The sequence below is a fragment of the Populus alba genome, chromosome 6 (assembly GCF_005239225.2).
Source record: "Populus alba chromosome 6, ASM523922v2, whole genome shotgun sequence".
NCBI lineage: Eukaryota > Viridiplantae > Streptophyta > Magnoliopsida > Malpighiales > Salicaceae > Populus > Populus alba.
Genome location: NC_133289.1, coordinates 21793438 through 21854385, shown reverse-complemented (window position 1 = coordinate 21854385; position 60948 = coordinate 21793438). Strand labels below are relative to the sequence as shown.

Genomic DNA, 60948 nt, shown 5'->3' with positions numbered 1-60948 from the left:
AGAATTCGTTTCTGAAGAGAGAAAATGTAGAATCATAAAGAATACACACGGGGTTGCTTGCTTCAACATGCTACTAGCTCTGAGCAGGTAACCGAATAATCATCTGGTGATGAAAAAGCCAGAAGAAAAGAAAATGAGATCGATATATAGGGGCTGAAGGCCCATTCAAGTTTATTTTTTTTTGGATTTGAGGAAACCCATTTCTTGAAAAGCGTATTTTGTGGGTCTAGATAAGTGAGTAAAATCCCGGCTGTTCCCAGGCTCTTACAAGAGGTGCACGCCTGACTGATTCAAGTTTATTGTTCATCACAAACAAGTGATCTGGTGCATAAGTCAGAATTGGAAACAGATCTGAAGTTAAAAAGGCTACGTTCTCATGTTTGTGGCAGCCATAACAGAGAGTTTGCAAGTCCCGTGCAGGTGGAAGAGCAAATAGAGACATCCTCAGCCACTATTTAAACAAAGCAAGAAACACAGACCTGTTACAAAGCCTAGAAAAATACAATGGAAGCCTTTACCACTCTGCAGGGGGCAATCAAGCAGTTCAACCCTCATCCAATAAATGAATTAATTTGGTTTTTGAGATTGGAACCTTAAAATAAGATGGATTTATTTTCTTTATTTAAGAAAGGGATTTGTTTTTCATTTAGTTCATGATGGCTTAGATTATTTTATACATAATTTGTTTTTTTAAAAATTTGTCTAATATATTTTAATTTGTATTGATATTAATTAAATGTAGTTGCTATGCTAAAATTGGTATATTAATTGATCTCGATGGTATTTTTACAGTGGACGTATATGTGTGTGGTTGTTTACATTATCCATGTTACAAAAAAATTAGTATTTATATTAGAAAAAAAACTAAAAAATAAATAGTTTAGTGGCAATGAAAAGATAAATGGGCAATTTAATAAGCTATATATAGGATACACCGAATAAATTATATTGAAATAATGAAATAAATTAAATTCATGTAATTAGTGTGTTTTTTTTTTGTTTTGTGAGCGTTTTTTTTAATTAATTATTATTAAATACTACTATTAATAATAATACATAAATGAAAGTATATTTTAAGATATGTAGTCGATAAAACTTAATTAATAAAGTTAAAGTTTAATTAAAAATAGCTAATTACCCTTCTATATAAACAATGAAGCTCGTCTCTATTTTGTTTCCAATTCAGCCTCATTTTTTCCTCTTTTTTTTAATTTCATGTTTTTTCTTTTCTCAATCTCAATCTTATCCTCTTAACTTTTATTAACAATCATTTGGGTTTTCTCAATCGTTGCAAAACGAATCGCCCTTTGAGTTCATCAGACATCTACAAGGATCCAAGAAAGGTGACAAAGTAGAAGGCGCCGACCAACTCAAGAAATTCCTCCATCATTTTGGATACCTAAACCACGGAGGTTTGAATAATGATGAAGTAGATGATGATTATTTTGATGAAACCATAGAAAGAGCCCTCAAAACCTACCAAATCAATTTCAACTTGAAGCTCACCGGGGTGTTGGATGCAGAAACAGTGTCGCTGATGATGAAGCCGTGATGCCGGGTGCCGGATATTGTTGATGGCAAGACTCGAATGAAGTCTGCAGGTAGCTACAACATTGATTACGCATTCTTTCCAGGATCACCTAAGTGGCTAAAAACTACGAAAGTACTTAACTGGGGATATCGACCTGGTACCAGAAGAGATGTGCTTAATCCTCTTGGAAAAATTGTTTTAAACGACGGGGTGATCATTTACCTTTTACTTTTAATTTTGTTGATCGGAATCTTAGAATTGCAGACATCACGATTGGCTTCCTTAAAAATGGCCAAGGAGATATGGATAAAGGTAAATAAGCTTTTGCAGCTCCGTCAACAGATGGGAGAGCGTTTTTCAAAGCCGATCTAAACTGGTCGTTTGGGGCAGCCCCAGGGGCCATTGATTTTCGGACGGTTGGATTGCATGAACTAGGGCATGCTTTGGGGATTGATCATTCCTCAGTTAAGGGCGTTGTCATGTGGCCATATACTGGCATGGGTTCTGCAGGACGATGATGTTCATGGAGTTGAAGCTTTGTATGGTGTTAAGTGATCGATGAGGAGCACTGAGAGCCCAATCTTTTCTGCCACCAATCCATGGCTGGAAATTAGCAGAAAAGAGAAAAACAATTATAACCCAACAAAATAAATGAAATGTAATAAAAGATTATCATTCTATTTTTTACATAAATGAATTACATTTTTAATTAATAAAGTTAAAGCAACTAAAAATAGCTAATTTTTGCTATATCATATGAGCCAATAAATTTACTCATTTTGTAAATAGAAACAAAACATGAATGGTACACCGTACACGTATGTAATTTTAATCTAGTGATTGTGAGTTAATTTTGAATCCAATAATTATAATTTTCTCAATTATATATGATGTAACAAAGAAGGCTGCCTTCCAATATTATATTATCTAAAACTTAATTATTAAACATTAAGATCGATAAACCGCTAAGAGATATGAATGGTAAACCATTTGATTACATAAAAATGGGTAAATATTTATTGCATGGTCCCTCAAGTCTTAAGAATAGGTTAGATCAACCATATACCACTCTAATTTAGGCACAATCACCATTAAACTTTCAATTTGTAGTCGCTTCTAGTCCTTGTGTTCAACTCATGGTTCCAAAGCGAGTTGCCAAATATACACATTCATTAAATGAAGGGACCATGTGTGATGGTAGATTCAAAGTGTGGGGATTGACATGTGGAAAATTAGAGCAGAGGGGCTATTTCACCAATTCTTTAAACTTGAGGGACCACACAATGAATTTACCCAATAAAACACCTCTTAATTAGATTTTCATAATAACTCTAAATAATAAAAAAAATCATTGTTGAATTATTTAATAAAATAATGTATAAAATACTAATCATTTCGAAAGTACATTATTTATTGTCATCCGGGCTAAAACATCCATCGCCAATTCGCCACAAATTGTAAAATTAATCGTCAAATTAAATAATAGAATGATATTCTTCAATAGCTATAATATTAAATTCATACAATAAATGATAATTTCAATATCATATAAATTAATAAAACTCTCCTTCTCGGATTCGGGCTTTATAATAAATGATGATTCTTTACATGATATGATTATATAAACATACAAATTCTTAATTAAAAGTCGATACAAGTAATTTTTATTAAAATATATTTGTAAATTATCTCATTTTTAGCACAACTTATTCGTTAAAAATAACCGGTACCTAATCACTTCAGGACCTAGATTATAGATTAAGTTGGGTTAACTTGTGGATGAACTATTCAATTTAAACTTTGATTTGTTTAGAAAAAATCTTAAAATTATATCATTTTAATTTAAAAAAAAGAGAAGGTTTTTCGACCAATCCAGCCAAGTTCCAGGTTAGGGTTGCCAGCCTCTTGAACCAGGTTTTATAGCACTGATCTTAATATAAAAACAATAACAAATTAAAATCTTGACCGTTGAAGTTGAGCTGATTTACACAGATTTTAAATCCCAAAACAACATTGTTTTAGTAAAACAAAAAACGAAAGTTTTTTTCTTTGACCTGACCAGGAACACGCTCTGGATCCAGATCAACGAGTAACCAGGTTTCTGGCTGACCTGGGTCGGGTCTTATAATACTGATTTTAACACGGAAACAGTGGCGCAATGGTATCTTGACTGTTAAAACCAAATTAAGCATCTTGCAAGCAATGAGAAAAGGCTCCAAGCAAAAAGTGGCTGTCTGGATCTAACGTAATCCAGTCCACGAATTCATGTAAAAAGGTTTCAAATTCATATGTAAATCCATTCCAATGGTAAGAAGTGGCTGTCTGGATTTCAAAATTGAATTCTGATCTTAGTGTTTCAGATAACCACTTTTCCAGCGAATAACTTCTTGCTTCTCCCAATTCATACCAGGTTTATATGCAAGTTTTTTTTTTTCTTTTGGCGGTGAACCAAAATCTCTGGTATAATCCTTTCCATGGTACGAGTTTTCAAAGGTCAATGGGAGCATGGCAGTGTGTGACGTTCAGGAGACTTGCAATCAGATTGACTCATGCTTCAATGAGGGGATTAATAAAATGGACTTGTTATAAAAAGCATCAGTCATCTAAATCTGAGAGATTTTTTCTTTTGAAGATAACGAACTACAATACAAGAACTGAGTGTATCCTCATGTAACTTGTTCAAATTGTTTTTAGAGCTGCTTGATTTTAGTGCAAATAACAATACAGAAGAAAACATACTGATACAATGCTGCCGTCAAGATGAACTAAGCAGCTTGTTGCTTAAGGTACTTGTCAAACCAATCACTTGCTTCTTTTACCATGAATGACGTCATTCGATGTCCAATTCCAGGTTCAGCAACCAGCTGCATGTTATGGAAGTAATGTCATAAGGGACACAACAGCACAGAGAACCATATGAAATAAATGCATGCATTATCAGAATGCAGTTTCATTTAATTACTATCCCTATGATGAATGAAGAAGAGTGATAGACTGAAAGGGCCAAACAGGTCCTAGAGGGAAAAGAGGGCCACATGCGGAATATATACTGCATATCTGCAGAGTCAGAGATGGATAGAGAGGAAAGGCAACTACGTAAATTATGACATTCTCCATGGTAATTTTTCGTAAGATATATTCATTTACAAAGTCAAATTTGAACCATGTAGAGAAAAAGAAAGCTCTAGAAACAATTGAAGATGGTAATATATACTGATAATTCGATACTAAAGAGACAATTCAAGTTTGTACCTTAAATTTATCTAGAGAGTGCGCTTCTTCATAAGCCTTAATTGCTCTTGATTTGGGAACTTCCAAACCTGCATGTGGGCATCGAGGATCTTCTGCACCTACAGTTCCCCAAATACAAACAATATGTCGATTAAAATAAACATTCAGATTCAACATAAAACTAATCTCCAGAACAATTCTGTCGATGCATATAATGTATAAAGTTTCATGCATTTAATAAACTCAAGTTGATCTATCAACCAACATGGACAAGAGAATGACTTTAGACTAACATTCTGACAGGTAATTTATGTATCACAAACACCTTTAAATATTCGACAGTAAGTAAAGATGACATGTTATAAATCCAGATCAATCCAGAACACCTAAATACTCAACCATGTCAGCCATGACATACATGCAGCTAACATATTCAATGAGAATTCAGTTCAACTAACTGGATGAATGGAGAACCTGACTTCCAATGATTTAAAATATATCTGATTAGCTATTGTTCATCATGACTCCAAACAAACTTTTAATTGGAGTGTGCCATTTGGTTGTTGAAGTGAAAGAAATAATTATACCATTAACAATCAGCATAGGTCTTGGTGCAACGGCTGGAACTGTATATGGCGAATCAAAGCACGAAGCCAGACCAGGTGCAATCCTATTCCAGACCTGGTCAGGAAAGGGAATTCATAAGGAATAATCTAACTTGGTAATAAAGTAAAAAAGGAGAATCACCATGAGGAGATTGGATGTGATTTGCTTCATGTAAAGAATGCGAAGGTACAATCATATAGGCCACATATTGCTTGCCACAACATGTTAGTTCTAAACAGCACAAGTGAAGATTGATTTGGAGTAAATCAGCAACAGATCAGAACAAAAGAATGAAATCCAGGATATTTTAAGGCTGAAAATCGATTTTAGGTTACTAGCACTGTCATAGATATTACGTTTTTAGTAAAAATAGAGACATGTAGAAAGTAAAAAATGCAACTAACCTTCTCCACCACTTCTTTATCAATTGCACTCTTGCCTAGATCTTTCCGTGCTTCTGCAACCAAAAAACCCATGTGAACCAGAGCAGCAACAGCCACAAGCTACCAGTTACGCAAGATTTATGCCAGAAGAAGCTCACTGCTCAATGCTACAACCAATTTCCATGTGCCAGTCATAACATTCCATTTGTATTGTGATTCCATAGAACATAGTGTCATCACCAATTTTCTTATTAACTAATCATCCACCAACTAAACATTGGAAAAGGGGAAAGATAAAATCTTTAAAGTTCAACAAGTTTCACAAGCAATGCTGTTTCAGAATAAACTTAACAAGACCCAAAACTATAATAAAACATAGGATAACAAGGGAAAATCACAATTAAATCATGCTGCTGGAATATGAATCAGTTACTTTCCATTTATCAATGTGATGTACCTTCAAATAAAGGCTTTATACTGTCAACTCGAGCTTGCCACTTATCATGGTCTATGGCCCAACGAAACCCCTACAATCACATCGCATAGGAATTTCAGCTAGTTATTCAATATTTATTTTCAACCCTTAACCAAGTTACAGAATTTTACTAGACACACCTGCACACCAATTATTGGGACCACCACTGAATATCGGGTGTCAACAGCAGCACCAAACCAAGCATGCATTCCTGCAACGCATGGTAATTACATAAGTTGTTCATAAAACAGCCAGCATGACCTTAAATTAGGAGATTTTACTTGACCAACCTCCCAATGATTCTCCAGTAATTCCTATCCTGGTAGGATCTATATCCTCCCTCTGAGTAAGATAATCAGCCAGTTTTATCAAGTCCCAGACCTGCAATGATCAAAACTTTGAGTGGCCTGTTCACCAAATAAAGTCATCTGAGTGTCGAACCACAATGATCTCATTGATTTCCACAATAGATTTAACAACCTTAGGCCAAATTTCTCTATAGCCTCAAGGAATGGAAAACCAAACTCCATCATTCTGTTAACCATGACTTTGATCATCAACTCTCCTAAAAGCAGATAACTGTTCAGATTTAACTATGTGAATAAAATAAGAATAAGCAGAGGAGTTACCGTGTCAAATATGAATGGCATTGTATCACTTTTTTTCCATGATGATATAAGAGCCTGCATTTGAATAGCATAACAAGTTAAAGATAAATGTTTAATTGAGAAACAGTTCGTCAAAACTTGAAGACAGCTCATCATACAGCCATAAGCTACAAGATTTGGGCAAATGCTTTGACTTGAAATAGGAAAGTGCATATGTCTAAAAGTTTAGAATTTGAGTCTGGTATACCATGGGCCAGCTAATAATGAAAATTTTTTGTGTAAATTGTAATTTTCTTTCCATAGAGATATGGTAAAAATAAAATACTGGGACCAACTAAAACCATTAGAGCAATCTAGTACTCACATCTCTATAGGTAGTCAAATTGCTGGCTCGTTCCCCATGGTAGCGAGAGTCAATCGCAATTGCAACATATCCCCGCGAAGCATATGCCTGAAACAAGCAAAACAAAAATACAACAATCATGGTCTTCTCTATAAGATGAAACCAATAATCACTGAAGGACGGAAAAAAAAATTTGATTAACTACCTCAAGCAATGGTCGCAACCACTCTTTATTCTTATGTGTGCTATGCAGAAATACAATAGCTGGCCTTCTTTCTTCACTCCCTTTCATACTCAGAATCAGCACAGGCAAACGCCCTTGCTCCCCTGCCTTTCAATAATCACCAGCACAATAATAATACACTTCTCCCAAGCTCAAAATCCACACCAAACACATTTCAAAAGCTAAATAAATTACCCAATATACTGCAAGCTTAACATTATAAAACAACATTTCATAGTAGTACAAGCGAAATTCACCTCAGTAGTCAAATAAAGATTCTCCTCTTTGAGTAGACTACTGAAATTTTTGATCTCTACTTTCGGACAAGACTCCATTGCCTATCATCAAATAACCAACAACCCATCAAGAAACTCTAAACTTCTTTCTTTATCGAGAAACGAAATTCACAAAAAAAAGTAAAAAAGAAAATAAAAGAGTAATAGATCCCAATCTAACCTCACTGAATGTTGGCCGTGGAATCTCTTGAAACAAGGGATGCTTCACTGGGTTTGCAGGTTCCACAGTCAACGGAACTGAAAACCAAACATCATTTCAAAATTAAGCAAATTAAAAGCAATCAAACAAATCAAAATTCGGGACCAAACAAACAAGCACTGCTAAGGACAATCTCCTTGAAAACAAAGCATCATTCTTACACGTGGGAGTGGATGAAACTCAAAATAACAGTGAGATGTAATTACAGAGCATCTAAACAACAACTGATCTGGATTCTCTCAGGTTTCAAAGAGAACGAACGCATATCTACAAATGAGACCCAGACCCACAATAGCAGCTACATCTAATGACTGTCTTGTACATTTGTTATTAGCCCACGAGCGTCCATAACATTACTCAATCAACCAGATAAAATAGTATAAAAAACAAACCAAAGAAGAAATGAAAAGAAGAGGGTTTAGATTTCTAACCTTCAGCAGTTCTTCTGCCACGCAAGACTTGAAGGAATTCAAACCTCAGCTTCTCAGCATCAACAACAAGATCACCTTCTTCCTTTTCCATCTTGACCTCACTCTTTGCTTTTCTCCCAATCCGGGCTTGGGTCTGGTACTTATAGGCAGTTTCTTCTTGATGTTTTGGCGGGTATGTTCTTAAACAAGGGGAGTTGAGTCCACACGAGTGGAGCTTTGGGCTTTGCACGTGCGACATGTGGGTCCCGTGTAATAAGAGACGTGATGGTGGAAACAGCGCCATTAATAGGAGCATTGAAAGGATTGGCAGTACCAGTCCTTGTTGAGAAACTGACGTCCATTCTTTAATTTATTGTTTATATGGTCTGTGAGTTGGTAATGGAGGAGGGTCGTGTTTAATTATGGCTAATCTAATCATACTAGTTTAGGTAGATGATCATGTTATAAAATATGGGTGGGTGCAGAAAATGGCTGTCATTTTTAATTTAATTATGTCATGCTTTGACTATGTGAGTATCTGATATCGCGGTAATTAATATTTTTTAAAAATATTATTTTTTAATTTTGATATTAGTATTTAAAATTAAAATAATTAAAAAATACTAAAAGATATAAATTTTGCTTTTTCTAAGTAAAATGCATTAAAAAATAGAAATTATTGTATCTCCAAACATTACTTAAATCCATTCACGCAAGCATAAATTATCTATAAAAAATAAAAATAATTAAGTCCATGTTTATGCGTGTGTCTAATATTTCGATGCAATGTGTTTTTTAAGATTATTATTTTCTTAAAAATATATTAAAATAATTTTTTATTTTTATATCAACACATGTCAAAATTATTAAAAAAACATTAAAATAATTTTTTTTTTTTGTATTTTTAAAATGAAGAGGGCTATACATCCCAAACAAGTCAGGATATTTGGCGTTATACATTGTCATAAATCAAACTCATTTTTGTTTGGAACAACAATGGGAAGAAAAGGAAGCTTGAAGGAAGCTCCCCAGAAACAATAAAAGGGATGTGAGGAAGTTGCCAGGAAGTTCAATATTCTTGAGGAATTTGTCTTGTGTTGTGTGTGCCACTGACAGGGAGCCTACTTAGTTCCTTCAGAATCTAGGATCCAGTTATGATGCAGCATTCCACAAGGATTGGCCACAGAGACTTGTGATTTCGGGGTCTATGCAGAAATTAATATTGGTGTAGAAAACTAATAAATATAGAAAATTATTTATTTTAACAGGGTTGCCCTTATTTGTTTTTATGTTTATAACTATTTTTTAAAATATTTTTATTTTAAAAATACATTAAATTAATGTTTTTTTATGGATGTTTCAATAATTTTGATGTTTAAAGATATGATGGCTTCGTGATTTCTCCCATGATGATAGATTTGGTGGCTATGATTTTTTAAGGGTTAAACCAAGAAGGTATTTGATTAATATTTTTTTTTGATTTAGACAAGTGATGATAAGTTACGGTTAAGTATAAATAAATAAAAAAACATGAAACCTGATGCACATAAATTGCACAAAAGCATATTGAGATTGTGCAAAGGTACTTAGTATACAAGTAGTACTCAAAAGAGATAAGAAGTGCAATAAGAGAAAGTGTTCATGGTAAAGCTGAGAGCGAAGATTGTGTTAAGATTATAAATAAAAACTCGCTAATTGATGCAAAAATAAAAATGAAAGCTAATGCAATGGCATCCAATGACACCATCTACAACAAAGATTTTGTTTTTGGATTTCAGGAAACTTATTTTTTAAAAAAATATATTTTATGAATTTATATGAGCGAGTAAAATTCCAGTTATTTCAAAATCTTACAAGAAATGAACGTGTTAATTCGAATTCGAAACCTATTATGTAGATCTCAAATGTTTTACCATCATACCACGTTTTGTAGGGACCATCTACAACAAAAACGAAGACATCAAAGAAAGAATTTCAAGTTAGAGAATGGAGGAGGAGGAACATCTCATCTTTCATGCCAAAAAAAAAAGAGAAGAAGAAAAAAGCTGAATACTTGCAATTTCAAGCACATCAATCGCAGGCCGTGATCCGGGGGAGTCGTGCCGGCTGAACAACAATAAATTATAAAAAATACAGTACATCTTGTTACTCAGTATATTTAATCTACAAAATCCTATTATAATTATTTGTACCTTAAAATATATTTGATCTATACTGTAATTCTTTATTTATGCAAATTAATAAAATTATTTTTTTAATAATTAAAAAAATTAAAAATTTCCCCAAGCTGATAACATTTATCCTTTTCTCAACACACATTTACTGCTAAATATTTTAAATAATTAATTAATTCGAAACTAACTCTGCAACGACTAAAACCAGAACACAAAATCAAAACTCAGCCGCGCTGCATTGCCGATATCCTACGCACCGAGGGCGGTAGCCGTTGCGCCACCGCCACTTTCTGCGACGCTTCCCGCGCTTGATATGGCGGTTGAGGCATCTTCGGCTTTGGCAGGGTTTGTGTCCGCAAATTTACCTTCACCTGCTGTGTCTGCGGTGGCACGTTCGCCGCAGCAGTTCTACAAATCGGTAACATGTCTGGTGGATCTTTTTTTTTTTTTTTGAATTATTGATCAATTAACTGAGATTCCTAGACAGAGAGAAGTGGTTTAACATCTATTTTATCGAATCTCGATTAAATCAAGTTCTATCAATTTCAATAGTGGGGGGGGGGGGGGACTCTCTTCTAACTGGAAACACCAGATGAGGACAAAGCTATTTTTCAAGTGTATGTTCATTCTTTTTAATTATTAAGGTAGTTTTTCTCAGCATTTATCTATCATAAAAATATGTTATAAGTTCTTGGAATACGCACCCACACCAACCAACCCTTTTCCACCTCCCATATATTTAATCATGACACTTGGATCCTCCTCCTCCTCCTCCTAACCCGGTTGTTCACTCCATCTCCTCCTCTTCCATCGCCACCACCTCCCCTAAAATACTAAGCCAACATCCAATAATAGAACTTTACAATATTCTCAACTGATAATTAGATTTTTGCAGTGGATGCGGCCATCAGCACTCCCTCAATCCTCAATTCTAGGTTGGGTCATGGCTGTTTCCCATTCTTTCCAGAAACAAATCTTCTGCTAATCTATATTTCTTTTCCTAGCACATCCCATTAATTGGTTCATGTCAAGATTCCCCAGGCCTTGCCCAGCTGGGATAATCAAAATATGGCTGCACATGTTTAATGATGTACTGTAATAAATTTGTCTATAGTTTCTAAAATGAAAGAAACCATATACAAGGGAAGAGAAGAAAAGGGAAATGAATTAAAATCAAATTAAATCCTAACAAGGGAGAAATTTTGAAAGAAAACTCATGCGTACGTAAAGGAAGAAGCACTTGACAATTTTCTCTATCTACAAGCGTGTGTATATGATCTATTGTTAATTAGAGAATAACATGAGGAAGCTTCGTATTGATGCTGTGCTTGGAGTCGAATATTCTTGCAGTCCACATCAAAATTATGTATAAAATCACCATTAATTCATATAAGCAGAGCCTTGAAATTTACATCATAAGAACTTATTTTCCTCCTTATATATATTCTATTGATTTTCCGATCAACTGATGAAACACAGAAACAACAATTACCAAAATAATTATTTTATGAGGTATCAAAGTCCATTAAAGAAAAAGAATATAATAAATTCCCATCATCCACAAGCCATAAAAGAAAAAACATGTACATGCCTTGCATGGCCCAAGTACAATCATGAGTGGCAACGATTCGTGAAATGAGATTCTGAACTAGCAGCAACACTTTTAAAATACAGATGAGATATCAGTATGGATCTGAGAACAGAATGATGCTGTGTGAGCTGCTTACTAATGATTAAGATTGAGAAGGGTCCGTTATATGTTCAAGAATCTACTTATTAACCATTAGATTCCTCAGTACTGTTATGGCAATATGTGTTAGCAAGGACGAGCCGTAAGGACGATGCTGGTTCTTCTTTATGGGGAAGAAGTTCTCAACTATGCGTGTTTTCATAGATTCAAATCAAGAAATCAACTATTTCTTTTATGAAAATATTTTAAATTTGATTTCATATATAAAGGCGAAGTTGGGATCCTCAAACAATATATGGGTAGTTTATTAAATTTGAAAATTGAGTTTCGATTTCAAAAGACTTATACCTTAACTACAGTGAATGCCCCATTTCAAATATTAATTACTCCGTATAAATGTTTTTTTACCATCCTTTTAATTGAGTTTTCATAATTAAAAAAAAAAAGGAATAGCATGGGAAAATATATAATGAAAAGATAGTTCTTTATATAATATAAATATTTTTCTATCAAATGAGATAAGTTCCAACCCTATCACCCTAATCGATCTTTTTAAATAAAAATCAATAGCATAAAATAGTATAAATGAATATTTGTCATTTTTTCTGGAAACACCTTATGTTTATTCATAAAATAAAATAAAAGAAATATTGTGTAATTAAGGAATTAGTTATCTAGCAATGCCAAAGGAGTTAAATTCAACCTAGATATTGAATCTCAAGAATGACTATATATGCATCTGTAGCCACAATTATTGAAATGTTGCAGATTCACAGACACAGATCAGTGTCTTGATTTTTTGCGGTGAACAGGGTGGATATGTCCCTTAGAAAAAGTGCTGGAACAGTAGAAATCACAGATCAAATGTTTTTGCATGCAGCCTCTAAACTTTTCTTTTACAATGCAATACTCACTGCCGATCTGTGCACACTGCTTACTGATCGTGAATCTGGTGGGGTTATGTGTTCAGTGATGCTCAGTCGCGGATACATATACATATACATACATACATACATACATACATATATATATATATATATATTTATTTGAAAATATATTGAAATATTTTTAACCTTAATTTATTTTTTTTTTTAAGTGAAACACATCTAAAAATAACATATTTGTTTTTACTTTTATCAACCCTGAGAGGATGCTAACTTCCTTTTTTCTTACTTAATTTTTTTAGAGTCAACGTAGTTTTTTTTTTTTTTGGTTTTTGAGGATGATTAACGTAGTTTCTGTTTTAATCAAAGATTAATCAACAAATTTTCTTGAAAAGGTTAGAGCTAGGGTGTATAGGGTTTAGAAAGTGATTACCATGAATTATCACTGCATATTAAAGCAGCCCGAGGGTTCCTACCAGTTGTCCCCATCATATCATACCTCCGACCAGACAAGATATACATGTAATTGATTAAGATTACCACTTGTTTAAGGTTAATTAGTTGTGGTAGTTACTTTCGTTTCTTATCCACTTATTTTTTTTTTGTTGCAGAGAGAGAGAGAGAGAGAGAGAGAGAGATAAGCTTCTTATGGTTTTGAATTAATTACAAGCTCACAGTATTATTATTATTATTATTTTATATAATTATGAGCTTACAGTATTTATTAAGTGGGAAGAAATATATGTAAGAGGGGCCCATCAAAAAACAAAGAGAAGAGATGATGGGATTTCGTATGTATACTATTGACGTTACGCGTACAATAAAGCTACCAATACTCCTCCACGGTTGTCTGGATTTACGTCTATAATTGTAAGAAGGTGTCAGTTTTGGCTATTACGAAAACAACTAGTGATTATTACTGTAATTTTCTTTTCATTTATTGATTTTTCTTTAAGTATATTTAATAATAACAACTACTCAAATCATATATAAGGTTACTTAATTAATAATTAAGGAAGAGCTATATACAAACTTTCCTTCAATTATTTTCAGCTAGAGAGCCAAGCATGAAGAACCTGTTAAGAGACGGCATCCCAATCAGTACTACTATAGTTTTAATGGCAGTTAAAATTATTGATCAGAAATTACAGGCACCATCGTTCAGGTATGCAATACACTAATACTGCCCTTGCGTGTACCAGAGGAGTATGTAGTTCCATATATATATATGTGTGTTTGTTTTAAAGGTGAAGATTGAGTTTTGAATGTTAAATTCATTAATTTTTTTTTTTAAAATTAACTTTTATGGTTAAATTTTGTGTATAATTGGGTTATACTTAACCTTAACCACAAAAGCTAAAACAAACACCCTTAATACAAGCTGATCATTTTTTTTTTTACTGTTAAGCTTTTATTTTTATTTATGATTATGGTATTGTTTAGCTTCTTTTTTTTTTTTTTTTTTTCTTATAACATTAAGTGTTTTTTCAAAAGAAAACTTTATTTATTTTGTTGAGATACGATGTAGCACGGTCTGTATTTTATCTCAACTATAAATTTAAAAGTGTTTCATTAATTAACATATATTTAGTTTTGTATTTTTCTCGTTGAAAATACTCTCTTAAAATATTATTTAAAAAATATTTATAATATGTAACATTTTTAAAATCTACCTTTTCAATCCCTAATCATGAAAGCTTTATGCTTTACTTGATTTTTATGTTTTTAGTGGGTTAAGTTTATCTTGTTCATGTCTAGTTTGTAAATTTTCTAGTTTATCTTTTATTATTTTTCTTCTGTTTTAGTTATATTCTTAATGATTAAATCAATTTTTTTAAATAAATCTCTAGTATTTTATAAATAAAAAATACGGAACACACACTAAGTTATTCATCATCGTTAATGAGACTTTTCCTCTCTTATATGTTTTTAATATATATGTTATTATATAGAATATCGTGTCTTTCATACTTCAAATATCTCTATTTACCTCAACTAGTCCATTCATAAAAAAAAAAAATTATTAATTACCGCAAATGCAAAAACAAGGTAAAGGAACAACAATGCTAGTTCACGGGCATTGTTAGACGACCACATAAGGGAAATATCAAGGTGTAAAATCCAATGAATTTGTCTAATAAATATAATTTTGGGGATTTGCTTCGTTGGGCTCATCATATTAAATAAACTGAACTCGGACTTAGCTTAAAACCTAATTTTCCGAGTGAATGTCATCATAGAACTAAAATAATAGTTAATTGTGAGCGATTTACAGCTATAATGACACTTACATTTATTTTCTTTTACTTTTATGAGGCTGGTCTGATAATTTAAGAGGTTTGTTTCCTTCATTCTTCATCATTTTTATTTTAATTTTAGGTTCAAATTTTAGAATCTACACTTAGAAAAATTCATTAAATTCTTTGAATAAACTCGGATAAAATTAATGAAAAGTAAGTCTTTAAAATTGTTTTTTTTTTTAAAAATGAATCTCAATTGATATTTAAACTGATAAAAACAATCATTACCATTGAATCAACAAACAATATTCTGTTCTTTTATTTTATTTTGTTAATGAAGAAGAAGAAGAAGAAAGAAAGAAAAGTTAATAAAGGTAATCTAGAATTCATGGTTAGGAGTCTATTCTGGACCCATGCTCTATGGGTATCGTTTCCAACTTTATATCTTGTGGCTAAAGCTATCCAGCATCCCCTCCTCCAACACTTACACAAAGTTGATTCATGGACCAATACACATCTCTGTATATAATTTTAAACTTATTAATTACAAATCTATAATATATATGTACTAGGTTTTGAGTAATTAATACTTAATCTCCTTGAATGGATCGTACTTGGATGAAATCTTAATTATTAGTCACATTTGAATTAATTTATTTCCTTTCAAGTTTGTCCATTATTGTTACAAGGGTTAGTGTGCTCTTAGGACACTTGGTAAGAGTTGTTTAATGTTTAAAATTATTTTTCATTTTTCTTTTTAGTTGTAAAATTTGTCATTTGTGCTCAACATCATTACCATGCTAAATAATATATATTTAATGTTTGTAATCAATACTTGCATTTTTCAATTCATATGAAAATATACAATCTCAAGTTGACGAGTTTTTTTTCTCTAGTTTAATTTTTGAAAGTGATTATTTACTCATGAGTCGTATTAAAAAACGAGTCCATGATATATAAAAAAAACCATTTATTTTCATTCTTTTTTTAATCACAATCTAATAATAAATTAAGTGCAAGAAACGTATTTAGATAATTATACTTAATGGGGGTGACTTAAAGTGCTTGTGAGCTTTTGCCATTGTTTAATTAACTAGGTCATCCATATCTATGAAATTAAATTTAATTGATCATAGTGGAAAAGAAGAGGTATGAACAATATTACTTGAGGAAATTAAGGAGGAGACAAATACCTTATGTCATGGAAGCACTAGCCATCATAACTTTTTTTTTTTTTTTTTTAATTGGAAGTATCTGTAGGGTCCTATATATATTCATGATGACAGATGATATGTAGAGGGCCCTTTTCATTAGAAGGGTGAGGTCTCCCTATCACCCAAAAGACCCTCTAGTTTCTTAAGATTTGTGTCAAATTTCAACAAATTCAACACGCTTCTCAATGGGTGCACTGACCTGGATGCAGTTCTGCAGTACGACTCATGGGAAATATAGACAAGCTATATATATATATATATATATATATATATATATATATATATAGTATACTTTCCCTCTCCCTCTCTACAATTGTTCTATTGTATGAAAGAATATTAGCCGCAAGGAATTGGATAGCCATGACATGTCTTTTGCTTAGGTGCTGAAAATTACATAGCCTTTTCTTGTGACCTTGAAGGTGCCACTTCCCAGGCGATGCGAAGCTTGTGGCCATTTTTCCTAGAAGGTGACGATCAGGAAGGGAAAAAGGCAAGCTGTTCCGGTGTCTGAAAATTATTAATTGTAGCTAGCAATACATGCACTGCTGTCATGACACGAAGCTAGTAAAGCAGTTAATACATGCATGTATTGATAATTACATGTACTGCTCGAAGTTAGTGACTGTTACCTACGATATGCATGTTCTTTCTCGACAAATTAATCATATATACAGTCGATCATCACAATGATATTATTAATTAATTTATCAAGAACACGATAGCTAATTATTACTGTTAATTAGGGATTGATTTTGTTAGTTTTTCAGCTTATCATCACTCTTTGATCGTGCAAGTTTAATTCGCAGCTACCATGCTTGGTGAGATTTTTAATATATGAATTCTTCCATTCATAAAGACATAAAATTACTGCGTGCCATGGTTTCTTATGGATGTTGAAATCATAAACTAGGAGACAAGCTTTAAAAGGCTATCATTAATTCAAACTAATCATATGGTGTGTGTGTTTGTGTATCAGATTGAGGCAAAACTAGGGGAGGAATATATGAACAATAATGAATGGTGAAATTTATCTCATTAAAAATTTTATTTTTTGATAGTTCATGAGTAAGGGTCTTTAAATTTGGGCATTCCAACATAAATAATCTACATTTAAATGCTATTTTCCCATTAGATTATTGCATCATTATCTTTGGGAATTATCGAATTTCGATTTTAAACAGTTTTTTAATCACCGATCAACACTTTCTGAATTTATTTTAATATAGATATTGATCTAGCTGGATGTTTAAATTGTGTGACAAGGTGATTTAATGCTCAGAATTAATATTTTATTTTTTACTATAAATTTTTCTTTTAGTCAATTTATAATTTTTTTTAACGGCATTGACTAAATCTTATTAATATTTTCTTTTGATTACTGTAAAAAAAACACGTAATGTTATATAGTGTAAATCTAATCTCTGTGTTGTGATCTATCGCATCATTTTATAAAATAATTAAAAATCAAGGTTTTTAATTCCTTCCATCTAATTCGTTCTTACTTATTTAACTATACACACAAGGATATATCAGATCATGAATATCCATGTTTGCATTACGTTTCCCTTATGAAGAAAATGCAGATGAGAGTGTCATTTAACATGATAGACAAACATAGAATGTCGAATATTGACGTTAGAGCAAGAAGATAGATAAGCACAAAAGACATAATGACGTAAAATACACACATGCTTATACAAAATACATAGATTCATACACATATAGCATGCCTTATGTTGTAGCTATACGTACGTACATTCCTCTCTACACCTCTTTAAAAAGTGTACAAATCAATAAAAAGAAAAAAAATGGATCTTGATGTGACTTGTTGGAAAATATTTCATCTTCAAGGAAAAAAAAAATAAAATTCACAACCCTTTCCCCATTCCTTTTGATCACTTTTTAGGTACAATTAAACCCATCAAAGTCAACAAAAAAATGATATCAATGTGCTGGCTGTTGCGTTCATCTCCGTAATGACAAGAAGTGTTTGGTGCTAGAGATTTGATAATCGATCGTTCATAACAATAGAGGCAATAGTATAGTACAATATTTGGTAAATGATGGGTCGATCCACCCCATTAAAACGTCATAGCATTATAACAAAGGTAGGTAACTCATAAACAGAGACGGTTGGGCTAATATGGGAGCAAAAATGAGTGCCATACCACCCACCCTCGATCACTAGGCCAATGTTTAGGGTTAGATATTTATTATTGTACTAGAACACAAATGTCCTTTAGGGTTCCATGCCCTTGAAAAAAAGAAAAGAAAAAAAGCTTAGGGTTTTCATGGTTTAAACCTAACTCCACTCTCTAACGAGGGCAGTCCCGTACACACTCCAATCAAAAACTATTTATATGCGAAAGGCATCTTTGATTCTGCCATGACAAGACAAGCACTATTGTATTTAATCCCATCTTTAGCAGAGCGTGGGGATAACGTGTGGGGAAATAGTAAACTTTTACTATTGCCATCTAGGGTTTTCTTTTTTCTTTTGCCCTTGTACAAGCCTCACAAGAGAGCTAATGGATGGTGATAAGAACCGCACATTCTTGACACGTGGGTGTTTTCTATTGGTTAAGCCTCACTTTCCACGGCTTCTCTCTCAACCTTTACTCTCTTTCTCTCTCTATACATATATGCCAGGGAATGTATCATGTGCATGGTTATAGCATGACATGGTCATGGGCATGCTTTTTTAATTCAAAATAAAACCTGGTTCCCAAGACAAAAGTTAAAAACTCACTCTCACTCTCTCTCTTTATCTCTTCTTCTCTCTCTAGCTGAAGAATCGAAAACCTCTCTAAAAAGCTAGGTTTTTAGAAAGTTCGCGCTCTAATTCTACACAGTCACCTCTGAATCTCAGCTTGTGATTTATATCTTCTTCTTGATGAACAAATGCTCTCTATGATGATACCTTTCTTCGAACTGGCCGTGAAGAATTGAAGTCAAGTTCGTTCAAGATCGTAGCTTTTGATTTTCTAGTGAGAAAAGGTGTGACTTTTACTCGAATTACTCTTTTTTATATTTCTGGGTGTTTTTTATTGTTGATGTTTCGTTGATTCGTGTGGGTTCTAGCTGTGGTTTAGCTTGTTTGTTAGTGTTATTTAGGTCATTTCACTGCTTGAAGCACGTTAAGTTTGTTCATTTCCATGCGTTTTATCATTTCGGCTCTTTCTGGGGTGTGAATTGATTGATTTTTGTGATATTTCATGGGTTTTTTTTTGTGTGTTTGGCTAGTGAATTTGTGTTGACTGTTTACTTATGGTCAATTTGTGTGGAAATGAAACCCTAAAGTTTTCATTTTATAATTGAGGTACATGATTGTAATAGTTAACTTGGAGCTCTTAGAGGATGTTTTGAATTGGGTTTATAGTTTTTTCTTGTTTTAATTGAGAGATTAATGACTTCTATTCTTGAGTTAGCACTGCTAGTTTTATGTAACCCTAATCTATGATTTGTCTTACTGGGGTTATTTCTTGAATTAGTTTGTAATTAAAATGAAGGGATTTCATTACATGTTTGATTATATTCTATGTGAAGCACTGATATGGTAAGTGAAGATTTATGTTTGCTGTGATGAAATCTAGGGTTTCTCTAAGTTTTTCTTTGTGATGTCATGTACTTGTATTTGCAAGTGGTTGTTATTTTATGTGCTTAATCACTTTAAATTATAGAATTTTGATGTGTTACTTGATTTAGAACGAAAGCTTGAAGGAATCTTTGTTTTTAGTTTACTTTTGCTAATAATTATGAACAAACCCTAAGGTGTATGTTTGGACCATCTCTTAAGATCTTCTGATCTACTTTGGAACTGTAATGGCTTGTTTTGGTTTGCCTGTCATCCATGTTGTTTTAAACTGAATAATTTTGTAAGTTTAGCATATGGTTTTTTTTTTATAACAATCGAGTGTCTTAATCATTAGCATATGATAATATACATTATGACTTAAGATTTGTATTGTGTATGCATAGGAAATTTGTCGTTTGGCAATTGTGCTATCAGCTTCCTTGTACCATGGAAAGGACTATGTTACTGGAGAAGAATCATCCTGGTAGCCATTCAAAACTTGTCTCCAAGGTGGAATCATCCATTAGGATTGATTCCATAACAATTGACCTGGACAATGTTGATGAGAAAGTTGAAGCAGAAAAATGCTCACATTTTTCTATGCGGTAAGCCTTGATCCCAATCATTTGGTAGGGTTAAAATTTAGTTTCTCATGTTACATGTTTTGGTTAAACACTAGCATTTTTCAGCATGTGGTCCATGGGAATGCTTGTCTGATTTTTGAGTTGTTAACACCATGCATATTTAGCTTCTTTGTGAGTTTTTTTTTTTTTTTAATGTTTTCTTTTTGTTTTTCATAGTATATACTGTCTCGGGATTTAACCTTTATATTTGTTGTTTGTTCATCATTGAATATACTACTGATGAGAACTAAACAATAGCCTTTAGTACTATTGATGAGATGTAAATGAGGAATTTGTTGGATACCTTTTAGTTGGCCATAATATTTAGCTAGCACCAATGGTATTCAAAACAAATCTGGAACAATCCATAGGGAACTGTCAACAAACTTGGAAGAGAAATTGTTACTTGCTAGTCTCAAGTATTGATTTCTGAAAGCATGCAATTGAAAAATGGAGGAAATATATAGCGCAGCATAAGATATTAGGAATTTTTCTGCACACAGTAATTTTCCATGTGCATATCTCTTGTTGCTGCAAATTCTGAGCTACTGAAAATGATCAAAAAATTTCTTATATTCTGAATGCAGTGGATATGTATCTGAAATTCGTAAACGAGACTGGAAGATCTGTTGGCCGTTTGCGTCAGATGGTGACAGTAATAACTATGAGGAGCAAGGATGCCTTCTTCCTCCTTTACACGTTCCAAAATTCCGATTTTGGCGTTGTCAGAACTGTGTGTGGGAAGTTGATGCCAAAGGCACTGCGAACTGTTACGGAAGTACTGCTCTAAAATCATGCAGTACTGGATTCAAATCCACTAAAGTTTGTTCCCATGCACCAATCCTTGGTGATGATGCAATGCTACCATCTGATGTTCAGGGAGCTGCAAATCAAGAAATTCCCGAGGGAAGACAGGCTGATGCTTTTGCCAGTTTGACCAATGCCAGTAAATCTCATCATTCTCTGTCCATTGATAATGAAAGGAAGACTAAAGATGAAAATGTTTCCAACATAGGTATTTACATATATGCTGAAATCCAAGCTTTGTTGCAGTATCATATAAATTTACTGTATGAAATCAGAATATTTTTTTTCCTGTTTTGCTTTTTTCTCAAGGGAAAAGTGTGGGTTCAGAAGATAATTTGAAGCAGGAAAATCATAGACTGGCATGTGTAGCAACTGAAGTTGTTTCAAGCCCAATTCAGAAGACAGATCTTACAGATAAAATAGGTAAAGTGCTATGTACTTTGACATACAATAGAAGCAAGAAAACAGCTTAACTTCCCAGTACCCAAATCAAAACATTGCATTGCTTGTACCTTCTCTCTAATAATAGTGCTTCTGATTTCTGCAACAGCAGCTTTCAAGTCAAAATGTATCAACCTATGTGAGCCAGGCTGTGGTCATCATGAAGTTGTTGCTGCTGAGTTTGCTAGAAACCTTAATTGCATGGTAAATAATGCTACTGAAATTTGTGAAGCAGGAAAAGAAACTTCCATAGATGATCAGTACAAAGAGATAATAACTCGTGGGGCATCTGGAGAAGCAGGTAACATTGATGATGGGGCACTCACTGCTGACAAGGATCCTGTGAGCCGCCCTTCCCTGGAATTAGACGAGTATGATGATCCTTCATCTGAAAGCACTGATATCATGGTTGGTAATAATTCTCAGGATGATCACCATGAAAATTCAAGTGGTTTGCATCGTAGGAAAACTCGAAAGGTGCGCTTGTTGACTGAATTGTTGTGTGAAAATGGGGATGGAGACACTGATAACCACAGTCAATATTCTCTGCCCCATGCCTTTCCTGATGCATCTGCTGGAGTTGACAAGGTTCCTGTTCTCCAAGGGGAGGTGGCTATCCAAGGCAAAGCTAGAAGGGGCTTGGGTCAGAATAGGAAAAGAAAGTTGCCTCAGGATGAAGATTCAAGATCTCCAGAGATGAGATCTACCAGTAAAGTGTGTAAAGAAGTTAGGAACTCAAAGAGAGATGGGGAAACAGCTGAACTCAGTGGGGGTTCTGAATCAGAAGAAGATGCATTCGGAAGAATGGGTTTACAAACTGGCATGAAGAGTCAGTGGGCCAAAAACAAAGTTGACAGAAGTCTTGTTGTAAGCAAGAAGAAAAACAAAAAGGCACTGAGTTTTGATGAATGTTTGTTCGCAGAGCTGTCACCAGAAAAGGCGCCAATTGAAATTGGTGAGAAAATTTCACCAGAAAAGGCCACTGCTGTTGATGATGTTTTGACCAAATCAGCACCCAATGCATTTACAGGCAGAGAGATGGACTTTTTCCCATTGCATTCTTCACAAATGGAGAAAAATGTTAATGATTACAAGAAGAAAGGAAAGATGCCTCTTTTTGAGGATTATAAGGTTTCCCCAACTCCTTGGAATCATGGCATTCTCAGAGAAGGTCCAGTGATCAGGAAAGATGTGGGGACAATACATACTGGACTTGTACCTGTTCCATTTCATTCAGCAGAGGACACATATCTCGAAAAGGGGCTGGATCTTTCTCTTAACAGCTACAAGACAGCACAAAGCTATGATGGGAAACATATTCCACTGGTAGAAAATAGGCAAAGTTCTTTATTTACTTGGCAAGAGGGAAGTTCCAAAAATCAGGCAATGAGGAAAGCTGCAGAAATTGAGCATGTGGGAAATTTCAATTTCACTTCTAAAATTGCCCAAGATGCACCTTTTGAGAAAGGAATGCATAGCAATCCCAGTACCAAGAGACCATCTTTTAAAATTCCCTTCCTCAGTGAGAAGCAGAAATACAACTTTCAGGTTGAAATTGGGGGTTGTTCTCTCATGCAGAAAAAGGTATGGCCTCTCTGTTCACGCTGGTATTGTTGGAATATCACAGCATAGAAGGAGAGGTTTTTAGATAACTGATCGATTTGGGAACATTGCTTAATGCAATGGGAAAATTCATGCAATTACTAGGTTGCAGGGATGAGGCTGGAGAGCTGCCACATTGTACTAATGGTTGAAGGATAGGGACTGGTTCAAAATTCTGCCAGGAACCAAAGTCCCTTCCAAAACCTGACTTCTAAGGGATCATGGCTGGCTAATCATATTTTGCAGTTAATTGATTTGAAATTGAAACTTTCCAACCTTTAAAATAAACACTCATACTTTCCAATCTTTTATTACCTGAATGTTTTGTCATAGCATTCTCATTTCTGGTTTTTTAAAATGACTTATGTGATTATGGGTGTTTCATATTTATGGGAACCGGGTAGTTTAGCTTATATAGTGGCCATATTTTTTGTACATGTTTGGATAGGCTGCAGGCTCACATGCTTCATAGTATGGCTTGTCTGGAGACTCAATTATGTTTCTTTTTGTTCCAGGACTTTTGTAATACAAAAAGCAACAAAAGAGAAAAACCATTGGAATGCAGGAACATTCAGCATTTCCAAGGAAAGATATCAACCAAAGAGCTGATAAGGTGTCTGAACAGGGATCGTTAGATGACATTCCAATGGAAATTGTTGAACTCATGGCAAAGAATCAGTATGAGAGGTGTCTTCCTGATGGTGAATATGAGAAACGCCAGTTAGAAACAACTAGTAGCTCAAGGAGGAGTCAGATGATGAATTTCAGTCAAGTATATGGGCTTGGAGGGTTAAGCTTATTTCATCAGGAAACTACTCAAAAACAGAACCCTCCAGTCAGAAGAAATGGCATAATAAAGATTGGTGAAATAGAAGAATCAACCAAACAGAAGGCAGTTGATTTCTTTTCTCAAGCTGATCGGAACTCATTCAATACGAGGCGACTGGAAAAAACTGGTTCCCCTGTGGGGTTTGGACCATTTCTTCAACATCAAGAGAAGCCATCCAGCAGAGTTCAACATTCTGCTTGCATTTCTAACGTCCAAAACATTTCTCAAAATTGCAAACAGATAGGGGATGTGGTGGGGAATAGATCTTGTTATGCCAATTTCCACACCCCAGGACCATGTAACACATGCCAGAGCATTCCACAGCAAAGTAAGGAAGCAAATCACCTTTGGTCATCAATGATGTCGAATCACATGCCTTTTGTTTATAGCATTCCTCCAAAGTGCGTAACTCAATCTACCAATGTAAATGTGTTTCCTCATTCTTCTGGAAGTATCCTCAAGGAAAATATGAATGGGGATCGTGAGCTGAAGTTTTTGAATAAGAATGCTGCCAACCTGGGAAAGCAAAACAGGAATTTTGGTTCAGAAACTCTCATCAGGGCAGGTTCAGAACGCCCCTTTGCTGGAAAACATAATGGGATTGAGCTTAATCAGAAGCCAATAGGGTCATTAGATCTGTATTCTAATGAAACCATACCAGCTATGCACTTGCTCAGCCTCATGGATGCAGGAGTACAGTCCAGTGCACCCATCAATATGGATGTAAACTCAAAGTTCCTCAAGAGACCTTCCATTACACACAATCCTGAACCTAAGGAGTTTTCTAGGCTGGACACCAGGGCATTTAAAGCTGTTAATACTGTGAAGCACTCACCTCCTAATCATCATGGTAAAAATCAACTTGCAGAGAATTTCCGTGATCATATTCCTGTCATTCAAACAACAGCTGGTGCATCTTCTTCGTCAATTCTACATGATAAAGGTATTAGGAAGGCCACTGATTTTCCCATTCCAGTTATTCAAGATAAAGAGAAGAGAAAAGGCTATGATTCACGCACACGGAATAAAGTAAATAGATCACAAAAATCAGCATATGGTGGTTTTGGCACCAACTGTGGATCGATTCCCGCTCATAACATGCAGACAATGTTTTTTGGTGCTTCAGATTCTTCAATGTTTCCATTGCCATTCCGTGCATTGGAAAAGCCAAACAAACACAAGTTGGAGTCCCCTGCTAACAATAGAACTGTTCACGCCCATAAAAGCAGTTCTGAGACTGAAGTTTGCAGCGTGAACAGAAACCCTGCTGATTTTACCGTACCGGAAGCTGGAAATATGTATATGATTGCAGGTGAAGACCTAAAATTTGAAAAGGAAGTTCCTTTTGTAAACGGATCTCGCTCACTTAAATTGGATGGGCCCAAACGACAGAGGAAGCTTCCTGCTGTGAAAGGCCGTGGACGACCTCCAATGTCACGATTGTCCTAAATTCCAATGCCGGTAGCTTTTTGAAACCTATATCAATTTCTGTTTGATTAATTTTCACTTCTTAACTGAAAGGACACGTAGATAGCTTCTTTCAGAAGTCGTTGCATGGCTTTTTTCCTGAGTTTCATGTTTCATTTCAGCAGGTGAAGTCTTGCTTTCTCTTGCTAGCTTCTACAAAATCAGAATAAGTCAAAAGCTTTATGAGGATCAGATAGCAACTACTGAAATTGATATTGATTTTGGAACCAAGATTCCATTCACTCAAGGTCCTGTTGAGTTCTAATCTCTGCAACTGAATTGCGGAAGTGTAATGGTGGCGTGTAAATACCTACAAATGCCTTGAGATCCACAAGTAACTGTTTATGTATGTACCTTTTCATTTCAGTTGTGTTTTGGTGTGATTAACCTGCAAGGTTCCAGAAAAGCCTGACATTTCAAAAGGGCTTCCTTCTGCTTCGGTGATGGCTTTGGCTCCAGTCTTGATCCGGAAGTGGGAATGGAAATAGAGAGCAGGGAATTAGCTAGTATAATAATAGAACACCTCTAGCTGGAGATTGCCGGGTGTTCATCAACTCAGCCATTGTTGGCTGTACTGCCGTGTTGTAATTTATAAGGTAAGAAAATCAAAAGGAGACTTGTAATCTTTTGGAACATGAAGGAAAAAGACAATGTGTTAGGAAGATTTGGGTTAGCCGGAGACAGATCATGGAGACAGATCTTTCTGATTAACCTAATAGACTGGTATTTGGTTTCTATCAAAGAATTATTGAGAAGGATTGAGTAGTGCACCTTTTTTAATCTGTTCTCATAGGATTTATTTATTTGTTCTAATACCAGCCAGAGCATCCTTTGAAAGGTTGATGCCTTGTCTAAGACAATATATAGTCATGATTGATTGTCTGGTGAACCCCGGTTCCCAAGCAGGAGCATGTTTGAATGAATACAGCAACGACATGACCGAGCTTTAGCAATGCTATTAAAAATATTTCACACTGAAAAAAAGGGTTATTTTACATATTTTAAAGGTATATTTGTTTTTTATTTTAAAAATATTTTTGAAAAAAAATTATTTTTTTATTTTTTTTTATTTTAAATTAATATATTTTTTAGTGTTTTTGATTCATTTTGATGTTTTGATATCAAAATTAATTTTTTTTAAAAAAATTATTTTAATATATTTTTAAGTAAAACAATATTTTGAAAAGTAATTTTAATTATATTTTTCAAATGGGTTTTTTTTTTAAAAAAAACATGAAAGTTCATGCAATGCTTTTTATTTTTAAAATATCATTGTTGAGCTTGGATCTAGGACATCAATTTTTCATCAACTCTATAATTAAATTGATATGATAAATTAGATGATTTTTTACATTTTAAAATATCTTGATAATGAATATATACAACATATTTACATTAATAAATAAAACATTCTTGAAAACCAAAAGTTTCTACCCATCACTAAATTTAACATTTACTACTAAAAGCATGTTGAGGGGGCCAAAAGGCATTAAATTTTAAGCTTGTTTGATATTTTTTTACCAGTCGCTGGCAAAGTTGACCTTCCAAAGTGGTGCTTTTATTACCCTATATGCATTTTTTTTTTAATCCTTAAAAATTATAATTATTCCTACAGTCATATTCATTCTCATTTTATTAATCTCGTATCAAACACCACCCACTAAAAGAAAAAAATAAGCTCTATTCACTAATAAATTCATGACAAGTTAAACTCTTTTCATAAATTGAAAATAATTTCTATCTATATAACTTTTTTTATTGTGCTATAAAGAATTTTATAAATAAAACACATCAAAAGTTAAATGCAAATTATAATATTAAAATAATAAAAAATAAAACAGGATAAAAAAAATTATAAGAGAAATTACAAACACAATCTTATCTGTACACAACACTTGCTCTCTAGAAAAGACAGTGATATCAAAAAATCCGACAAATTAAACATCGTATCAAGTGTCTAACTGAAGCCTACACATTCCCATAAAGTAAAGTTAACACTATCACATTTATCAAAATTTCCCCTCAAACTCAAGATAGCGTATGGAGGACAGCCCGAGCTCACAAACTAGCAAAAACTGAATTTGGTCGTGATAAAAAAATAAAAATAAATCAAAGATCGAAAGCATGCCAGGCCATACTAGAAGACGGCAAAACTAGTATGATGTATGTTGAAACAACCCATGATATATATGTCAAATCATACGGGCTATGACCATGACATAGTGAAACATAAACCACAAGAAGCTTACAATGAGAGCCATGAACATGGTCAAACAGCTGATGTGCTCAAAAAAACAACAGTCTTGGTTGGGAAATATGCAAGCCCTTTCTTTCAAAGAAAAGCCCTACCCAGAAAGAGTGGAGAAGAATGGTGCTCCTACGGTTAAGTCAGCCACTCATCTAATCGATGAGATTTGTAATTTAAGGGCTGATTCTTTTTCAAATCTGCTTTGGAAGGGTTGGATGCCTCTTAAAATGGATGTCTTCCATTGATTAATGCTCTTCAAGGTGGTCTCAGCACAAGAGGGTTCCTTGCATATAAACACATTACTCGCCACAGTGATGAACTTTGTCCATTTTGTGTACCTGAAATTGAATCAATTCCTCGTTTTGTTCCTTCATTGTTGTGAAACCTGGAGGTTTTGGACCCGTTTCATGGGATATAGTTACCAGGGTTATATACTGAGTTCAGCTGACACTTCTTTATGAGAATGGTATGGTATGGTGATCGGTGGAAAGTTTTAGAAAAGGGCTATTTTTATGTTGTGTGTTGGGAATTTTTAGAGTATCTGAATAGCCCAAAACAAATTCTTATTTAAGACGCAAGCTATAGATTGATCTTACAATTATGATCTTACTTTCCACCATCTTACTCAATGAATTAAGGGGAGTACACCTAATTTTATTTTATTTTTATTAACGTGAGAGTGCTCCTAATTTATTTATACAAGCAATGACTTGATTAGATGTTCTAATAGTGTTTTGTTGTTTTCTAATAAGCATGTTTAGCTTTAGTTTTTCTTTCATTTTTTTTTTCTATTGTAAGCTTTTCTCAGTTATTATCTACTTAATAACGTTGTTTTAATAATGCATTTCGATTATTATATAAAAAATAAAAAGAAAGAATCTACCCATTTATATGAGGTAGTAGGTCCAAGGATAAAAACCTAGTTGTACGATGAGAAGTGTGACAACGTTTGTCGTGGCAAAAAACCATAACAATAAAGCAAGTGAAAAAAAACCAGCTTGATAAAAAAAAAAAAAAAAAAAACAATGGTACCATATTACAAATAATAAAAATAAAAAAAGATGACAAAATCTATAAGAGAAATCAAAAACCACAAAACTATATATTGCTTAACTTACATACTTAAATTGACGAAATCCAATCCTATTCATACACCACTTAGAATCTAGAATTGACAATGATATTAAACAATTTCATAAATTAAACCTCATATGTAGTTCCTTATATTAAGTCATAATAGAAGCTTATAAGTCAAATTTACACATCTTCATCGTCGTGCATTTAATTAAAGGCCTAAAATAATAGTTTTTTATATTCTAGTAGTTATTTGATTAGACGCCCTGATCGTATTTTCACTCTCATGATGCTTATAATATATTAATATAAATTTAACTATTAGAAAGGTTATTATTGCACACCTTGAGTGAATTTAATATATATATATATATATATATATATATATATATATATATATATATATATATATAAGCGTAACAAGTTTAGCCAATAAATGGCGAGCAACCCCAAGGGTCCCCAAAAGAACAGATACAGCAGCAGAAAATAAGAGCCCAGACAAACAACCAGCCCAGAAAATTATCTTAGAACACGCAGATCACCAGCCTAGGCCATTTCCTTTGCAGAATACCAACAGCTAGCAGCTTTTTAAGAGTTCTTCTGATGGAATAGCTTAATTCGACAACATTTAATAAGCATTCTGCATCTCACAAAGCTTCAGCAATATGATTACAAAATTCCATAGCCTATTTCATGCTACCAAAATGCAAGATCTCCAATGTAGCTTCAGTAGTTCATCCAATCACCAACGTAAATATGGTTCTGATTAGTCATTTACAGATCTAACGTAAATAGGTTACACATATAGTCTGTCTTGAAGGGATATTTTTTAGATGGTGGCCTTATTCAACATAATTTTATATTACTTAAACTTTACAACAACTGTTTATCCTCCACTATTTACCTGCTAAAATCAGTCGAAGTAATAATTTAATTTCAGAATTGTATGTAGCAAGCTACTCCTAAAACTTAAGTAAATCATAAACAGATTAAAACCCATGTAAATTTGCATTAGATTAAAACTATATATATATATAATGGAGTCAACATCTGAATAAAAGTTCATGCAACTCGAAAGCAGTTTATCGAGCCCTTCTGTGAGTACCGGTGCCTTCCATTAAATCATTATTGTTTGTTCGTTATTCCGAAATAAATGTACCCGAATATGTTCTTTCGAAATAAATATTTCTTTCAGCATGTATAGATCCCACTTTATACAATTATTTCTGACAGCTTTGGTTTCAGATGGTGACATGTACAGCTTTCCTTTGACTCATCAGGATCAGAGGCTTACACATTATTAAAGACCAACTTACCTTTAAGTATCATGAGCTTCCATTGAGTTAATTGTATGACCCACTTCAAATTAACAAATTAAAAGAGAGGTAAACTATGGTTGCAGTCTTGCCAAATAAGGGGTGAATAGAGCATGCGAGTTTCAGGCTTGGATTTGAAACTGACATGGCTGCTCTTCCAGTTTGCTTCTTCCAAGGAATTGTTTATGGCTACTGCGGTGCAATATGTCCTGGAGATGGCAATGTCAGGAGATGGAAATGGGAAGGCCTGGATCTCTCTTCTCCATCTAGCAGAATATGTTTTTGAGTGCCCCATTCCATGCTCCATCTTCTCAAGCCACGAGACACTCCTCATCACCATCTCCTCATGTTGTGACTAGTTTTGGTCAGGCTGCTCACCAGCAGCCTTGGCCTAAACTTTGTCAACTTTGTCATTCTAACTTTTTCTTCACTTCCTATTTTAGTTGGATTTGAAATTGAGCAGTTGATTTCATGATTTTGTCTGGATCTGTTACTTCATGTTTAACCCAAGCTTTTAGACATTTGAATTATGTATATGCCATAAAAGTTAGGTTCAATGGAGATCTTCCATTATGGATGCTTAGTGAGATGCAACGGCAATTATGAAGTCATTGTTGATGATGCAGATGGTGTAGATGGTTGTCTTCTAAAGTTGGATGTTTATGGAACTAAGGAGGAAACAAGGGAAGGAATTTTGTTTTTATAGAAGCTAATGACAATATCATAGGGGAGTTATATCCGTGCAACAACCTAGTGTTTGGAAAATTCCAGTATAAGGCTTGATGTATGTTTTTTTGTTGTGTTAGCTGAAGTATATGACTTATGAAAAACAATGTAATCTTTAATTATGGAACTGTGATTTTTAAAAATAATTTCTTTTTAATTATTTATCACCTCTCAAATTGGCTCAAGTCTGCAGAAGAGTTCTTTATATCTACTGGCACTACTTTAATTTTGGGGCCTGAAGGTATTATGGATTGGTCTAACATCAAATCAAGACTTCAAGGATGGTGTATCGGCTCCTTCAATCATGATATTTTTTTTTTTAATTATGTATCTATTGGCTTTTTTTTTTTTTGTTTACTTTTTGTTTTTGTGATTGATCTCTTTTCTTTTCTTTTTTTTTTCTGCTTTTTTTTCTTGTATATCTTGTTTTTTGCTATTTTCTGGTTAGCCCTTTCAATATATCGACTTCTTTTCAAAAAAAAATAAAAAAATAAACCATAGTAGAGTTTTTATGCATTGAAGTAACAATAACATGGTTTTGATTTAGCCTCTTTTCAGCATTTTTATGTTTCTTGGTTAAAAGTCTGCTGGTTTTTTATCTTTTGCAGATTCTTGATTTCTACGGATTTATTCTTGCTCTCTTATATGTTACCTGTTTCAATACATTCTATAGCCCATAGAAAAAAATTAATTGATTAATTAATTAAATTAGTGTCAAAATCCTAATAAACCTCATAATCGGTCTTAGGACAAACATCAACTTCCATTAATTTACATTTGTTAGTATTGTCTAAACAGATTAAAAAAAAAGAAGTTAATTGCATGACAGCAAGCTTTGGTTTAGTTGTTAATGCACAGAGAGGGATGGAGAGAATAAGTTCAAGCGATAAATAAATAAAATAATAATAATTAAACCTTGAATATATATATATATATATATATGTACAAAAAAAAAAATAAATTAAAAACTAAAAAAATATATATTTTTTAAAAAATATAGTTGAATCACAATATTAAATAAAATCTTAATCTTAATATTATATTTTGATAATTTTTTCTTCTCATCGATCTTTTATATGTATATGTTTCTCTTTTCTCCCTTTTTTATGTGGTCCTGAGAATTTACTCTTCGTGGTACATATATGCACAGAAAAAGTTTCCTCAAGTTCGATGAATGCAATGCTGATTAGTGATATGATTAATACCTCTCCATTAGCCTAGTTTAATCGCATTTTATTTACTAGCCAAGAAAGCGATGAATTCTTGAGTGTGCTAACTCCTAACGAGTAGTATTAAAACTTTAAAAATATTTTTAAAAAAATTATTTTATAGTATTTTCAAATAAAAAAACATTTTTAAAGAAATATTCTACACTTTTTGCCTGAAAATTCGATTTCTGCTGCTGGAGGGAGCTCCATCTAATGCACGCCTATGCCAGCACAATAACCCTTTATTCCAAGAACTTATTCTATTCCATTGTCTATTGGCTTTTCTTCATAAATTTCACTTGAATTTGTTATTTTTTTTAACTTTAATTATGCTCGTATAATTAAATACTATATGCAGCCTTTTCTTATGAATGATATCAAATTTTATTAAGAGAGTTTGAAGGTTGCATGTAGGTGATAAATAACATATATATAAATACTATATATGATTTCTTTTTGGTTTTTATATAATTAATAATATATGTTTATAAACGTTGATGTAGTTGTTAAACAAGATATGTTTTATTTTTTTAGATTTAAATCATATATAGGGTCAGTATAAAAAAAATCTATTAAATTTATCATAATACAGTACTAGATAAATATATAGAGAGAACATATCTTAAAATTATAAAAGAATAAGATTTATTGTCAATCGACTTACAAGATGGTTGGAGGACGATACTTGTAATAAAAAACAAACATGCATGCATGCATATATACATGCATGCATACAGGAGTTGGGTAGTGACAATGGGTGACGAGAAACAATAAATTAATTCTAGCATGTATATATATGTGTGTAAGGATGGAGATGAACTTGATGGGTATGTATGCCTATATACCATCCAATTAGGACCCAAAACCATGTCGATAGCAGGAACCACAGCATTGCCAGCTGCATCTGATCAGTACTCCTTCCCTACCACTAATAATAACACTGCAATCTCTCATCTCCACCGACAGCCTTTCCTTCTGATCATACATTATATATATACTTTCTGCCAAATATTCCACCAATACCTAGCTTGGCTAGGACCCACTTACCTATCGTCACGTGCGTCACATTTCATATCGTGATGGGATCATGATGAGTACAGTGCTATATACGGAGAGAGAGAGAGAGAGAGAGAGAGTCAAGAAACATGCACACGCGCCGCCTTCATCTTGTATCCATATGTTCCTATGCCGCGAGAAATTGCATGTTAATGGTGCATTTGTGGCGCTGAGTATCGATCAGGCTGCATGGTGAGGTGTCCAGAGAAGTAGGGGTGCTGGTTCTTGTTCAGCCACTTGGGAACCCCTTGGACTTGTACATATTACTTATTTTTATTAACTTTAATGGACCATCAACTCTCTCTCTCTCTCTCTCTCTCTCACTCACTCACACACGCACCCTTGTTGGGGAGATATCGATCGAGTGAAAATGGATGGACATGGTTGGTCTGTTGTCTTCCTCTCATTTCTGATCTTGTAGCAGGCTCGTCTCATATCTGATCTGTGCATGATTCAGAAAACAGAAGACATAAATATATGTATCAAAGTTGAAAGCAGCGGTATAAAGTTTGCTTTTGAACTTTTTCCAGAAAACGAAAAAAATAAAGAGATAAAGAATAAAGGTTTACTTTAGCAACGACTCTAGCTAGTAGAAAAAAAGGTTTCTGAAGGTAAAGTTTCCAAGTTATCATAAATTATTAGTACATGAATATGTTTTTCATGAGTATTAACATACCATCTGTTAGAATGAAAAGTAAAAATTGAATTTATGGAGGAATATATATTGAGCAAGAAACAAATGACACCACCATCCTGTAACATCTTCTCTTATCTGTTTCTTCTTATTAACGCAGTTATATTTTATTTTCTTGTGAAGGTTAGCATAAAAAAGGAGGCAGCAACATCAGCTGTCAGCAAAAGTTTCTTTATCTCATAATCAATTAGAAATTAAACAACTGTTTGTAGCTCCTAGCTAGGTTGAAGTTTGGCAAAAGTAAACTTAAAAGGAAGATTCCATCCTCTCAAATCGTTATTAGCTTGTCAGAAATCACACGCACACAGCCAAACTATGATCCCGCAATATTACCGGTTAATCCGATGCCCTATTATTATTATTATTTTTCTCGTTTGTTTCTTCCAATGTGGATTATATTTGATATCCGCTGCCTCTTAATCAGCTTTTTTTTATCAGATTGAATATACATTTACGTAGTTAAGATACAATCTAACTATCTGCTATACACCAACCAGGCAGGTCAAAGATGAAGACATCAATTAGGCAGAGGCTCATCTGCGAAAAAGCCTTGCATTGGATGACAATGACATGGGTGGGCTGGAAGAATTTGATAGATTTTAATCAGAAAGAAGGCATGAGCTGCAAATTAACCCCGCATGCAGCAGTTCATGGTATTGAGACAATAACCAAGAAAAATTTCAGAGCATCGTATATATTTGGTCAACAAAACATAATTAAAACAGTTGAAAATAAGTTAATGTGTGTATAAATTGGATCATAATTATACATATGGGATGGAATATTATACCTTTCATAATATCATATAATTTAAAAGATCTAATGTAGAGATTGAAGTTTAAAATATAACTCCATGATCAGGGGAGCCCTCTAGATGGCATTCCGCAAGGGAATCAACTCTTCGCAGCATTCTGCATAGCATTCTTTTTACTGTTAAAAACAAGCTGCAGTATTCTGATATTTGTAAATCAGCAACCCTAATCTGTTTGCTGTTTTTTACAATTGGGAATTAGTATAAATCCATTTTTGTTTCAAGCTTTGTAGCAGGGATTGGCTCCAGGTCCTTTTGCTTTGATCAATGATATTAAATTCATCATCAAAAAATTAAAAATAAAATAAAAATAAACATGAAATCTCAAGTTGAAATGAGTTTTCTCTATAAAATATTTTGTAATGTACTTGCACATATGGGGCCAATCTTATCATTGTCCCGTGGAATTCTTTGAAGGATTCCACATGGTGTTTTAGATTAAAGATTAAGAATGAAATAATGTTTTTCACCTTATACTTTAAATATTGATTCTTTAATTAAGATCTAAAAACATGAATTTTCTTTATACATGACCTGAATTTATATAAAACCATGAAGGGATCTTACAATGGATAAACTAGATTTTTAAAATTTATTATTTTATTTTTTTCAATTTGGTATAGAGTTTTTCTTTCTTTTCTTTTTATCTGTATATATGCAATAATTTATATAAAATCTTGATTATTATAAATGAATAAAAAACATACACGTACATAATTTGCTACGCGCATTGGAAACTAGAGAAACTTCATAGACTTGGTCTAGTAGACTCGTTTAAATATGTAACTAGCTAGATGTTTCACAACAAAAGATTAACTTAACCCATATCTATACACATGATGGATCTTAAAGTGGTCCTTATCTGGCCATGCCCATAGAAGGTCTGGACTGATAAGTTACTCTGTGAGGAGAGATCATCCACTATGTTGAATTCAATGTTCCCTAACTCATTTATTTGAGCTAAAGAGTTGTTTTCGTAAGCCAGTGCCCATGAATCTGATCAAGTATTGTACCGCTGAGAGAATTCAGTAGTTAACTTAAGTAAGGCCTCTCCAACATTCTTCGCGTGCTGTTTCTTAACCTCAAGAAACCAAGAAACCTCAAGATCTGCTCTGTTTCTTAACCTCAAGAAACCTCAAGAAACCACAAGAAACCTCAAGAAACCACGGAGCATCACCGTGGAATTAGATCGGGCTCCCCCGATCTGCTCTGTTTCTTCCCCCGATCTGCTCTGTTTTCTTCTCCCTACAGATCTGAGCTTCACCTCTCTTCCCCCGATCTCATCTGCGGGCTCCACCAAACCAGCCTCTCAGCCACCGTCACCTCCATCTTCGAACCAACAGAGCCGCCAGTCACTTGTAAAGGAGAAGAAGAAGGGTATTTGTTCAAGAAAATTTTGCAGTTGTGAAATCTAGGAGATCCAGGCAGTCGACCCCCCCTTCCTCTGACTTTTGGCCACGATCCCCATCTGAACTAAGGAGGGTGGCCGAAGGGAAGAAGAGGGTGACTTGAAAGGTGCACGCCGATCTCCCATCCATGGCAGTGGTGGACGACTCAGCCAGTGTAGAAATGAAGGAGGAAGATGGAAGTTGTTGATCATGCCATCCACATGTCTTATCTTCGGCAGATTTGAAGAAAAGTGAGGAGAGAATTATAAACAAAATGCTCCCAAGCCACTACCCTCCACTGCCCACCAAACTTACCACCATCCACCCCTCTCCCCTTACCACCGCAGAAAAACCAGACCAACATGTTCACATCATGCCGCAATCATCTACTGTAACATTTCCGTTTTCTCAAAATCCAAATCACCCTGCTACCTTTACACGTAAACCTTCTTCTACCCCTGTCATACCCTCTGCACCTAACACCAAAAGACTTAGCCTGTCAACACTTGACACTGCCCATCCTATCCTGCAACCTCTCAAACTGTTTTTTGAAAGATTCCCTTCCTGGGTTGATTATCATGATCTCAAAAAAGCTTTCCTTAAGTTTGGAAGGGTTTCTAAGTTGTTCATCTCCAAGCGAAAAACTACTCTAGGACGACGCTTTGGATTTGTGGACATTCTATCTTCCATGTCTGTTAATGACCTCTGTGATCACGCCAGTAGCCTTTGGTTTGACACTTACAAATTAAGAGTAAATCCAGCTAAACATAGCCCCTCTACTCCTGTCTTGACACCAACAAAAACCTTGACACCAACAAAAACCCTTCCCAAACCTGCTCCACTATATCCACCTAAGCTTTTGTTTAGAGATAACAGATCTTTTATTGAGGTATTAACGTCCACAAAACCTGCAGTGGTCAGTGATGAGAGGAGAATAATAAACTACAACTCTACAGCTGAGGATAAGGAATGGCTTAGTAGGAGCTTGGTGGGGACAATCCTGCCAAATGCTGATGTAGCATCAATGGAGGAAATGGTATTAAAATCAGTGGAGAATGCTGTGAGCTTCAGATTCCTAGGAGCTAGCCAGGTGATTGTGACTTTTGAGGATCAGTTAACTGCGCGTAAGGAACAAAATAATGCAAGCTCTTTTCTGTACTCTCTTCTCAGTAACCTTAGGCAGTGGGAAGCAAGGATATGCGCCTATGACAGGTTCGCTTGGATATCCATATTTGGGCTACCGATGGAAGGTTGGAATAGGAATTGTATTGATGCTCTTCTACAAAGTTGGGGAAATATTGTTGGTTATGACACGTCTTGTGTTAGCCAAGGATCCATATCGGGTATAAGAGTTTTTATCAGAACCAGTAAGCTGGAACCTCTACAGGACCAAGTGTTGCTGAACCTTGATGGCATCTAGGTGGAGGTGTCCTTGATAGAAATTAAAGGCACACATATCCCATCTTTTACAACAATCAAGCATTCCATGGATGTCTCACATTACACAGCATCGGGGCTCTCTGATGATGATGAGGACGAGCACGGTGATGCTTCGATGAGAGCAACATTGTCCCACAGAACTACAGGACAAAGTGCAGAATTTGAATTTGATCACATTGCTGCGTTGGGCATCAACAATTCGTTTGACAAAGCACTCACTGAACAGGTCATGCCACCTATGTACTTATATCCAGAACTCACGGAGCCATGCAAACAAGCAGCCTTAGCCAAGGAGAGTGTGTACGAAGTTGACAAATGTTTAGCCCTGGTTCGATATGACGTGGCTGCAGCTGATTATAGGATCGTCGTTGGGCAGCCTGTTGTCTGTCTCTCTGAAGTACAAGTATTGGATCAGGTGGGAGGCTTCTCTGAGCATGAGAAAACGGGCCGAAAGCAAAGACAGAAACAACACTTTATAGGCCCAACAACAACAGCTACTTCAACAGACACTGGGCCATCTTTTACAAACTTCATACAACCAATTGTTGACCCATCTGATCTTTGCATTCTTGAATCAAAGAATAAGAAATCGCAGAAACACAGAGCCAAGAGGATTAAACGCAAAACAAGTTCTCTTTCGAGAAGGAAATCACACAAACTAGCACACCACAGACAAAAGCAACCTGAGACAGTAATCATAGAGTATTCAGTGTCGGACAATGGCATTAAGAACAGAAACGCAATTATCTGTTGTGGGAAGGAACATGTGGGTGATGATGAGGCCAATACCTCACACTATCAATCCCCTGCAGCTCATGGTAACCAAGTTGCTGACTCTTTACGATCCGGCTCTTGGGAGGAAGCTAATGCTTGCTGGGAAGTTGGAAAAGCTATCCTTCAGGTGCATGATGATAATCACCTGATGACACAAACAATACAGGGACTCATAGATAATGAGCAGGAGGAGTGGCTACTGAGGAAAAATGAGTAAGTCAATTTTATCCAGTCTGATGGTATGGTTCTTACATCCATTTTATGGGTAGTATTGTTGTTTGGAATGTTTGTGGTTTAGGGAGCAGAGTAAAAAAAAGATGTGTGAGGAATTTGGGTAGGAAATTGTCAATTGATGTTCTGGGTATTTTAGAAACAAAATTAGAAAATATTCATGACAGTATTATTAGCTCTATCTGGGGTCGGCGTGCTAGAGACTGGTATGCAGTCCCCTCTATAGGCCTTTCTGGGGGGATTTTATGTATATGGAATCCAGCTTCTTTTTGTGTATCTAGATGTTCAATTGCTCTGAATGGGCGTATTTTACATGTAGAAGGCACTTTTACTCGTTATAATTTGGATTGCTTGGTATCCTTTATTTATGCTCCGATTGATGGTACCCTGAAGAAAGAATTATGGGACTACTTGATTACTTTCAAAGATAGTGTTAGCACTCCATGGTGTCTTGCTGGTGACTTCAATGAAACTTTGTCATCCTCGGATCGTAAAGGTGGTTCAAAAGTATCTGCTGCTATGTCAAGATTCAAGCAGTGTATTGATAGTTGCGAACTTCTTGATCTCCCCTTAAATGGAAAAAGATTTACTTGGTCTAGAGGTAACGCAGCAAGTCGAATTGACAGAATTTTCGTATCGGGTGATTGGCTGCAGCTTCTTCCAGCCTCTACTTTATTCGGTCTCCCAAGGTTCTCTTCTGATCATAGACCCCTGCAGCTGTTATTAGACTACAAGAATTGGGGACCAAAACCATTCCGGTTTATGAACTGTTGGTGGCTGATGGCTGACTTCAGGAAGATGATACAAAGTTTCTGGAACTCAATTTCAGTCTCATCAACTGGTAGAGGGAACATGGTCTCAGCTTTCAAGATGTTAAAGGAGAGATGTAAGCACTGGAACAAAAAAGTTGTGGGCAACATGTCTAACCAAATCAAGGAGCTGGAGTCAGAAGCTGACTCCCTTGACAATCTCAAAGAATGCAGAGACCTGTCAGATGATGAATTAATTAGAAGCAATGTCATTGTCTCCAAACTTCGAACTCTGTATATAATGCAAGAGTCTATCTGGCATCAGAAGTCAAGGGTGCAGTGGTGCAAGCTTGGGGACAAGAACACACGTTTTTTTCATTTAGCTGCAACAATAAGACAGAAACGAAACCTGATTTCATCACTGGAAGTTGATGGAAATATGTTGTCTAAGCCTGCCGAGATGAAGATAGCTGTCTTCAACTTCTTCCGTAATTTATATTCCCATCATGACAGACCACGACCTTCATGTTATCATCTGGAATTTCAAAAGTTGAAGCCCTCATCCTCGGTTGCTCTGGAATGCCCGTTCTCTACAGAGGAGATCAAAGCTGCGGTTTGGGATTGTGAAGGAAATAAGGCACCAGGTCCTGATGGTATTAATTTTACCTTTATTAAGAAAGCTTGGAGTACTATAGGCGGGGACATCACCCGTATGGTTGAAGACTTTTATCAATCTAACCTTCTCCCTTCAGGCATCAACAACTCCTTTGTTACACTCATTCCTAAGATAAATTGTGCTGCAAAGTTGGCGGACTTTAGACCTATCAGTTTGGTGGGAAGCTTATATAAGATTATATCAAAGTTGCTGGCAATCAGATTGAAACATGTTATGCCAGAAGTTATTACAGACAATCAAACTGCTTTCATCAAAGGTAGGCAAATACTTGACAGTGTATTGATTGCAAATGAGGCTATTGCTTACATCAAGGAAAACCATGGTAAAGCTTATCTTTTCAAACTTGACTTTCATAAAAGCATTTGATTCTGTCATATGGGAATACATTAACGAAGTTATGGCTAGTATGGGCTTTGGATCCAGATGGAGAGGGTGGATTATGCAATGTATTTCTACAGCAAAGATGTCTGTTCTTGTTAATGGCTCTCCCACAGAGGAATTCAGCTTGGAAAAAGGATTACGCCAAGGAGATCCGCTCTCTCCTTTTCTCTTTAATCTTGTCGTCCAGGGGTTGAGTTGTATGCTGCAGCGTGGTTGTGATATGGAATTGATTGAAGGTCTGAATTTCAGCAGTTCTGGTCCTGCATTATCTCACTTGCAGTTTGCGGATGATACCCTTATATTCAGTTCAGCTTCCCTATCCAGTTTACAGAACATAAAGCATATCCTTTTATGCTTTGAACTTATATCAGGGCTGAAAGTTAACTTCTACAAAAGCAGTATTATTGGCGTGGGTATTGAAGATCATGTATGCCGCCACTCAGCGCAGATTCTTAGGTGCAAGCAGGAACTACTCCCAATCACATATCTTGGTCTTCCCATCGGTGCAAATATGAACAGAGTTTCAATGTGGAAGCCTATTATCAGCAAAATCAGCAGCAGGTTGGCTGCATGGAAAGGCAGATTTCTATCTATTGGAGGTAGATTGTGTCTACTTAAATCTGTTCTAAGTAACTTGCCCATCTACTATCTATCTTTATTTCCCATGCCAGCAACAGTTGCAACAACAATTGAGAGAAAGTTCAGATCTTTTCTATGGTCTGGAAAAGAGGAAAGCAGGAAATTATGCAATGTCAGCTGGTCAACAGTTTCTCTCCCGAAAAGGATAGGGGGTATTGGGATTGGGTCTTTAAGGGATAAAAATACAGCATTGCTGTATAAATGGCAATGGAGGTTGGGTTCGGAGGAATCAAGCTTATGGAAGGAAGTGATCAAATTCATACACAACACAAACAGCTCCAGTTTCCTGCCACAAACCCCTCTTTCAGGAACTGGCAGCACATGGACGCGTATGATTAACCATTGTATTAAAGATAACAGATTGCAAGAGATTGTGTCCCATCAATCTATGGTTCTTATTGGTAATGGCAAGAGAACAACGTTTTGGCATGATATTTGGGTTGCCAATCACTGTCTTGCAAATCGTTTCCCTACTCTTTACCGTTTATCCAATGATAAAGATGCCAGCATTTGGTTTTGAATGGATATGGCTCTTTTCCTGGTCAAGGCCTTTGAGGGGTCGAAACATTGGTTTGTTAGAACAATTATATATCGTTCTCTCAAAGGTGCATTTAGACAGCGAATCAGAGGATAGACTAATATGGAAGGACAACAAATCAGGAAGATTTTCAGTTAAATCTCTATGTGGGCTGCTAAGCCCAACTCACTATTCTACCAATGGCTTCTCTTTTGCTGGAATCTGGAAAGGTGTAGTCCCTCCTAAAGTGGAGATCTTCTGTTGGATGGCTATTATTAACAGACTCAACACCCGAGGTGTGCTGGTTAGAAGAGGTGTTTTGGATAGCTCACACTCCAACTGCCCTATTTGTCAAGTTGAGGAAGAGTCGGTTGATCACTTACTTCTACATTGCCATAATCATTGGATCATCTGGTCTAAAATCATCAAGTGGTGGGGATTATCATGGTGCTGCCCTAAGAATTTGTCATGCTTATTCTCTCAGTGGACTGTCATGGTTCAGGGTAAATTTCAGAAAAAAGCATGGCTGATGTTGTTTTTCTCAGTGGTATGGTCCCTTTGGCTTCTTCGAAATGACCTGATATTTCGACAAAAGTCGCCGAACTATGATTCAGTCTTCTTCCTTATCATCACTCGGCTGTGCTTATGGTTGAAAGCACTTCATCCTGACTTTCCTTACTCCCCTCTAGATCTGTTAAGATCGTCAGCAGGTCTGATCCGCTGGTCCAATGTTCAGATTTATAGAACTGGTGTTATATGGTCTGCTCCTCCCATTGGTAGATTCAAGTGGAACGTGGATGGCTCCTCTCTTGGAAAGCCTGGTCTCTCAGGTATAGGTGGTGCCCTGCGCAATCACCAAGGTCATCTCCTTGGTATTTTTTCTCTTCAAGTAGGGATTCTAGACTCGAACATAGCTGAGCTGAGAGCTGTTGTCAAAGCTATTGAGCTTTCAGCCTCAAAGTGTTTCCTTCATCATAAGCATATAATTATTGAATCTGATTCTGCCAATGTAATCAGCTGGATGCATAATCCTCACAACAGGCCATGGATGCATAGAGACCTCTTCTCCACAGTTCAGAAATTGACTAGTCTGTTTGGTTCAATTACTTTTTCTCATGTGTACCGTGAGAGCAATAGTCTGGCAGATTGTATGGCTAAGCAAGGAGTGCACAGATCCAGTGATTTCATTGCTTGGTTATGATTCATCTCTCAGATTATGTCTAACAGACTATATGTGCATCTCTTCAGAGGTTTACATTCTCGTGAAAATTAAATTGGAGACTCTTGGACGCTTCTCTTGGTTTTGCAGTAATGGTTTTCTTGTGTTGATTATATTGTTGCTTTCTTAGTCTATTTCTGATGTTTTGTCCTCTTTGTTTGGACTTTGCTTTGATTGGCATTTCCTGCAAAATTGATATGCGGCAGGCTTTGTAATTTTTTGTCTCGCCAGGCTATGGCGTTTAATGAAACCATATACTTCTCAAAAAAAAAACACATGATGGATCTTATATTTGATTTTAAATTATTTTAATTGCTAGAAAATCCTTTGTGGGGGCTATGTAAAAATTGTATCGGGATTCGAAATTCACTCTTTTCAATTATTATTAATGATGCATATTTAGAATTCAAAGATATTTTATGGTTTCTTTTGTTGTATGCTGCTGCTGCTGCTATTTGTGGCCAATTTAGGTTGCTACTGTCTCTTATTTTGTCTTGGCCTTGTTTAATGTTTTCCTTGTCTTCGCACAGGCCCTTGTGCCCTCTCCTTTCTTTTGATTTCATGCTCATTGTATTTATAAAAGAAGAAAAAATATGTCTTCGGTCAATCTTGTCGTTTATCTCAAAGGTAATTAATGCAGCAGCAAAACTCCAATCAACCAGTCCTTGATCTAGGTTAAACCCTGTAATTAACTCGTTGTGATGTATCATGTTGTTAAAAAGCAAAGCAACAAATCAATATTTAATACCCATCAGTGCCCTAGTGTTTGGAAAATTCAGGTGTAAAGCTTGTTCTATGTTTTTTTGTTGTGTTAATTAAAATATATGGCTTATAAAAAATAAGATAATCTTTAATAATAAAAATGCAACCTTCGAGGACAATTTTTTTTTAATTCTTTATTATCTATCAAATTGATTCAAATTTATAGATAAATTCTTTATATTTACTGGCATTGCTTTAATTATATGATTTGAAGATATTATAAATTGGTCTAATACCAAATCGAGGCTTAAGCATGGCGTATCATCTCTTTCAATATTGATGTTCGTTTTTGGTTATGTATCTGTTGGTTTTTTTTTCTCTTTTTATTTTTATTTGCCTTTTGTTTTTGTAATTTTTTTTTCTTTCATGTATCCTATTTTTTTCTATCTTATAGTTAGCTCTTTTAATATATCAATTTCTTCTAAAAAAATAAAATTAATACCCATGTGAGAAACAACCTGCGCATGCAGAGCCCCATGTTATTAAATCAATGGTATTATTATAAATAAGACACCGTGGGACTTGAGGTGGAAGGGAGTGAACGCCAGAAAAGTTTTTAGCCAGATAAGTTCCTCTGCCGACGTCTCGAAGTAATAATTTGGAAACCTGACCCAATCACGCAGCCTGTTCATAAGACCTTGCACTTTTAAAGAGTTGAAAGAGTCTCCTAGACCAATTAGAGATCGATTCCATGCAGGAATATCATTGATGATGCACACCATAGCTAGAGAGAGCTTTCTTTATAGACAAGACCCCTTTTCTTAGAAAATTTTCCAAAAGATTTCCTATCTCAAGCTGGGGACGTCCTCAAACTTCAAATCGAAGAACCAGCTCCTCTTTTGATTTGCTTTGCTATCATGAAAAAAAGAAAACCCCAAAACTCTTCTAGGTTGACTAATTTGATGAAAATTTAAAATATAATTTATATTAATTTTTTATATAATTTTTAAATGAAAGATTTTTGTGCTTTGAAATTTACACAAGTTAACACCATATTATATTATTTTTATATTTAATTTTTATCAAATAAAATAAAAATTATGAAATTTAAAGTCATGATTATTTAATCAATAAAACTCTAATATCATATTAAAAAATTATCTAAATACTATATCAATTTAATAATTTAAACTGTTAGATAAAACCTCAAAAATAAATTTATAGTATTCTCTTATATATGTATCAACTATTCATGTTATCTAAGTTAATTGATTTGAGATAATGATATTTTAAGTATATGTAATATTTTATTTATAAATTTTGATTAATTTTCTTCGCATGAACCCAACTTAATATTTTTTATTATTTTAATAAAATACTTTATGAATTTTTCTATTTTAGTATTAGTTTTTTAAATTTAATTACTTGCACCCATAAGATTTAATAAATGCTTCCATAAGTTTCCATTACAAATCATTTGGCATGTCAGCTATTTTTGCACACAAGTGTGTTTATGTATCCGACATAACTATGATTTTGTTATTTTTTAATATTTTTTGGTTTTCCATTAAGAGATTGAAAAAAAATAAAAAGAAAAAAGAAAACCTATAAAACTAACTAACTAATTAATTGTGTGAGTTTATTTTATTCATTAATTAGTATTTAATTGTAGAAACTTTAACTTATGAGTGACATAAATGTAAAGTACTCATCTAATTAATTAATTAATTTTTTTGGTTTTGTTGTTGTTTTTTTTTTTTTTTAAATCAGTATAAGCACTCAAGTTAGGAAAAGATAGATAAATGACTTTATATGTCCGAATATAAATTTACAAGTTCTCAATATTAATTGTGTTTCTATATTTATATTTTTAATTGTATCATTAATATCTAATTCTCTAATATACCTTTCTGTCAAGTTTTTCTATTCAAATTAATATCATTGCACATACTTCGAGTGTTATTATCACATTTGGTTTTTTCTCCTTTTTTGTGAAATTTAGTTTCTATTTTTTTTTTTTTAAATTACAGATTTTAATTTGTCTGTGAACGTGTTTTTGGAACGTCCCCCTCCCATCATGATTTCATCCAGCAACAAACAGTAATGCCACATTGGTCTGAGCTTTAAATGTCATCTGCTACGATTTTATTCGATGCAAGTGTATGTGATTCCCTTCATTAATGGATGGAACAGAAAATGACACAAGGGAAACGGGAGCAAGGAACTGATTAGTTTCCTCTGATTGAAAGTTGGGGAAGGTTCAGCCAATTTCGTTTAATCTGGATCATAAATGTAAATTTTCTTTTTGTTATCCAGAAATTAATTATTTCTCCTCATGATTTGGTGTTTTGAAAGAAGAAGAAATGTAGACGAAGGGAAAAGTGGCGTAATGCGTGCGCTCCACTCATCTGGTCCACTAAGGAATTATGGATTTGAAGCCATGCCAAATACTTTTTAAGGTGGCATCCATTTCATCTTCTTTTTTCTCCACTTTTTTGAACTGAATCCATTTCATACCGTGAAACAACAACAAAACCGGAAAAATAAGAGTACAATAATCAAGCTTGATGGTAGTCACAATGTGATAGTATTATCTTGTAGCTCATGATGAATACCTACAGACCCCATAGCTTCTTTATAAACTAGACCTTCGATCTTTACAGAAATACCCATTTTGGGGGCTGCGATGCTTATCTTTTGAACATATACATTGCCCCTCTAAGGCGCATCCTTCAGCTCTCACAGCTTGACCGTTCCCCAGAGAACATGTTTTAGGTTCCAATTGCTGCTTTGCTGCTAGAAACTTGTTGAAATCAGGGTGCTTATGTTGGTAAGGGATGGGAATGGATTCTTTGGGGTTGGATTTTTTATATATATATATAGATATTTTAGGTTTTTTTTTTTTTAATAGTAATCAAAGAAATTTTATGAAGATTTCTGGGCCATTAAAGAGATGAAAAACTGGAAAACAAGTAGAAATTGTCTTGTTTGTGCATGGAAATTAAAAAAAGACCAAAGCAAAACATATGAGAATCATCTAGTATGGATCTTTCTAAAATTCTCTTCGGACCTCTAAAAAGTTCAAACATAAAATTCAAACATGTATGTATAAAGTTAGCTTTAAAGAATAAAATGGTGGAAAAATTAATTCAAAAGTCGAATCCCAATTTAACAACTGATCCTCAAATACCCTTATTAACTAATTCTTAACTAGCTAAATATCCCATTCACAGTCTAGCAAAAAAAAATCCCAGCCTGCTAAACTCAGCTTAGGATAAAAGCTCACCTTACTCATCCAATATAATTTTTTTTGAGAAAAGGATAAATCTTCATATATATATTTATATTCACTTAGGAATAATTGATAACGTTACCGGCACATGGTAGTGCCAAAATAACAAGATAACATCGCAAGTTATAGAAAACTTATTCAAGGAAAATAAAAAGCAATCTCAATTCTTACTAGTAACAACTAGCTATAGAAGAAAAGCCATTTCAAGAGCCCGTAAAGCTGAAACTCAACCACTTCAATAATCTGGATTCCCACCGTAATTGCTATTGTAAGGTTGTGGTTGTCTCTTCTCGGTGGCACAACTCACGCGAATGTTTCTTCCTCCCAATTCCTGGCCATCCATTGCTGACAATGCTTCACTGGCAGATTCAGTGCTTTCGTAACTAACAAACCCGAATCCACGAGATCTCCCAGTGTCTCCATCAGTGATAACTCTTGCTTTGAAGAAAAATGAGGGGAACTGGGTAAGGGTGGGTTTCGGCTTGGGAGAGAGTGAAACGAAGGAAACGGCTAGGGTTTAAGAGAGCGATTGCTGAGTCCTTCATCGGTCGCAGCTTGTTGTTAACAAAAAATCTCACCTAACATTTTTGAATATTGTATATAAAAAATCTCTCAATTATCTGATTAGTCCTTCATCGCTCGCACCCTCCTGATATGATGCTAACAAAAAGTTGAATCCAGTTAAGTACTATGATGGTACTATAAGTTTCTTAATTTTAGAGTTGTGGAATTAATTAAGATAAACACAAACTGTTTGAATATTTATATTAATAATAAAAAATAAAAAGAAGCTTGAATCCAGCTTGTTCAACCTTATTGATAAACTCGCGTAGACGTACACACCAGCATCATCAGCTATCACAACTAAATCAGCCGTGTCAATTCCAATGCTTTAATTACACTTTATTGTGCTTATTAAGATTGAATTGGCATATTGTGTGTGCGAAAATCGAACCTTGAGGTTACTTTGATTAGCATGTGCAGCAGCTTAGCATAGCTCTTCTTGGGTCGTAGAGCATGTGATGCTTGGAACATGACAAGCTTTTATATCATTCCATACATCATAGGAGCTGTAAAGAGTGCAACCACCGTCGTTGCAGTGAACCGGGGGTGATGGTCAGTTGGGTTGGAGCCCAAAGAATAAGTTGCAAGGCAGCACGGAGCCACCACCAGAAGTAGAACATGAGCTAGCTAGGCCTTGGTTCAGATTCCGGATTTGCAGAATTTTGGTAAGGTGAAGTCCTATAAATGGAATTTTCTTGCAAAAGCAATGATTTGAAGGGAAATTATAATGGGATCTGATCTCTTCCATAACTTATTCGCCAAGATTTATTAAATGAATATTGTAGACACAGATGTAAATTACATGTCTACTTGAATTCTTTATATATCATGAATATATTTTTGGATGTAATTCGTGGGTGGATGATTACTCTCAATAATTAAATTATATAAAAAAATCTATTTATTTTAGGTTTTTATTCAATCACATATTTACATTTGAGTTGAGAAATACTAGAATTTAATTCGAATAATTAACTCTTTACTGTTAGACTATTTTCAGTTAAGCAAGGAACTTACTTTCTCTATTACATGGCTAGCTACTGCTACCCTTGTCTTCTTGGAAAGTCATTTACTTGTAGTATTTGAGACTTTAGTTTGGAGAAATTATTGAGTTGTGGGACTTTAGGGATGTCGACTATCTTCTATATTCTATCAATGGCATGCTTAGTGCTCAGTATCAAAAACCAAACTAATCATGTTACATTGATATCTGTAATAATACGGGGAAAAAAAATCTGTAATTGTTTATTCCAGTTAAACTAATCCCAGACTTTTGCTTCGTTGGATTCATGGGATCCACAGTATCCGGGACCCACTTTTGATAAGATTAACGTAGTTCTTTGTGGTTTGTCTGCCTTATTATGTGGTTGTGGACTTCATGGATCATGATTTCATTCAAACCGGTGCTCTTATCCAGTACTGCTACATGTATATATATGAGTTCAAACACTATAAGTTAAGACAGTTAAACATGTCGAGTTAGATTTTTCAATACATCTTGAAGATGGTGGGTTAGCATGTTTGAAAATTTTGTTATCAAGTCTCCAAAATGTGTAATCTTCTTTTTTTTTAAAATTATTATTATTGATTCTAGATTATGCATGAGATAGAAGTGTGATGGTGTTCTTCATTATCTTAATTTTCTTATTATTAATGTTTATTATTATCTAGATCAGTGTCCGGTCAAGAATAATCTTGATTCCAAACGTGTTTGGTAAATATTTTTTTTATTTTAAAATATTTATTTTTTATTTTTAATATCAGCATATTAAAATAATTAAAAATATTAAAATAAATAATAATTTAATATCTGTTTTAAACAAGTATATTTTTAAAATATTGCTGGACACGAAAAAAAAAAAAAAAACATACAAGCTAGACTCGTTCAACCAACAAGTAGCCCATGCCCAATACCACACAAAGGAAAGAGGAGCTTTCAATATAAAGAGTGAAAATTAAATTCGACCTGATGAGTCGGAAATACTTATCTTACCACTCCATCTATAACCTTTGGTGGTTGAAGTTTTTTTATTATATTTATACAATATTCCTATTTTAATTTATACTATAAGATATGTATGTGTGTGTGTGTGTGTGTTTATCAAAAAAAAAAAAAAAAACTATTATCATATGCTTGTTAGTTTCTTGTTGGTAACTTTGGTATATTTAATTCGTGTTTTGTTAAAAGAAAAGAATGAACTCATAGAAATAGATTGAGATAATCAAGACATTAATTGACTCAAATTTTAATTTCTGCAGCAAGAGCATGATTTGATTCACGATTTGGGAGCTTGGCTGCTGTGGGTTGTTTACTGTGCATCGTTAAACCTTCCATTTACTGGAAAATCTTCAGGAGCCTTACTGGTAATATAGTAAAGTAACAAAGAGTCGTCAATTATGCATAGCTAGCAGGATTGATCCTATGGCTAGCTTGCCGTGGCATGGAGCTAGGGAACCTAATTTGTATGAAGCAGTTCTTAATTAATCGTTAACATGTTTTAGCCACTTTAGTGATCATTGTATCATATCACTTTTGTATACTAAGATTAAGAAAGAAGGTGATTAGGAGTAGATTAATAATTGTTTTTTAAAATATTTTATACTTGAAAAAATATTAAAATATTATTTTTTTTATTTTTAAAATTTTATTTTTAATATCAGCACATCAAAACAATCCAAAAATATTAATTTCAAATAAAATAAACTTAAATTTTAATTAAAAAAACAGGTTAAAACTCACTTTCAATCACTCATTAAACCTCTTTTTGATATACATATAACATGGTCTAATTTTATTGAATTTATTTGGGGGGAAATCAAGAAATTCAAGTGCATAATATATAATTGAGAAATATATATATATATATATATATATATATATATATATATATATATGCAGAGGCAATTATTTGGTTAAATTTGAAATATGAATTTCAGAATAATCTCTTAGCACTTCATTTAATTTAAATGATAAGATTTTTTTTTTTTTTTGTTAATAGTCAAAATTTTATTAAGAAAAAGGCTACAAAGATAATAGCCTAACTTACATCATATGAATAAGCAGAGGAAAGGAAAGCACAAAAACTATTGCATGAAACAGGGGAGAGCAACAAAAAAGGAACAAACAAATCATAAGAAACCAACTCCTCTCAACTAAACATTCTCTATATTAAGCTCTAAAGAGTTGGAATCAAGCCTCAATCATAAAAGCAATACTTTGGCTCACCATGGAGAAACAGATTTGAAGGTTAGGGGCAGCGTCATTAAAAATAACATCATTTTAGTGAAGCCAAAGATTCCAAACAATGCATGAGAAAAGAAGTTGTCATGAGAGATTTTGTTGTTTGCTTGTAACCATAGAAGACCATTGGTAGCACAAATTATAAACAGATTTTAGAAAAACACTACAAAAGCCCTGATTAGAAAGCAGTTTCATCCATGTATTCTAAGTGAAGTGGCAATGAATGAAAAGGTGACTTGAAGATTCCAAGCTTTTATTGCAGAAAGCACATCTTAACTCCTGAAGGGTGAGATAGTCATGCTGAAATAGAAAATCTCTTGTGAATACTTTGTCTTGGACAAGGAGTCAAAGGAAAAGTTGCATTTTTGGTGGGGTTAGTTTTATCCAAACAGAAAATTGGAATGGTTTGGCACCACCATAAAGCAGCTGGTCCATCATTTTGGAGCAAGATTTTACACAGAAAATGCCATCGCTGTTGAGGGTCCAAATTTTCTTATCCATCTTGTGGCAGAACATTGACTTGGATTAAATTAGCATAATACATCACATTAATTAGCATTAGTTTGAAAAGAGTATAATCCTCCTTGCAATTAAACTCAATTATCCAGGCATTAATTTGACTGTTTGGAAAATACAATGAACTATAAATTAAATTAATCTATGATTTTATTTATAAAAGAAAACTGTCACTCACTTGCAGAATACACGATTCACAATCTAAAACCTAATCAAGGTTAGGTTTTTAATTTGAATCTATTGATTTTAATAATTCAGTGAGTTGACCTGTGTAATTATGATGACCTGGGATTTTTAAAAATATATATAAAATAATATTATTTTAAATAAAATTAATAAATTTGATCTATATATCTCATGATATAATTTAATAACTCGGGTTTTATTTTTAGATAAACACCAAATCAAGTCACATGATTATTACAAGGCCCACCTCATCGCTCACCCTTGATTCTGACATTCAAGTTCTGTATATGTTAATTTATATTTTTAACCTGATCTTTAACAGATATAAAGGTCTAATGGCATTGAGAAGGACATATAATTATTTGAAATTAGTCATGATCACTCATGCAATACATTTTCCTCTTATAACAATCTAATTTTTTCCATTTATTAGAGGATTTTTAATTATTCTTAAATTATATAAACTAATAATTAAATGGGATAAACTAATCATAGTCTAATATTATCATTCTTTACTATCAATAAGGTGCTTTATAAAAGTGTTTTTTTATTTTAAATTATATTAAGATAATTTTTTTTATATTTTTTATTTTTTATATCAACACATCAAAATTATATTAAAAATATTTAAAAAAACATTAATTTTAAATATATTTTAAAAAATATCCAAATACAAAAGATATTGCACTCCTTCATCATCATCATAGCCAATCAGTGTTTTAAAACTCGGACCGGCCCTGCAGGTCGACCTGGAACTCGGCCAACCCGAGCTTCGGACCGGTCCGGGTGGAGGCAAAAACCCGCTTGGGAATTGGACCGAGGAAATCCGGTCGACCCGGCGGGTCGACCCGGGACCCGGTCCACCCGGTCAAACCCGGGTGAGACCCATCAATTTTTTTTTATATTACCAGTTATTAAACGACATCGTTTTGGCTTTTTAAAAGGCCAAAACACTAAAAACTAAAGACAGGAAGAACAAAGCAATATCAGTTCCAAAACTTACAATTTGCAAACCTAATTGAAACCCAACTGATCGCAGAGGACGTCTTGACAAAGGAGCAGAGGTCTTCCCGCCGCTTCCTGCCGCTGCCTCTGCCTCTGCCTCTGCCTCTTCTCTTCCTTCGACCTCCGCGTCCTGGCCTGTTGCACCTGCTGCCTCTTCCGAGTAGTATTTCAACTACTCTTTTTTTCATTCTTTTTGTCTCATATCACTGTTAAGCCAAAAAGAAGAAAGCTTTCGATTCAACCCGTCCTAGCTCTTATCTAAGGATTCGAAGCTGGCGAAGTAGTAGAAGTCGTCTCATATCACTGTTAAGCTGCTCCTTTTGCATCATGTTTTAAGTGCACAGACAACCTGTAAACCAGTACCTATGTAACCTTGGAAGAGAAATCCTAAGCATTATAGTGAGTTTTAGCTTCAAATACTCTATCAAATTAAAGGACATGAAGCTTAAGTTTCCAGCTAGACTTTTTGGCAGTTGGCTATGCGAATGCGACTTAATGTTTACCATTTTCTATATGGCTCACTTAATTGAATAATTATCTGTAGTGTTTTTTTTTTTTTGGGTTGACCCGGGTCTATGCGAATGCGACTTAATGTTTACCATTTTCTATATGGCTCACTTAATTGAATAATTATCTGTAGTGTTTTTTTTTTTTGGGTTGACCCGGGTCTATGCGAATGCGACTTAATGTTTACCATTTTCTATATGGCTCACTTAATTAAATAATTATCTGTAGTGTTTTTTTTTTTGTTGACCCGGGTCAACCCATTTGACCCGTGACCCGATCACTTGACCGGGTCAATGACCGGATCGGATTTCAAAACTATGCAGCCGATAGTTGAAGGCCTTGGAAGGTAAAGCAATGGACTTTGGAGTCTTAAGGTGTTTTTTTAATTTACCTTAAGTTTATGTATATATTGTTGTATTTCTTATTTAAAGCTTGGATTCCATTTATTTTTATATTTTAAGTGTTTTTTTAAAAAAATATATTTATTTATTTTCTTTACTTTAAATTATTTTTTCTTTTAATATGCTAATGTCAAAATAATTTCTAAAAATAAAAAAATTATTTTAATATATTTTTAAATAAAAAATACTTTAAAAAACTGTTACTCCAATATCAAACGAGTTTTTAATTATATTTAGGCTATTTCAATTAAACTTGGTTCTTTTTATTTTAATGAAAAAAATAGTTTTTGAAAAAAAAATCTATTATATATAATTTCCTCATTAAATGATTATTTTTTTATTCATTGATATACTTGTTTAAATAAATAATAACTAGTTTTATGTATGAAGGTTAAAACAAATTGACCACACTAAATTCATGAATTTCCAAAAAAGTTTGCAAATAGTTTTTCTTAAAATTGATTTGAAATTAAAAAAACATAATTAATGAGTAAATGAAGTAGTAATAGTAATAGTAATAATAATAATAATAATAATAATAAGGTAAAATTAAAAAATTATTATTATTATTATTAATAAGTTCTACATGTACATGGGCTAATAAAATTCTAAAGTATCATTTCCCTCTTTCTTCATGACATACAAATCAAAATCAAATCACGGCTGTTCATTCTCCTCTTGAGTTGAATCTACCCGTCCATATTCTTGAAGAGCCTTCAAGAGCTGGGCACCCTTCCTCCTCCCTCTAGCAGTACAGTCTCCTTGTAAAGCCAACGCCACTGCACGCGCCACCTCCTCTGGCGGCGCATGAAGAGTTTGCTCACCATCTGACGCAACTCCGCCACTCCCATAAATCACCGCGAGAGCACTTATCGCATACTCTTTCCCCCTCCCAGCCATTTTACCCATCATTGTCACCATTACCGGCACCGCCAGTGCGTGGTTCCGGAGCTCTGCCGCCCCCTCGGCCACCGTACAAGTCAGCTCCAACGCCGCCAATGCCCTCTCCGCCGGAGCTCCGTCGAGCTCCATCGCCACTTCCACCACCGTCCCCACCGCGCCAGCTTCCACCGCAACGTGGCGGTTGGCCTCCGCCAAGCAAAGTGCCAATAAGACTTTTGTTGCCGGTTTTACCCCTGCTTTGTTTTTCAAATTTGCCACCACCCCGCGCATTACTTCGGGTGAGCAAACCGGGTCGGACGGTGGGTCGGGTACGAGTGAGCGTTCTAAGAGATACAGAGCAGAAAGTTGCTCAGTTTCTGAGCCGTTGGTAAGTTGCAACTCAGCCAGGCTGAGGAGTTCTTGCAGGTCGTTGGGGTGCATGGGAGGAGCCAACGGTGGTATAAAGGCGGACTCTTGATTCGGCTCGGGTTCGGGTCTGGGTTGGTGGAGTGGGGAGTTCGAGAGAGGGAATCTCCATTGAGTGAAACTTTGGGAAGTGGTAGTGGAGGAAGAGGAGGAAGAGGATTCAGCTTGGGTGGACTTTTGGTGGGGTTGGTTAGGTAGTTGTTGTGGTGGTGGTGCTGGAGTTGGTGCTGCTGCTGTTTGTGGTGGTGGTGGTGGAGTTGGTGCTGCTGCTGGAGTAGGAATAGTGGGGGAAATAGGAAGAGCAGGTGGGTTGGGTGTAGTGGGACTTAAAGTAGTTTGTGTGCATTGGCGAAAGAAACCACAAAAAAAGAGTGGACGTGGCTGTGTTTTGAGTTTTGGATGGTGGGTTTTCATGGTGGGAGTGTAAGGCCTTGTAGCAACCTGTTTCTGTGGAGAAACCTAAGAGAGATTGAGAGTCTGTGTTCTCTTCTTGAAGAAAGGTGTGCTTTGTCAGCTTCTTAGGTGTTTTTTTTATGGCAGTTAAAGAGTTCTCAATTATGGAAGAGAGAGGGAAGAGGGTTATGGAGCTGATCACTTTGGACAGTGAAACGGTGCAGAGATGCTCACGAGAGTGTCCTTGACTGGGAGATGAATGGGACAGACTCCAAAAAGATCAGGCAAATTACAGTGACAGTGCCTGTCATTTTCATCCCAAGTAAAAGGTAAATCTTGCAAACTTCAGGCGGAGAAGTCTCGTTAGAGAGGTGTTCACTCTCCACTTCTGTCAATCTTGTGTGCCCTAACCAGGAACTGTATTTACTATTCACACTCTCCTCCTCCTCCTCCTCCTCCTCCTCCTCTGGAAGGATTACATCTCATGACTGAATAAAAAGTTGCAGACAGTGGTGAGCATGTTAGATTTTTTGATCCCTCTCTCGATAACTAGTACGAAACGAAAGACAAAGTACAATTATAGTGACCATCAAATTACCAATCAATGGGTCCTTTCACCTTCCGAATGATGGCTTTGGTGAAGATTCCAACTCTCCAAACACCAACCTTTCAACCTCCGTGGGCTTCAATAATGGCTTCTCTAGCTAGGTTTGGATGACTCGAAAAAACCTACAAAAAAACCATGGCCCAGCTCCCTATTCCAGTTTCAGAAACCAGAATTGTTAGCAAGAAACAGTCAAATTTTGGCCCCATTCTTAAATGACCACTTTACCAGCTTTCTCTTTCACGGCCCTCCAACTTTTTTCTGGCCATTTGGCATTTCCCTCCAAAAAATTGCTTCAGATAACAAGAATGGACCCGGCATTTATAGAGAACAGCAAATATATCAATTCTCTTGCCTTAGCAATGTCTAATTTACATGATGACCAAAAATGTAATAATGGCAAGTACAAAAAATGCCATTGAAAAAGGAAATGCTACAAAATTAACATTACAAGTTCGGAGTGAATCTACTAATCTGATTCCAGTGAAAGTAACTCGGATGTAAAATAAATAAGAAAGAAAATTGTCTGGGTACAGAGACTAGAAGAGAAACGACTTCACCTCCATTTATCACTTAGATCTTTCTTCTCGGACAGGACCCAGGTCACGAAGATTGCCACGACAAGTGCAACAATGGTTATGAGCAGCAGGGCATAGCTAAAATCCTCTGTAAGAGAATCATAGGTCCTTGAGGGTGCAAGGCGAGTGAAAAAGAGATCGACACCATATGTAAAGACAAGGGTGTTTGACTCCAGCTTGGCCGGCACTGTTACTATGCCTCGGAGCCCCTCCACTTTATGGGAGTGTGTAACATAAGACTGCAAGAAGTGATAATCCGTGTCAGCTTGAGAACGAACTTCATTAAAATAAAGAAAACATCAAATAAAAGCATGCGGCCATTAAGAATGAAACAGTCCCATGGGAGATGGGGGTCTGTTTTTGTACGAATGCCTGTCTGTGAAGTTCAATGTTTTGATTGCGAAGAGCAATCACTCTGCTAAAAGTAAGAGTATTCCAGATTCTGCCATCCTACAATCCCTGCTCTGGAATGAACACTAGCATGTACTTAACAAGCTTTGTTGTATATATGGTTGCACGCTATAAATTAGTTATAAGATAGGTTGACGAAATCCCCAAGGAAAAACCTTCACGCATGCACTCACAATCCAAGAGTGCAATTACTTCCACTTGTATGGATTGCTTCCAATTAATTTACTTGCAGCTCCTTATTGTAGAAAACATATCAGGTGCCATTGGTCTCCAAACCAAAATCTTGAAGGAAAAAACAAAACCATTTTGGGTACAAGATTGTTGGAGGAAAACAAGACAGGATCCATCAATGGATCACTCCAAGCTCTAGATTAATTGATGTGGAATCGATTTAAATACTGCATCTTACAGCTTGTTTTTTTGTGTACAGAAATGAACCACTCCCAGGGAAGGTAGATTCAGCAAAAATCGACAGTGTTCTGTCAAGGAAATTAAATATTAAACAGTCACACAAAGACTAAAGGGGAAATGAACCACTTCCAGGGAAGGTAGATTAATTGATGTGGAATCGATTCCTATACTGCATCTTACAACTATTTTTTTTTTGTACATAAATGAACCGCTTCCAGGGAAGGTGGATTCAGCAAAAATCCACAGTGTTCTCTCAAGGAAAGTAAACATTAAACAGTGACACAAAGACTAAAGGGGAAAAGGAAGAGAAGAAGATATATGACAACTCACCTGAGGAATGATAGGCAATGAATCTGTAAGAGGTAAAATTCCTTCTTCCTTCTCTGATTGTGTGGGGTTAACTGACCTACGAGGGTCAAAGAAACGCTTATCCATCGCCAAGACCTGTAAAGCATCCAATTACATTCAGTAAACACATCCTTCTTTACAGCAGGAAATGTAAATCATTAAATGACTAGTTTGCCACAAAGAAAATTGGAAACAACAATGGAATCTAGGTTTCTTAAAAGATTGTGAACAACCTGATCACCAATTGTCCCAATAAGAAGATGCTTTGAAGTGATACCCTTAGCAGTTGATGTAACTGTTATTGCTTTGATAGAATGGGTGAAATAGTAAGACTGTGACTTTGTTGTGACCTCTGGTCGCGAATACGAAGAAATAGGTGAAGTGAGATTGTGCTTTCCAAGAACAAGCTTTAAAACATCTTTGTTGTCCTGAATTTCAATTTGCAAAAGTTAACCTGTTTATAATAAGAAGACAAACAATATTGCATAATTGTGAAGGTTGATTACTTACTGCCCGGGACTGATCATAAATCTCAATAACTGTCATCTCATATCTGTGTGCTCTGAGATTGAAGTAGTGATAGACAATCCAGTTTTCACTAAAAACCTGCAAAAGGTGAAAATTAATAAGGTAATGCATATCATTGAAGATATCAAAAATGGAAGGCAAAACCTACTGCATGGACAGGACCCTGTGAGCCATGATGAGTCATTCGGTGTAATATACGACCAGTGACAGTATCAACAACATAGACAACCAACTGTGATTCTCCTGGTGTGGCTGATCCAATATCTCCACTGGCTTTTGGTGAAACAGTGGCCACAAAAAGCAAATTTTTTGATATATATTTGTACATCACATCTTGATCAGCTATAACCTTTGCTTGAGTATGAACAACCTGGAGGCAAATGCAGAAGACCCTCAATTAAACATACCAAGGGAACAGGTCAGCAAACCAAGATATCCTATTGAGTTTATATCTAAAGTTTCTATTGGAACCTTCAGCAAAACAAAACTGAATGGTAAAAAATGAGGTTCTGGTAAAGAAAGAAGAAGAATCTACAGAAACTGTGATTTTTTAGACACTAAAAAAGCATCAAGGTTGCCTGAAAAACAATGCTTGTAATTCAAAGCCTGAGAAAAAAAAAATTGTTTATTGAACCTAATCCCAACATTTATTTAGTAAAAAAAATGCATATCCTCATGGAACAACTCCAATGCCATTTTTGAAAACGATGCCTGCTTGCCTAGTTTAAAAGGTTTTCTGTAATCCCAATCAACCAGAAAGTTACTTAAAGACTAACCAGCAAGAGCAGTTAATGAAATGTAAAGTGGATAAATCTTTGAAGACAAAGAAAGAAGTGGCAATCATGAAAAAATTGACCAGAAACTAACACTACCTCATTTGATTTTCTTGTTACAGTTGAAATGATCTTTTCTGATTCTGATGGGAATACAATGGACCATATTTCTCTGGTACCAAAACAATAGTTGTCTGCAACTTCACCATCACAATTGCTCTTCAATCCATGTCCCTTAATAACACCCTTGTCAGCTTCTACTGAGTACCAGTAAATGTTTGAAAACTCACGTTGAAAAATGGCAACAGCCTCAGGTGCTCTTGGGTACAAATGCGCTTGTCCATTAGCATCTATTAGTAGATGCAGCCGTTGTTCAGTTGAATCTGTAAGGGGGAGTGGCATTACTTGTGCAACAGAATGATCAAGACCAAAAGACTTAAGTTCCTTCCCTGTGTAAGTATCAACGTAGGAAAATATTCCCGGTGCATCAGTACCAGCTCTGCACCTGCCAACAACCAGGACAGATGGATTTTCATCCATAGCATGATGATGAGGAACTTGCCACTGGTACACATTAATCCCAGTTGGATTTTTGCATGCTTCTGTTTGACGTAGAGAGTTCAATAAAAGAGACCAGACAATTCGTCCATCTCCAGTGTGCAATGCAAAAAGTTTCCTGGATTTAGTAAGCACAATTAGAAGCTTTCGGAATCCATTATGGTCCCTGATCATTTTACTTTTCTCAGAGCTTTTCAACCTCATGCCTTGAATGGCTGCTACATCCTCAGCACTTGCAAGCATTAAGGTACCCTTAACCTTCAGCATGTGTCCCTTAGAACAACAAAATATTATGTGTCAAAATCATTCCTCAAAGAAGTCAATGAGATGTTTTTTTCAAACAAAGGAGTGAATATGATAGCAAACAATCATCGCCTATGCAACCAGATCAAATGCAATCTCACAATAATTAAGATCCCTCACTCTACTACTAAGTATAGTTTAAAAAGGATGGAGGCTAAGGATGGAGAAAAAAATATAAAAAACCCAGTGAAAATAACCAGAATCTTGTTCAAGTCTTGAAAGAGTGATTTTTGGCAACTTTCATCTTCAGTAAGCCAACTTAAATTGTAAAGAAACAATTAGATCATACCTTAAGCCATTCGAAGAGGTTCTGCTCCACTTTTGCCACAGATACACCTTCCTTTTCCACAGGAAGTTCTGACGTAGTAACACCTATTATTGAGGCAAGGCCATCCTCCCTGCTCCAGACAACCTCGCCTTGTTGTAACAGCAATAATGAATGATCTTCCATAACAATCAAAGCCCTAAATCCATGAGACTTATCAGTCCGGACATAATTGTTAATGAAAACCTTATGGACAAGCCCTCTTTGCTGGTCCAGCTTGATTCTCTCTTTTAGCAAATCACTGTTCCAGTCATGAACTTGCTTCACATTGAGGTGAATGTCATTGCCGCCATGCCGAACCAGTGCAAAAGCCTGTTGGTCCTCTGAGATTGAAAGAACATTACTAATAACTGTTGCATGCTTGATTTTGTCAACCACCTCCAACTTACCTTCACTTGACACACTGATAAATGCTGTAGCTGTATTGGTTTTCACAGCAAACAAACCAGTAAGTTTTGAAGGTAATATCACTGCAATCCCTGAGAAATCCTCAACTAGATCTGAGATGTATGTTTTCTGAAAGCTGATTTCTCCGCTCTGAAAACTTATAGTTAACAAAGTTGACCTAGCAGCATCCAGCACCACAAGTTTGGCTCTTGAAACTAGAGAAACTTCCCCTGAAAACCCTCCATCAACGGCTGCACTGTCATGTTTTAGGAGCTCTCCATTCTTAGCATTGATTTGGTATACATCAAACTGGGAAGAACCAACAAATCCCACCACATATATCGTATTGCCATCATGGTGCTGAATTACTTCCTGAACCTCAAAACTGCAACCAAGGGTATCACAATCACATCAATTGCAAGGTGATGGGTTAAATAGAGAAAGTTAAAAGGACAGACCTTTCAGAAGGAAAATCTGTCTTCCAAACAATGTCACCATGTATGCTTGAAACAGCATGGAGACTTCCTTTACCAAAAATGAGGATTGTGTTGTCCTTGTCAACTTTCGAGCTTGTCTGCAGATCAAAAACTTAGTTAACAACAGTTCTTCT

General features: G+C 35.0%; 5 protein-coding genes across 6 annotated transcripts in view; 2 read left to right on the top strand and 3 right to left on the bottom strand.

Moving 5' to 3' along the window:
- Window positions 1–4128: 4128 nt before the first annotated feature.
- Window positions 4129–8658, bottom strand: LOC118053488 (uncharacterized). Its single transcript, XM_035064770.2, has 13 exons — window positions 8327–8658; window positions 7857–7933; window positions 7658–7738; window positions 7383–7508; window positions 7199–7285; window positions 6856–6909; window positions 6517–6607; window positions 6367–6437; window positions 6209–6278; window positions 5773–5825; window positions 5350–5443; window positions 4784–4881; window positions 4129–4395 (listed from the first exon to the last, which is right to left on the bottom strand). The coding sequence occupies exons 1-13, from the start codon at window positions 8619–8621 to the stop codon at window positions 4297–4299; spliced, it is 1296 nt and encodes a 431-aa protein (XP_034920661.1). The 5' UTR covers window positions 8622–8658; the 3' UTR covers window positions 4129–4296.
- A 10571-nt stretch (window positions 8659–19229) lies between these two features.
- On the top strand, window positions 19230–24331 carry LOC118053453 (uncharacterized). 2 transcript variants are annotated; one of them, XM_035064704.2, is made up of 6 exons: window positions 19230–19504; window positions 20486–20686; window positions 21292–21719; window positions 21821–21934; window positions 22062–23536; window positions 24070–24331. In XM_035064704.2, exons 2-6 carry the CDS (start codon window positions 20529–20531, stop codon window positions 24187–24189), a joined length of 2295 nt encoding a protein of 764 aa, XP_034920595.1. In that variant the 5' UTR covers window positions 19230–19504; window positions 20486–20528; the 3' UTR covers window positions 24190–24331. The 2 variants fall into 2 exon arrangements, with proteins under 2 accessions (XP_034920595.1, XP_034920596.1); XM_035064705.2 differs by having other exon boundaries at window positions 19231–19504; window positions 22065–23536.
- On the top strand, window positions 24201–25832 carry LOC118053507 (protein EMBRYONIC FLOWER 1-like). Its single transcript, XM_035064792.1, has one exon. It carries the CDS (start codon window positions 24201–24203, stop codon window positions 25830–25832), a length of 1632 nt encoding a protein of 543 aa, XP_034920683.1.
- A 28118-nt stretch (window positions 25833–53950) lies between these two features.
- LOC118053448 (E3 ubiquitin-protein ligase PUB23) lies at window positions 53951–55890 on the bottom strand. The gene has a single exon (XM_073409935.1). The coding sequence runs from the start codon at window positions 55131–55133 to the stop codon at window positions 54069–54071; it is 1065 nt and encodes a 354-aa protein (XP_073266036.1). The 5' UTR covers window positions 55134–55890; the 3' UTR covers window positions 53951–54068.
- A 146-nt stretch (window positions 55891–56036) lies between these two features.
- Window positions 56037–60948, bottom strand: part of LOC118053447 (uncharacterized) — a 6465-nt gene continuing 1553 nt past the window's right edge. Inside the window, exons 5-12 of the mRNA XM_035064698.2 lie at window positions 60797–60912; window positions 59916–60723; window positions 58865–59596; window positions 58141–58362; window positions 57975–58070; window positions 57698–57892; window positions 57447–57560; window positions 56037–56533 (exon numbers count right to left, since the gene is read on the bottom strand). Of these exons, the coding sequence (XP_034920589.1) occupies window positions 56273–56533; window positions 57447–57560; window positions 57698–57892; window positions 57975–58070; window positions 58141–58362; window positions 58865–59596; window positions 59916–60723; window positions 60797–60912 (2544 nt within the window). The 3' untranslated portion in view covers window positions 56037–56272. The remainder of the gene's footprint in view (window positions 56534–57446; window positions 57561–57697; window positions 57893–57974; window positions 58071–58140; window positions 58363–58864; window positions 59597–59915; window positions 60724–60796; window positions 60913–60948) is intronic.

Excerpts from the sequence above, each read along its gene's own strand:
- LOC118053488 (XM_035064770.2), bottom strand. The coding sequence starts at position 8,621 with ATGCTCCTATTAATGGCGCTGTTTCCACCATCACGTCTCTTATTACAC. Across the intron at positions 6,910-7,198 it reads ATTTGACTACCTATAGAGAT|GCTCTTATATCATCATGGAA; the intron begins GTGAGTACTAGA and ends ATTCAAATGCAG. Across the intron at positions 6,608-6,855 it reads TGCCATTCATATTTGACACG|GTCTGGGACTTGATAAAACT; the intron begins GTAACTCCTCTG and ends TGATCATTGCAG.
- LOC118053453 (XM_035064704.2), top strand. The coding sequence starts at position 20,529 with ATGGAAAGGACTATGTTACTGGAGAAGAATCATCCTGGTAGCCATTCA. Across the intron at positions 20,687-21,291 it reads TGCTCACATTTTTCTATGCG|TGGATATGTATCTGAAATTC; the intron begins GTAAGCCTTGAT and ends TTCTGAATGCAG. Across the intron at positions 21,935-22,061 it reads AGATCTTACAGATAAAATAG|CAGCTTTCAAGTCAAAATGT; the intron begins GTAAAGTGCTAT and ends TTTCTGCAACAG.
- LOC118053507 (XM_035064792.1), top strand. The coding sequence starts at position 24,201 with ATGGAAATTGTTGAACTCATGGCAAAGAATCAGTATGAGAGGTGTCTT.
- LOC118053448 (XM_073409935.1), bottom strand. The coding sequence starts at position 55,133 with ATGAAAACCCACCATCCAAAACTCAAAACACAGCCACGTCCACTCTTT.